The sequence below is a fragment of the Zea mays genome, chromosome 5 (assembly GCF_902167145.1).
Source record: "Zea mays cultivar B73 chromosome 5, Zm-B73-REFERENCE-NAM-5.0, whole genome shotgun sequence".
Lineage (NCBI taxonomy): Eukaryota > Viridiplantae > Streptophyta > Magnoliopsida > Poales > Poaceae > Zea > Zea mays.
Window position 1 is genome coordinate 140,900,161 of NC_050100.1, and position 72,089 is coordinate 140,972,249.

Consider the following 72,089-nt stretch of genomic DNA (forward strand, 5'->3'; position numbering starts at 1 on the left):
CGGAACCGCCAATTTGGACAAGTCGCCACACAATTTCTCGACGGAATACTTGATGTCGTCTATTGCGGCCTCGACGAAGGGACGCCACGATTCGAAGGTCGCTGATCACCGTCACGGATTCGAGCGCGCCGACCCACGACGCTGCCTCTGCCTCGACTGCATCCAGGCGCTCCGAAGTCGTTGCCATCTGGATCTTGAGATTCTGCCTTGGCGCAGATGAGGACGCGTTGGCCGCTGACGCTTCGAGAGAATGGATCGAGGCGGAGTTCTGTGCCACCGCAGACTCTAGCATGCACCAGCGCGTATCCTGTGCCACCAGTGACCAGACGGTCGCAGATGTCACGGAGAAGACGAGATTGCTCCTCAATTGCCGAGTGCAGATTTGGTTCCATGGACCCTCGACTTCTTGGCGCGACGTGTACAGTATCCGTGCGCCAGCCCCCAAGGATCTATGAATCTGATACCAATTTTTCAACAACCCACTTGTATAGATGAAATCAAAGAACTGGAGATAGGAACGGGAAGAAGAATGTACGGAGGAGGAAGGCAATGGTAGAGTGTTTTTCTTATTCTCCACGCCTTGTTCTCCCTTCAGCCTTGCACATATATCCGTGTTACAAGACTGTGTTACAAGACCGGGGTCTAGTTTTGCCACTCACGACCCATAATCCTCACATTCGGCCTGCGCACGCGCCTGCCCGGATATGAAGAAGCTTCTGCGCTCGTGACCGATGGCTCCTTGTGTCGCTGACATCCGCATCCTTGATTTCTTGTGCCTCTCGTCGCAACGTCTGTTCTCTTCGCTGTCTCACGTATTCCTCGAATTGCTGCTGAAACTCAGCCGACATACTCGTCGGCTTCAAAATGTTGCTGTGAGAAACATCAGTGCGATCCTTTGAATTGGCCACCTGTGACCGGACTTTACTAGGTTACAACTAATTTTGTCCCTAGTGGAGTCGCCAAAAATTATGTTGGCTCCCTTTCGAAGCTAAACGCTTGAGGTTGTACCGCCTGTCGGTGCTCTCTGCGGCGACACGGACGGTCCGCGACACGGAACTGGATGGTCCATGTCTCTGCTGCAGGACAGCAGGAGCGAGTTTCTTCTGTGCACTGGACGGACTATCCGCTCTATAGGGTGGATGGTCTGCGCGCGCAGACGGTTGAAGAACCATAGAACTCATCTCCTGGGAGGAACCCGTTAGGGAGGAGAGTTCTAGGGTGCCTCAAGATCGGCAGACCACTCGGGATGTCCCTAGTCGACATAGAGTCAAAGAGAGATGAAGATTTGAGGTTGGGGAAAAGCTAAACTAGGTCTAAATTATGCCTACTCCTAATGCGATGAAGGAAATACAAGAAATAAATTAGATTCAATTGATTGCTTCGATTGTTGATGCGCGTAATCGGTCGTACCCCTTCATATATATAGGGGAGGTCTATATTCGTTCCTAGACGATCCGTGTATTTAGTTGGATAAACACGCATGAAAAAGAGGATATCTCTCCTGATTTGATCTAATCACGGACCGTTCAGGCTAACCCATGGATCGTCCGGGTTGCGGACCGTACGGTCACATGGCCGGACCGTCCGATCACGTGACCGGACTGTCTGACCTTTTCAGGTGCTACATATCACAACAGCAATCCAGGATATTCCCGTCGGTACCCGGCCGACAGGAGCTACCCGACGGGGATTGCATTAACTCCCGTCGGCCCCGACGGGAGATAATTAACTCCCGTCGGCCCTAGGTAGCCGACGGCGGTTGTCGCTCCCCGGCCCAGGGCTGACGTGGCGGGCAATTAACTCCCGTCGGCCTAGGTAGCCGACGGGAGTTATGTGTCCGCCACGTCAGCCCTGGGTGCCGGGACGGGGGAGCGACAACTGCCGTCGGCTTGGCTAAGCCGACGGGAGTTATCCTGGACAGTACCAGTTTAACTCCCGTCAGCTTTGCAAAGCCGACGGGAGTTAAACTGTCCCCCCCCCCAAAAACCCCATATTTATGATCAATGGCACAGAAAATATACACAATATCATCATGCACATTCACACATCAATCACATCCATCCACACACATCAATCACATCCATCCACACACATATATATAAGAACATTCATCCACATTCATACACATAAGAAGTGTTCATCCACATAAGAAGTGTTCATCCACAAAAGAAGTGTCCATTACTGAAAAGGTAGAGATCGAAGTGTTCATTACTGAAAAGGTAGAGATCGAAGCACATTCACGAACCGCGACGGCTAGGGTTGTTGGAGCTTTGGCCGCTGCCTCCGTCCGGAGTTGGGTACGCGAATAGGGAGTTGACGAAGCCATCCATCGTTCCACTTCCTTCCTGATTGTCCTATGGAGCGAGAATGCAATTTGTCAGAAATCGTACATATTAACTGCTGAACTGTCGGCGATAGCTATAGAGTTAGAATACAAACCTGTGCTCCAGGGGCAGTTAGCTGTGCCGGCGGTGTGCTAAACTGAGGCTGCTGCGGCACAAGTCCCTGTTGAATACAAGAATAATACATATTCATGTGAGTGCAGTGCGGCACAAGTCGTCGTTTTTACTATGTAACTAGAGAATGGACATAGAATTTCTTACCGGAGGTGGAGGAGGGCCCATAGGGACGAACGTCCATTGCGGCGGAGGCGGAGGGGCCACGTACGTAATGCCCTGCTGCTGAGCTAGTAACTATTGACCAAGCATATTAGTAGTACGCATTGGATGTGTAAAGCAATGAATAAACAGTAATAATGCAATGGCTTACTTGAATCATCTGCTGTTGCTGCGCGTGGACTGAGGCATAATACTCACTTTGAGCCCTCAACTGCTCAGTTTGAGCCCTCAACTGCTCATCGCGCTGATGGTTCTCCTCACGCAGCCTCACGATCTCAAGCTCTTGCTCAGTGAGCCGACGAGAGCTACGACCGGAGCTTCCGGACCCGGATGCCGACCGCCGAGACGCTCTAAAATCCGTCGTGTTGATCATTCCATCAAAGAGAGAGAATCTACAATTGTTGTCAAAGAAAGATTAATTAAGGCATATGCTCATGTCACTATATAAATGGCATGTAATGTAACATCTCACCGTCCATGTGCCTTTCCTCCACCGGATTTATGCACGGCTTGAGCATCGATCGGCATGGTCCTCCAATCGCAGTCTTCTCCGTGACGGTCCTTCATCTCTTCCGCATATGCCGCCTGTATCGATTATATAACCTTAGTTAGTACGTTGCGAGCATTAACCGAATATTGAGGACAACAGCTCACCAGACGCTCCCTTTGTGTCTGGCTGCACAAAGGGTTGGAAGGGTCGCTTCCCCTATGGCCAGCTTCCCACACCTCGATGGGAGTCGGCTCGCGACCTAATTGAGCTTCCTACAACACAGAGTTAGTACAATAAAAGAATATATGACATCTCAACATATTTGTTAGTTTTCTTACCAGGCGTTTCGCCTTTCGCGTGAAGTTGTCGCCACCGAAGGTGTGGTTCGGCATGGTGCCTCGATTGTCCCTGTGACTTTTTGACTTCTGTTGGAAGGCTTCAGAAGCCCATACCCCACACCAAGCTGCGTAGGCCTCTGGCCGGTTAGACATCCACGGAACCACCACCTTCATAAAAACAAACATATATCAGTACCTATTCAAATGAAACAAACACAAAGGAAAGGATTGAAATATAACCTTACGATACTCTTCCTCGCGAAGGTATATACTCGAGGCCCCTGTCTTCTTGTTCATATTTTGCCCTAAAATTTGTTGATAATACATGCACGTGGCCTGAATCCTTGCCTCGTACAGGGCCTCCTTCACCAACCGATAGGCATTTACTTGAAACACCTTCTCGGCGTGGTTCGCGTCATCCCCGTCGGCCAACCGAAAACGTGCCTACAAAAAGAATGCAATGTTATCTAACTTTTTAATGATTGCTTCCATATAACACACACAAGATTACGTACCCAGAAGTCAGCGCGAACAAGCCCCTGGGCATCGCCATAAGTGACATCGACCTTCAGCTTGTAATCGTCCCAACATGAGACGAGGACCGGCGCAGCGTCTGCATCGTCGGACGTCTTCACCAGTCCAGGGTAGTGAAACTTCAGAAGCGAACTCAACACAGAGTTCACCTGCTTTTGACGACCCTGGCCGGTGAAAGAGTAGTCCAACCACTCCCTACAAAAAGACGGGCAAGCATCAAACATGCTTACATTTGATGAATACAGCTGATTCAAATCAAAAGATACAACACTTACCTATCTCCGACGGGGGAGATCACCGTCTTCCCCGTCTCGGAGCTCGGAACATGTGGAGGTTGTACGGCATGGGGCCTTCTAAACTTACGTGGACGCCTTGCTGGAGCTGCCTCAGCCTCATCTCCACCCTCAGCTGCACCTCCTGCCTCAGCCTCAGTCTCATCTCCACCTCCACCCTCTCCCTGCTCACCTCCTGCCTCAGCCTCCTCACCTCCACCCTCAACCTCATCCTCATCCTCATCCTCATCCTCATCCTCATCCTCATCCTCATCCTGATCCTGATCCTGATCCTCATCCTCATCCTCATCCTGCAAATAAGTAACTCAAGTGTCACATTCACGCGTTAAAGTCTTACACAAATTAAAAGCAACAATACAATGATTCTTACATCGCCTCTCTGAAACCCCAAGGGTTGGCCCTGTAACTCTGGGTGTAGGCTTCTGTAGAGCTGCTCCTTCTTACTAGCGCTCAAGGAACTCCCTCGGAAAAGGGAGTCCCTGAACCCCTTCACCACCTGCTTAAACTTTTTAGGCATCCTGCAGCAATTGAAAGTTTTTATTAGTACTGAGTAATGTAAATAAATAAACAAACGGTGCAAAATAAACCAACATTAAACAAATAAACATTCATATGGAAATAAACTTAACTTGTTACTTATCGTTTCGTTTCCTTTTCTGTGGCAATGATATATCATTGAGGTCTCCAACTAAACAATCCAATGTAGGAGCAGGGTCTATATCAAATGAGGATGGCAACTCATCTTCTTGGAATACCCCGTCAGCTTGTTGAGCCTCACGATTGTAATCATCGGGAACAGGAGTGGACAACCGATCACGGGGGTAGGTTTTGTATACGACCCACCAAGCGCTCAACTTAGGGCATGGATATGACGAGTAATATACCTGCTCCACCTGATGAGCAAGGACATATCTATCGGCCCCTTGAAGTATTTGCTTGCGTTTAACCTGCGCCATTCCAAATTCGGTTCTATAATGCTTCGGGTCAAACCATGTACAGTCAAAAAACACCACCCTCAGATCCTTGTTCCCTACAAATTGGCACTCGAGTATATTGTTTATGATTCCGTAATACTCGGATTCGTGCCTTTCCATATCTTCAGCCCGGATTACGACTCCGTTATTTTTCGTAGCTGCTAAAGGACGGGAAGCTTCAAATTTGGTTGTACGGAAGCGAAACCCGTTTACGTCGTAACGGCCATAACTCTTCACTATCACACTACCAATAGAAAGCTGACGCAGGTCCTTATGGACACTACGCCGACGTGCGGGAGAATCAATGCCCTCATGTGAAGGAGATCCCACAGGACACATTTGTGAGTCATCCGGTACATTCCCGAACTGACAGTCAATAAATGAAAAAGTGTTACAATTGTCATACCTATACACGATGTATGAGGACAAAGAATACAAGGCTTACATGGTCTCGGATCCAGGAGATAAAATTAGGTCCCCCGTGCAATCCATTTAGACGCAAGTTGTCTAGCTGTTTCGCTGTTGGTTGACGGTTACGAGAAGACCTCCAGTTTTCTTTATCGAACTCGCTAAAAAAGAACGAGAGTAAGAAAACATTGTGTTTCCTAAACATTGAATATACAATTCCTTTAAGCCTAGTAAACTATTACCTGAAGAATTTCTCAGCCTCTTCTATATTTGACCACATGTAGAGCAAAGCAGATTTCCGTTCGTTCTCACTGAATTCATATGCCACTGGTGGACCAACAGCCTTGCCGTTCCATTGAAATATGCTAATGTGACTGCACGGATGCACCGTTTCATCTTCATGGTACCTCTTCGTATGGGCAAATACATTGTGGTCTTCAGTCAAGTAACCACTTGTGAGGAAAGCTATCTCCTTAAATTTGAACTCCTCTGCTATACAACCTTCAACCTTTGCCTTGTTACCCACCATTGATTTCAGTTTTTTCAACATTCTTTCTATGGGATACATCCACCTATAACACACTAGCCCACCTACCTTTGCTTCATATGGGAGATGGATAAGAAGATGCTGCATAGGATTGAAGAACGCAGGCGGGAATATTTTCTCCAGCTTGCAAAGAAGCACCGGTGCCGATTCCTCTAGTTTCTGCATCATCTCCTTTAAAATTTCTTTAGCACAAAGCTGCCTGTAGAAATAGCTAAGTTCAGCTATCGCTTTCCACACTTCCTCGTTAATGTAACCACACAACATTACTGGGATCAGCCTTTCCATCATTATATGGTAATCATGACTCTTCAACCCATTGATCTTCATTGTTTTCAAGTTCACAGATCTTCTGAACCCCGCACCATAACCATCGGGAAATTTTAAATCTTTCATCCACTTCATCACTTCTTTTCGTTCATTGGGTCTCAAGGCAAATTCAGCACGAGGCTTGCCTCCATTTTCTCTGAGCATGAGAGTTGGGCGGTTACATATGTTACCTAAGTCCACTCGGGCCTTGAAATTGTCTTTTGTTTTATCTGGGAAATCCATGACGGTGTTAAATAGTGCTTCACACATGTTACGCTCTTGGTGCATTACATCGATGTTGTGCGGGAGCTGCAATGCCCTCATGTAAGGGAGCTCCCAAAGGCCACATTTGTGAGTCCAGTTATGGGTCTTCCCGAAACCTGCAAACCCACCCCCATCCTCATTTCTCACTAGATTACTCAGCTCCTCAGCGATTTCCCACCCGGTGCGACGCTTCGGGGGTTCCTTCGTGACAATGGTGTCCTTCCTGAACTCGTGTGCCTGGAGCCTGAAGGGGTGGTTCAAAGGAAGAAAAGACCTATGACAATCGAAGTAACAGAACTTCCCACCCTTATCGAGCCAGAAACAATCTGTTTCTTTTCCACAAATAGGACAACCTAGCCTTCCACTGACTCTCCACCCAGCAAAGATCCCATACGCTAGATAATCATGTATGGACCACAAATATGCTGCCCGAAGTTTGAATTTTTGCTTCATGAAGCTGTCATACGCCTCCACTCCTTCCCAAAGCTCTTTCAACTCCTCAATCAATGGCTCAAGCATAACATTGAGGTTTACGCCGGGATGATCCTTCCCAGGTATGATGAGAGTTAAGAACATAAACTCATCTTTCATGCAATCTTCAGGTGGAAGGTTGTACGGTATGGCAAAGACAGGCCAACATGAGTAAGACGCTGCGGTCATACTGAAAGGCGTGAAACCATCTGTCGCCAGCCCAATACGAACATTCCTCTCTTCACTAGCAAATTCTATATCGAAGCTGTCCAGGGCCTTCCATGCGTCGCTATCACACGGATGCTGCATTACCCCATCCTTCGGGGGCTTACGATTCTTGCGCCACCTCATGCGGCTCGCAATTCTACTAGCCAAGAACAGACGTTTCAGTCTTGGAGTGAGACGCATCCAGCGAAGCTGCTTATGTGCCCTCTTTGTTGTCACCTTCTCCCCTTCTTCGTTTACCACCTCTATGTACCTCGACAGGCCACATTTCAAGCATTTCTCTAGTTTCGCACGATCGCGCCAATATATCATGCAGTTGGACGGGCATATATCGATCTTCTCATATGGCATTCCCAAAGCCTTTAGCAGCTTCTTTGACCGGTAAATGTCTTTAGGCACCTTATGATCGGCAGGAAGGACATCACTAAACAAGTCCAAAATCGCCTTATAACATTTGGCTGAGCAACCAAACTTTGACTTTATGCTCATTAGACGGGTCACGAACTGGAGGATGGTAACCGTTGTGTGTCCATGCAGAGGCATTTCTAAGTCTTGGAGGAGTTTGAACAACTCTTCAACCTCTTTTGTAGGCGGATCTTCAGGATTGTTGACAAACTCTGCCTGCATATCTTCTAACATATGATCCAATCGATCAACGTTTTCACCGTCATCCACCTCCATCTGTGCTGATACTATACTCCGTGACTCGCCGTGGTTATCCCAAACCTTATAACCTTGAACATACCCATGACTGCAAAGGTGTAGTGCCACAGTTCTCTTGTCATGTGACTGGATGTTCCCACATTTGGTGCATGGGCACCTAATCACAGCGTGGGTTGACTCTCCACGAGCGTTCTCTAAAAACTTTTCTGTCTTCTGAAACCATTCCTTTGTGTGACATCCGCCCTTCTTCCAACCAGCATACATCCACTCACGGTCATCTTCCATGACTAGGATGGCTCAGTTTTGCTGTTGTGTAAACCACCAACCAAAAATTCAGCATATAAGAGCGATGCACGTGGCTTAGGTGATAACCCTACTATAGGAAAGGACATAAACCCACCCGAGAATGGAGGCGGCCGCATGCGACTCGTGACGTGCCCGATGGTCCGAACGAAATTTCGGCAGCATAACCCCGCTGTTCTCCGAACACACGCCTATCATGGTGCGACGGAGAACAACTGGGTTATGCTGCTGAAATCTCGTTCGGACCAACGGACACGTGCACGAATCACATGCGGCCACACCCATTCTCCGGCTGTCCAAATACGTGGACAATCCCGGAACCACGCACATCACAAGTAATCTTGTGTTTGGACCGAATGAAACTATACAATCTATGCATCCATAGATTGTCTAGGTGCATTAGGCCCAAACATATGAATAAATGTGATGCATGTGCATGCTTCCAGAACGGGTGACGCCTAGGGTTAACTACTGGTCTGCGCACTTAACCCTAAAACTCTAGGAAAATAAACAGTGTATCATACTAATCAAACTACCACAACGTAGTTAACTCCCGTCGGCTTAATCAATACAATCAACCAACCGACGGGAATAAACATATTTTCGATATAAATATAAATATATATCGCAATGATATAATTTTAAATGATTTCAATCTTACTGTCTCAGTGGAGGTTGCAGCGGCGTCGGGGGAGGGGACGGGCGGGGGCAGCGGCGTCGGCAAGCCGCGGCGGAGGACGGGACGGGCGCGGCGGGGTCGGCGGCGGCGGCGTAGGCGCTGGCGGCGCTCGGGCGGGGCGGCGCACGGCGGCGGCGGCGCAGGCTCGGGCGGCGCTCGGGCGCACGGCGGCGGCGGCGCAGGCTCGGGCGGCGCTCGGGCGCTCGACGGCGATCGGCGGCGGCGCGGGATGAGTGGCCGGCGATGGAGAACGACCGCGCGATGAATAAAGCCTGGGCGAGTGGCCGGCGCGCGCGTTTTAGCCGGGCCCGCCCTAAACCCCGTCGGCCGTAACGAAGCCGACGGGAGATAATGTAGCTCCCGTCGGCCTCCGGACTAACCGACGGGAGTTATTTTATCTTCCGTCGGCTTCGTTATGGCCGACGGTAGTTAATTAACTCCCGTCGGCAACCCTAAAAACCGACGGAAATTATTATGGCCGACGGGAGTATTCAGTTTTGCTGTTGTGTATGGTGCTCAACAGCAGCCAACAGAGGTAATACATGACAGTGAAACAGTAGAAACTAGCTTTATATAGTACATAATAATGACCAGAGAACATGTTAGGAGTGTTAACTCAATCTGTCAAACACAAGCTGAACTTTTTAAAGGGATAACACAAGTTAAATTGAGGTAACAGTCCAGGAAAGCTTGACAGACGTTTGTTTAGCTTAACGTTTTAAGACTGTATTTAACCGATCGTTCATATGACCATAAAAAATATAAAATACTGTTTTGACACTATTTATATTAAAAATTTAAAATAAAGAATGTAATAGAAGATATGATCTCACGCGCACGCGCTCAACCAAAGCAAGACCCGTGGAGCGCAAGCGCCTGTGTACAGCGGGCTAAAGTCCAGTACAGCGACCCGGAACAACGGGGCAGCACTCACCCGGCCCGGCTATGAGCCCAATACGGGCCCACTTTGTACAGCGAAGCGAGCAAACCCCTTCTTCTCGCCTTTCTGTCGCGCTTCTTCTCGATCTTGTTCGCGGAGAGGGGTGACGTGATTGACGATTTTGACTCGAATCATGGTGTGCATCTCTACCAGATAGAGAGCTGACCTGAGGTGGAGACGCGGATCGTGGCTCCTGGGGTGGAGGTACAAGCGTACAGCTCAATAGGAGATCAAGAGTAAAGAGTGTGGGGAGGGGAAGGACGCGATATCGGGGGAGGATGGTGCTTGTGCTTGCGCTGGGGGATCTGCACATCCCGCACCGGGTGCCCGACCTGCCCGCCAAATTCAAGTCCATGCTCGTGCCCGGCAAGATCCAACACATCATCTGCGCTGGCAACCTCTGCATCAAGGTATCCTTTACCTTCCTCTCTTCGATCGATCTTACAGTCCTCATATGTTCAATTTTGTTGCGCTGGCTAGGTCCTATTGCTGTGTGGATAGTTGCATCACGAGAGAAATCATAATGGTTCTTAGGTCGCTGGGATCAGTAGCTTCGCTGTATGATTCTACTGCAGTCGTTTGTTTGGTTCAGTTGCCCAGCGTGTGTGTGGTTATTTTGGGCTCCAGGATAGCAATATCATCGATCTGGTCTCTATAAGACTATAACCGGATTTCATCTTGTGGTTTTTCGTTTTTGTTGTGGCAAAGTGAACTGATGATCGATGGACCCAATGATCAGTAATCGTACGATCACTACTTTGCATGATCAGTACACCAATGGCACATCTTACTGCTTATAATCATTAGAACTCTTTGCAGTTCTTGTTAAATTGTCAAGGGAAAATTTTCAGCCAGCATCATGCTCGCCATGTCTATGTTTATTATGCATTATGCAAGTGTAATAAGTTGTGGATTAACCTGAATACCATTCATACAGTAGATTGTAAAGTATATTGGCAAGTTGTTCTTAATCACACAATCTTCACAATCTCCAGGAAGCAAAAGTATCATTTCCCGATGGCTAAATTGCTACCTGTTCAATTTTAAGTTCTTGTCATCATATAAGCATGCCAGTTGAGATGTTTGTATTTGGCATAGTTTAATCTTCTCTACTAATATAGTTTATCAGATGTTTGCTCATAAGTCATAAGCCACAAGCCATAGCATAAGTCCCAGATCCTCTGGCTGAGCGTATTTGTGATCTCTAGAGTACAGTGGACTTAGGGTTAGGACTTAGGACCAAGAAGTTGTCATCTATTTGGCATCATTTTATCTTCGAATATTGTAGAAGGTGAAGGTGAAGTCGAAGCTAGGACAGATAGGCTATTATATCTTGGTTTTGCTTACAAAAAGTTTGTACACAAAATGACATATACTTCCCCCAGTCAAATAAACATGATGTTTCTGAAAGGACAATTAGCTTGTTTGCTGCTTGTCCTAAACATAGTGCTTTAGATAGTGCTTGGTTCTGAAGTATGGTGGGACGGAAATTGGTTCCATGTAGGACAGAGTGGCTCTAAAAAGAAAAAAAATTATGTTTAAATGTTCAACCATCTGGCTCCCCAAAATCTCCTGGACAGAGCCGCTCCCTGGCATGGAGCCGCTCCATCCAACTAACTCCGGAACTAAACACTACCTTAGTGACTACAGGGAGTAATTTGGCCTTTTTTATATGTTGTAGGTTAATAGCTTTAGCTTAAATTGAAAATACACCAACTTCGAAAGCTTTCTATGTTGGAAAGAGTGTTTGACATGCTTGGCTTATCTTTCTGTGCCATCATTGATTTACTGAATTATCATTTTGGAACTGGAAATAGATGAAGAACTTTCCCCCAGTCGCATATACGTGGGAGATATGGTAATGCAGATCCTAGCTTGTTCGCTGCGGCTTTAATCCGGCTACGACTTTGTCATGGACCTTCGGTCCATGGGGGTAGCTGTCTTCTCCGGCGAGGTTATACCCCTCTGCCGCAGGCTTGGTTCTAGGGTAGCAACCCTAGGCGCTTGAGAGTCTGTCATGAGAGAGAGATTGGTTTGATAATATATTCCTTATTCCTTTGTCTCCTGCGTACAGGCCTATATATAGGCCACCGGTTGACCAACTAGGCAACCACTAATTAGGCAAGTGACTAATTGGAATTATCTCCCTACAATTTAGGTCTATCAATTTAGCCACCAAATCAGTCACTTTCCTTTGCCATGCCTTCCTTGCGCGCGCTTTCCTTTGCCATGCCTTCCTTGTACGCGCTTTCCTTTGCCATGCCTTCCTTGCGCGCGCTGCTGCCAGCGCCCGTGCCTTCCTTGCGCGCGCTGCTGCCAGCGCCCCCTGCAGCCTCTCGCTTTTGGCGCGCATAGGTGCGGCCCCACATGAGTGACCGCTCCCTATGATGCCCATGACATCTCCCCCTCCCTTGAGGACCAGCTCGTCCTCGAGCTGCCATAGACTTACCTGACACGAAATAAGGTTAAGCCTTTTACATCTCAGCTTACCTTTACTATTTAAGACGAAAATACAAAATAATTGTGGAACTAAAATATAAATTTGAACTGCAGCTATGTCCTCCTGTCCTCCTGGATCCCAAGGAAAGAGCTGAACTGCGGCCTTTACGTTGGATGAAAGGTGGAGGAGGAACCAGCCCATTCTTATGTTGGGTCTGTCCAGCACCAAGGCAGGTGCCCGAATGAAGGAGACGACCCTCTGTGGCCGTGCAGGGGGGCTGCATACCTAGATCTCGACTTCTGCAGGTGGTTCAAAAAGTATAGACGAGACCTGGTGGTTGGGCGCGCAGGCTGCGAGTTGGTGCAGCGATGAGCTGATCAACAAGTGCAGCTTCCGCACCGCCCGCCTAACAAGGAAACCGTGCACTGCGGCTTGCAGGCGCACCACGGCCTGCTCATGTGATGACGGCCATGGGGTGGCCCTGGAGGCCACAACAAGGTCCTTCTCCCCACGAAGGGACTGTACCTGGCGGCGTGCCAGCAGGGACCCTCGCGCTGCCGTCTGAAGCCGCACCGCTGCTTGGAGTTCCTTCTCTGTCTTCTCCTTATAGCGGTGGAACATCACAACGAACTGATCCCACTGCTCTGCGAAGCGGCCAAAACTCTCTTTGAGCCGAGTGAATGCATCTGGAGTTGGAGAGGGCGGGTGGGAGGGCGTTGCGGCGGCTGATGGCGCGGCGGCTGGTGGTGGTGAGGGATGGGCGGCTGGTGGTGGTGAGGATAACCTGGAGCTGATACCAGGTGTCATGGACCTTCGGTCCATGGGGGTAGCTGTCTTCTCCGGCGAGGTTATACCCCTCTGCCGCAGGCTTGGTTCTAGGGTAGCAGCCCTAGGCGCTTGAGAGTCTGTCATGAGAGAGAGATTGGTTTGATAATATATTCCTTATTCCTTTGTCTCCTGCGTACAGGCCTATATATAGGCCACCGGTTGACCAACTAGGCAACCACTAATTAGGCAAGTGACTAATTGGAATTATCTCCCTACAATTTAGGTCTATCAATTTAGCCACCAAATCAGTCACTTTCCTTTGCCATGCCTTCCTTGCGCGCGCTTTCCTTTGCCATGCCTTCCTTGCACGCGCTTTCCTTTGCATGCCTTCCTTGCGCGCGCGGCTACCAGCGCCCGTGCCTCCCTTGCGCGCGCTGCTGCCAGCGCCCCCTGTAGCCTCTCGCTTTTGGCGCGCATAGGTGCGGCCCCACATGAGTGACCGCTCCCTATGATGTCCATGACAGACTTCTACAGTATTTTGTCTCTATGGATTGCAGTGCAACAACTACGGCTTACACAGGGTTGTAAACACTGACTGGAAATCGACCTAGTAGAAGTGTTTGTCTTAATGAAACCTTCATACTTGGTTAAGTTGTCCTTTTTTTAAAAGAACAGTTGAAGAAGATGCATGTCACCTTGATGAAGTTGGGTATGGATGTATGCCTAGACCACCGAGGTCAAGTCTTTTCCGAGGCGACTTTGGGTGCCTATTTTCTTCTTAAGAAAATGTCAGTTCCTCTTCCTCCTAGGTTGGTCTAGTTGTGTGTCTGCATTTTATAATCTTGATGAAGTTGGTGCCTTTTTTCTTTTATTGGTATAGTTTGTCTAGGGGGTTGGGGGTGTATCTATGCTCGTTGGAACGTGGAAGATGCTAGAGTATGTTGAAGGGCTCTTAGATTTGGGCCTATGATGCTATTAGTTCTGGCCTTCTAGGTATCAGCGGTACTGTTGCATGGTATACCTACTCCTTGCAATATTAATATCTGCCATAGTGCCATCCTTGTCAAGGAGCGTCTATTTTTTCTTTCTATATGTTCATGTACTGATTATTCTTTTGCGGGACTTGCTATTTCACTATTTAACTTACCATAGTTGCAAATGTACTTTAGAACCTGTGTTATGGTATCCCATTTTCTTATTACAGATTGGTGGCTTGTATGAACTGAGTGATTTTGTTCTGATGAAATACAGATTAATAAAAAGGACAGACCTAGTGCTGGTGTCTCCCACCTGAGTGGGTTCTGGGGAAGGGATAATAGATGCAAGCTTTACCCCTGCATTTTTGTAGAGAGGTTGCGTCGGACCCAGGACCTTTGGCTCAGTGGGAAAGGCTTCTTACCACTATGCCAGGTTTGTCCTTCTGATGAAATACAGACTAATAATTTTCATAATTTTTGTAGGAAGTTCATGACTACCTGAAAAGCCTTTGCCCTGATCTCCACATTACTGGAGGTGAATATGATGAGTATGCTCGATACCCAGAGACTAAGACACTTACAATTGGTCAGTTTAAGCTTGGGCTGTGCCATGGTCATCAGGTTTGTTTTTGACTCAGCAAATGTCTTTCATGCCCATGGTAATAATAGTATTCTTACAGGTGCTCCTTGGCGCACAAAAGGAACCTATGCTTGTTTTATGTTCCGTATAATTTATTTCACGTACGATCATGTTTCTTATCCTGGTTATTTGAAGTTTTTAAACTGGATTATTCTTTGCTGATGAACTATCACTATACTATCTGCATATTCTTGAAACCAGACTGTACATTGAATCAGATGTGTGTTAAGTAATCTGATGCTAGCGCATAATCCATGAACATTCTTTTGTTCCTCTCTACATTAGCATATTCATGCCCCGTGTGTAAATTTGATACATCTTTGAAACTACCTCCAACTATTATGACATCATGGACCATTAGTTCGTAATTTATACTTTGGAAAACTTTCTTTCTCAGTTTCCTGAGATCAGGAAAGTAGTTCTCTTAATTTCTACTCCCACCATTTCAAATCATAAGTCATTCTGGATTTTCTAAATACATAGATTTTTTTATGTAATTAGGCATAGTGCATATCTAGATGCATATGCGTAATAAAAACAATGCATCTAGAAAAGCGAACGACTTATAATTTCGAATGAGGGAGTAGAATAAAATCCAGGGTCCGCTAAGTGCATAGATGGCTAACCCTTAATTTTTATTGTCTTGAAACTTGATCATAAAAGTTTAATCATTTGCACAATTCTTAATTCTTACCCAGGAAAATTAAATTAACAAATCTGGCAATATGTTTCTCAGTTCTTCCAGTGAGGTGACTTCTTAAAAAAGTTACCAAATTATGTGCTTATAACTACCAAAAATCATAAAAAGCAAACCCTTTGTTGTAGTCTTCAGTGTCATTTATCAGGAGGTCAACTGTCTTATTGGCCTTGAAAATGCAGAACTATATAAAGTGGAACCAGATATGTCTCTTGTCCACTGATTCAACTTTTGCAGTGAAGAACACCGTCTGCAGAACTCAATAAAGTGGCCTTTGAAAACTTCTGATGTGGTGTTTCAATATCGGAGCATTCAATGCGTTTTCTAATGGCCTATATTTTTATTGGAAGAATTTGTTTTTTTCTTCTAAAGTTGAAACAACGGATAGTCTCCAATAGGGGTCCGAGAGAGAGAGAGAGAGAGAGACCAATTTCCATAGATCATATCCATAAGGGCTTGTTCGATTCTACCCCAATCCATATGGATTGAGGGGGATTGAGGGGGTTTCAATCCCTAGCAAGTCAAAATCCCTCACAATCCGTATCAATCCCCTTCAATCCATATGGATTGAAAATAACCGAACAAGCCCTAAAGTGATTTGGACTCCCTCCTTGGGGACATCAAGCCTGGCCGCACGACAAAGCCCATGCTCGGTTTCTTGAACTCCACTTCTGGAGCGCCATGCACGATGTCGGTTCATTGTATCTGCCACTGCCAGAGTGCCAGTGCATGCACCATCTTGTGCACGTTCATTCACACAATTTATGAAAACTGCTCTCCATTTGTTTTTGTCATTCTGTACTTCATTGGTAACGACTTCAGTAAACATGATTAATGTGCGATAGCTTATTGTGAGTGCATTGTTTGTGCACTTTGTGGCTCTTGAATTCCAGTAGACTAGCTGTGCCCCATTTTCTGTTAAGTATTTTTTTCACTAAATCTCTGCATCAACCGAACATCAGGTTGTTCCATGGGGCGACCTGGACTCCCTGGCGATGCTCCAGCGGCAGCTGGACGTGGACATCCTGGTGACCGGGCACAGCCATCAGTTCAAGGCATATAAGCACGAGGGAGGCGTGGTGATCAACCCTGGCTCTGCCACGGGCGCCTACAGCAGCATCACTTACGACGTGAACCCAAGCTTTGTGCTGATGGACATCGAAGGACTCCGTGTGGTGGTGTACGTCTACGAGCTGATTGACGGCGAGGTGAAGGTGGACAAGATCGACTTCAAGAAAGCAGCGACGATGCAAGCCTAGCACTACTATCCTTCCACGGTGTGATTGGTTTCAAGACACGTCTAGGTTCTGTTTTTTTTTCTCTTCTTGATTCAGAGCTCCCTCAACACTCTCTTTCTACCACTTGTGCTAACCTGTTCATGTGCAAATAACTAGTTTAATACACATTAGCTGATCATATTACGACGGCGTGATGTTAAATGTCAAGTAACTTAAGGCCTGTTTGGCATGGCTCTAGAGCAAAACTCCAAGGAGGAGCTGCATGTCAAACATCCAGACTCCAAAGTTGTAAATTCTATGGAGTTTTTGGAGCTGCGGAGTAGCTCTTTTGCTGATCTGAAAACTCTAAAAAAGCAATCATGGAGTTTTGAGTTATTTACCCGCCATTGTTACTGGTTACGAGAAACAATCTCAATTAATCTTAACTCTAGAGAAGAGCTGCTCCACGCAGAGTTTTGGAGTAGAGCTGCTCTAGGTAGAACATAGTCATGTCAAACACGCCCTTAGTATTTGGTCTTGCTTTAAATAAGAAGGGGCGCTCTTTAATTTTTGTTTATTTTAAGTAACAAATCGTAGATGGAGTAATTGCAAGATAGATTTGCTTGCCGTTAGTTTAATTCTGTCTCTGTAATCTGTTCCGAAAGTCTGAGTGCTATAGAAAAAGAAGATCGAAAAATGGAAAGGTAAAAGAAAAGCGTTGTGGAATAGTGCTTGTCTTGTCTGATTGACTGATTGGGCGGTTGGGCCTCCAAGCGTTGCATTAGAGTCCACACGGGGCACGGCACTGCATGCATGGGGAGTTGGGGACGCAAGACAGCAAGAGTTGCCCGTCGCGCACGAGATAGCACGCTGGACGGCCCCGAACGTCGGTGAGCCCTCCTAGATTAGGGAAAACAAAGAGAAAGGTCAGGTTTGGAAGTTTACTATTTTTACAGTTTTGAAATAATACTATAGTATTTGATGATACTGTAGTAGTGAAAACTAAAAATTGTTTGATTGGTACAGATAAAATATATTTTTAAATACCATGGTCTAACAAAAAACTATGATAATTTTGGAGTATTGGAAAGTCCACTTAGTACGTCAGTTTTCTTCTCTCCCTACACATACTTAAGTTTTTCCAATGGAACCATTTAGTTTTCCAATGGAACCAAACAGATCTTATTTCCAAGCAATATTGTGATTTTACTACGGTAAAGCAACACTAATTCTGATTTTCACTAACGGTGTTGAAAGGGAGGGCCAAACAGTAGCTCCGTTTTCAAAACAGAAGGATAACATCACAATTATAATGTCAATGAATTGTATAATCACAATTGTCCACATATATTTACCCTATTTTTTGTGTGTTGGAATATGTGAGTGTAAAATTTTAGTCTAGATTTGTCGGGAATAAGATCCCCGGTCCCTAGGGCCCATCGGTCAGCGAGGGCGCTGGGAAGAGGCCTCTGGCAATGAGGGCCCATCGGTTAGCAGGAGGAGAAAGGAAACGTTTTCCCTGAAAGTGCCCACCCCTGGACGAACCCCGGGCACTGAGCCCAGGGTCGGGCGTGGCAAAGCTAGACAGGGGGACCGGGCGAACCGAAGGGAAACCACTCGAGTGGATTCCTCGCCCGTCCCAAGATTGACCTGCCGTAAGTAACCATCCGCATTAACTACGTCTGGCACCAAGCCGCGGCAGAGGCACTGGTCCACCTCCCACTCATAAACATTGCCCTGCATAAAGTACCTTTTAGGGCCATCACTTCGTGTTGCTTAGCCTACGAAGAACCTTTGTGCCATCTTGTGTGCAAGAGTCGAAGGTATGCTTGTAGACCCATTTATCAGGAAAGATGGAATAAAATGCTAAGGCATATGAGATAAGTTGGATATGAAGTTTTAGTTTGTCACTTTTGTGTTGTTTCATTATATTTCTCTCAAAAAACCTTCGTCCCATGTTCTAACACTTTGAAGAAGTGTTAAATCAAGAGGACAAAGGTCTTTACATCTGACTTGTGTTGCCTTTATTTTCGATACCTTTAGGGGAATTGAAATCAAGTACCGACATTGGCACCCACCTCTATTGATTTCACGACCACAACTCGCACCATGCCACCGAAGAAGGCAACAACTGGCTCCATCCTCAGGACCTTGCACACCAACCAAGGGGACAAAGCTCTCCTCAGGGAGGCAAGGAACCAAAAGAGGAAGGCTATTAGCCCATTACCACAATACCAAGAGCTTGATCAAGAGATCAACAATCTCGAAGCGATCCACAAACAATTAGAGAAGCGCAGGGAGAAGGTGCTTCATCTTTCTGAACTTAAAAAAGATTGACGAAGCAATTGAAGAAATGCGCAACATTGAAGCGCAAGACTAGAACAACTATAGGGACCAAAATTACGAGGGCTTCAACCAAGACAATCTTCGTCATGAACTAGTCAACTTCCAAGATTTCCTCTATGACGAAGCTTCCCCACTAACACTAGAGCTGCATGTGACACCCTAGCCACCGCTATGCAGGTCACCCACATTGCCAATGTATGATGGCCTAACTGATCCAAGCAATTCCTCATGAGTTACGAAGCTACCATATCTTCATATAGTGGTAATTCAACAATCATGGCAAAGTCCTTCGTCATGGCAGTCAGGAATGTGGCTCAAACCTGGTACTCGTCGCTTCGTCTAAGAACTATAACTTCATGGAAAAAGTTGAAGGAGATGCTCCTCACAAGCTTCCAAGGCTTCCAGTCAAAACTAGTCACTGCACAAGCTTTATTTCAGTGTACTTAGGACCCAGATGAGTACCTCCAGGCATTTGTCTGAAGATTTCTTCGTCTTTGAGCACAGGCACTAGCAGTCCAGTACGACATTGTCATCGAGGACACGATCAAAGGGCTTAGACTAGGTCCAACAACCCAATACTTTGCAAGGAAACCTCCACACTCTCTTGAGAGGTTATTGTAGAAGATGGACGAATGCATAAGGGTAGACGATGATTTCTGCCGAAGAAGGGAGGAGCTACACAGATACACCGAAGCAACCAGGGGCTTCGGGGAAAGGTTCCACTCTAGGCATGTTTGAAGCATTCACAATTCGATGTAGGGTGAGGAAAAGATGGCCCAGTCTTAGGGTCAGTCGGGCCAGCAGCAAGCTTCGCACAACACATTTCGTCCACCTGCTCCGAGAGGCGGAAGGGGAGGCCGATGTTTTGGTGGTAGATTCAATGCAGCACCAAGGACACTGTTCTGCTTATTTTGTGGTGAGGACAAAGGCCACAACACAAGAACATGCCATCATACTATCAACAAGCAGAAGGAACTTGCTTCGTCAGCCACTAAACCCTCCCAGTCAAAAGATGTGTTCAGTACATCATCATACTGTTCACCTTACATCCCACAGTATGTCTAGCCTCAGTTACAGGAGCTAAGGCTAAGTTTACCTTCGGCCTCAAACGCCTCAAGCAATCCAGTAATGAGTGTATGGTCACCATCTGCTTCCTTTGTCCTAGGACCACCTCCCTATGATCAAGTGTCTGCTGGTCACCCCAAGTTCCTCATGCAAGAATTGCAGTAAAGGGGCAGAAGGGAGGGATCTGAAACTCGTACTGTCAACAGTATAGTGCCGGAGACGAAGCATATATACTAGAAATCCCAAGGGCCTGGGTGAGTAAACTCGAAGGTATCAAGAAGACATTACTATCTGTCTATGTTTACTTTCACAAACTTTTAATTTTCTATATCATGCAAATCAATGTAATAATTACCTGGCACCTTCGAGTGCAATGACAAAAATATTACAGTCAAAGCTTTGGGTAAGCAAGTGTGGAAAAGCTCCAAAGTTGTTCCTAAGGGAATGCAGAGCTACGATTATGCACCTAAATAATGGTGAAAAAGCTCCAAAGTCGTTCCTAAGGGAATGCAGAGCTACGATTTATTCACCTAAGTAACGGTGGAGTGGAAAAGCTCCAAAGTCGTTCCTAAGGGAATGAAGAGCTATGATTTATTGACCTAAGTAACGGTAAAAAAGCTCCGAAGTCGTTCCTAATGGAATGCATAGCTATGATTCCTTTGTAATGTGTGAAAAGAATGGAATGTGTTTTTCACCTTCGGCTCAAAAACGTGCGTTAAATAAAATTTCATAAATCACAAAAGAAAGTAGAGAAGCAAAAATGAAGTAAGAAGTACGAATATATTACAAATCACTTGAAAAGTTTTGAAGTGTTCAAACACTTCGTACCAACAAAAATATTACAACAAAGTTATCATTATTTTTTACATTATTGTATCAATTCCCTTGGTTCCCCTGCATCACTTCGTCATAGATTCACTCAAGGACAACATCATATGCGGCTTTCTTCACGGCCCTGGTAGTTGCTGCTTTAGCTTCAATAGCAGCATCCTTAGCTTCGGCTTCGGTATGCTTTACTTTAATGACCACCTATGAAGTGGAGACTTCTTAACAAAAGTTAGAAAACTTTTGTCAAAACATCGATGTAATGAAGGTATGGTAGAAGCAAGAAAAAGGGTAAGTACCTTCAGCTTTCTTGCCTTGCAGTTTTCATCTGATATCTAAAGCTTTTTTAGCATCCTGTCGAGCCTATAGAAAAGTTTGAAAGTCATAGTGTGTGTACGCCCCGCATAGATAAGACGAAGGTAACAAAGTACAAACCTTCTCCTTGTTCTTTATAGATTCTTCGATACTTATTTCCTTCCTGCTCTTCTTCCATATATCATATAAGAATTTTTTAGACCACCCTGAAGCCTCGACGGTCGATGTTCAGATGTGGTCAACAAAAACTCCAAAGTCAGGGTCGGTGCAAACCTTCAAATGATTGCACCCAGCTTTCAGCAAAACCGAAGCAGTCCTTCCAGTGCCTATCCATGTGCAATAGTCCTCTCGTGCGGAGAGAACGCTTTTATAAGCACGAGTCTCACTGAGCACCCACCGCATGAAGCCCTGCAAGTAACCATCCGAAACATTCTTCTCTTTAGACGAAGCTTCGGTAGAGGAGAAGGTCTTCAATAACTCATTATAGCATCTGTTGCCGAGGGTGTAACAATTCACCGCTAGGATTCGATAGTTTTGATTAAGTTGTCTCACATGATTCACTTCGTCTTTGAGGTCATCTATTCTCACCTGAGCGGTGCGAAGGTCTACAACTGTTTTGGCCGATGCTTGCCTTACCTTTTTTATTTCAGTTGCAAACTCCGTTTTTCTTCATTGCAACTCAGCTTCAAGAGATGCAGTGTGCTTGCCTTTTTCAGTAATAGTAGCTTCAAGATCTAATATTTTGCTCCCCATCGTTTCTTTCAACTTGATTTTTTCTTCGAATAAAGCCTGAACTTTGGTTCAGCTCTCAATAAAATCTTTCTCTAGAATCTTAAAGGATATTTCCTTCTCTTCACACTTGAACTGAAGCCCATATACTTCGGACCTAAGCTTAGCCATCTCTTTGCGGGCAGCCTCGACCTCAACATTTCTCTTATTCTTCAAGGCCTTGCTCAGAAACAAACCCTGTGAGAAGTAAAAAAGAGAGATAACTAAAGTATTGTATGAAGTTAACCGAAAGCTTAAAAGCAAAGCCAATAGAAGTTACCTTCAGGTGTGTGTAAGCCAAACAGTCAGAGAAATCTTCGGAAGACATAGTTGACAACATGGCCTCTAGCTTCGGAAAACCAATATTGTCCGCCATGTAGCGGCTTGCTTCAGTTTTCATGTTATCCGAGTAGTAATAGAAATAATCATTTGGCCCTCCCCCAAAGATTATAGCTCCTGAAGGGTAACCAAGTTGTTCAGCAAAGCCAATAGCTTTGGCCAGCTGCTTGGCACCTATTGTCTTCCCAATCGCCTGATGAACCCTGTACTTCGGCCACCAAGTTCTTGATCGAAGGGCCCTTCGCTAAGGCGTGTGTCATCTTCAATGGCATTTGTTGGGGGTATGCTTCGTAGCCAAAGATCCTAAAGAAAGAGAACACCTTCGGCAGACCCTCTCAGGAGCAAGCGCTGAAGCTATTACTTAGAGAGCTTCGGCACAATGATAAATCTTAAGACGAAGGGCCGAACCGACTTAAAGATGGATTTACTTAAAGACCCATGATGTTTGTGTCATTATTGTAGTCAATTGTAAAGGACCTAAATGTAATTTTATGCAGGTTGCACCCTGTGCCTATAAATAGGTGAACAGTACCCCGGCACTGTTCACGCTATCCTGTAATCGCTAACGCATTTCTCTGGAATCATTTTCTGTCAGAGACGAAGGTATAAATGTACCTTAATATTGTGTTTCAACATTTAAATTTATATTATGGAAGATATAAATAATGTAGTTTGTATTTTCTATAATATCTAGTATTTTATATTTTATTTCACATTAATGCATGTCTAACCACGAAGGTATAACCTTCGTGGTATCTTGCCCGTGGCCTTCGTTCGAAGTTCATTAAATCCATGGGGATATAATGCTTCAGCGAACGAAGGGCATTATTATTTAACATTTTCTGTGTTGCCTTGTTCTTAATTCGAAGCATTTGAGAACAAGTCTCCAACATTGGCGCCCACCTCCGGTGAACTCACTTCCATTTTTTGAGTTGATGGCTTCGTTCAACAACCAAGCCGGAGCTGCTTCGGCTCCAAAGCTGGTACTCCCGATAACAGGCGGTTCATGCTTAGAGCCAGCCAACAAGAAGCAGAAGAAAGAGGCACAGAGAAGGGTACAACATGTCGGGGTGCAAGGACCCTTCATCAAGTCAAGATGGTCCCACATCCCAATTACCTTCTCCCAAGAGGACCTTCAGCTCAAGGATTACCCTCACAACGATGCTATGGTTATTTCTTGTGTTATCAAAGGATTTCTGGTCCACAATGTTTTGGTTGACACAGGCAGTGCAGCGGATATTATATTTGCTAAGGCCTTCAGACAGATGCAAGAGCCCGAAGATAAGATCCATGATACTACACATCCCCTTTGTGGCTTCGGAGGAAGGCAGATTGTAGCACTCGGCAAAATCACAATGCCAGTAACTTTTGGATTTATCAACAATACAAGGACTGAACAAGTTGTGTTTGATATTGTTGACATGGAATACCCTTACAACGCAATCATTGGTCGTGGAACACTCAATGCGTTCGAAGCAATTCTTCACCCAACATATCTTTGCATGAAGATACCTTCGGATCAAGGGCCTATTGCTATTCATGGAAGTCAGGAAGCTGCCAGAAAGGCTGAAGGAAATTGGACAGATTCAAAAGCAATTCATAACATAGATGGAGCCGAAGCTTGTGAGCAATACAAGTACAGAAGGGAGAAGGCTGCTTCGGCTGATCAGCCGAAGCCCATGCTCTTATGTGACGATATAGCAGAACAGAAGATGCTATTGGGATCTCAATTGTCTGAAGAGCAGGAGAAAACCCTAATAAGGTTCCTTTTCAACAACAAAGATGTCTTCGCATGGTCAGCTAATGATCTCTGTGGTGTCAACAGGGATGTTATTGAACACTCGCTCAATGTTGACCCATCCTTCAGACCCAGAAAGCAGAGGCTTCGGAAGATGTCTGATGACAAAGCCGAAGGTGCTCGAATGAAGTGAAAATTCTCCTTAGCGCTGGAGTCATCAGAGAAGTAAAATACCCAGAATGGCTAGCTAACACTGTCATGGTGAAGAAAGCCAATGGTAAATGGAGAATGTGCATTGATTTTACTGATCTCAACAAGGCTTGTCCGAAGGATGAATTTCCATTACCAAGGATAGATTCTCTGGTAGACGCAGCAACTTCGTCAGAGCTCATGAGTTTACTAGATTGTTATTCAGGCTACCATCAAATCTGGATGAAGAAAGAAGACGAGCTAAAAACCAGCTTCATCACCCCCAGTGGTACATATTGTTACCTTCGGATGCCTGAGGGGCTCAAGAATGCTGGAGGAAGCTTCAGCAGAATGACAGCAAAGGCCCTTCATTCTCAGATAGGCAGAAACGTGCTAACATATGTTGATGATATCATAGTAAAAAGCACAAAGCAATAAAATCACATTGCTGATGTGCAGGAGACATTCGCTAATTTTAGGCAAGCTGGTCTGAAGCTGAATCCGGAAAGATGTGTCTTCAGGGTAAAGAAGGGGAAATTCCTTGGTTGTTTGGTTTCAACAAAAGGGATCGAAGCTAATCCAAATAAAATCGAAGCTATCCTTCGGATGGAGCCGCCAAGCACAAAGAAATGGGCTCAACGGCTGACAGGAAGACTGGCATCTTTGAATCGATTTATATCCAGATCGGCAGAGAGAAATTTACCATTCTTTGAAGTGCTGAAGTCAGCCGAAGTTTTTCAATGGGGATCAGCTCAGCAAAAAGCCTTCGAAGAACTGAAACAGTATTTGATAGATTTAACAACTCTAACTCCACCAGCGCCAGGGGCTCCTCTGCTGCTGTATGTGGCAGCTTCGCACTCTGCAGTAAGTGCGGCGCTTGTTCAGTAGAAGCTTGAAGGGCAATTGAAAAAGCAGGCTCCAGTATACTTTGTTTCCGAAATTCTCAGTTTATCAAAGAAAAACTATACAGAATTAGAGAAGGTGCTGTATGCTGTTTTAATGGCCTCCAGGAAGCTTCGACATTATTTTCAAGCATACCATATAATTGTTCCTTCATCACAACCTTTGAAGGATATTATGAGAAACAGAGAAGCTACTGGAAGGATTGGAAAGTGGGCTGCGGAACTCAATGAGTTCTGCATTGATTATGTGCATAGATCTTCGATTCAGTCCCAGGCGCTAGCAGATTTCATCGCTGACTAGACGCCAGGGGCTCAGGAAGAAGAAGCAAGTAAAGATGCCGAAGCTTGGACAGTATTCTGCGATGGTTCCTGGGGAACCTTCGGGGCAGGTGCAGCTGCCGTTTTAATTGCACCTTTCAAAGTCAGAACATGCTACACAGTGAAACTTGATTTTAGTTGTACAAATAATATTGCGGAATACGAAGCTTTGCTTTTGGGTCTTCGGAAGTTGAAGGCAATGGGGATAAGAAGGGCGGTTCTCAAAACTGACTCCCAAGTTATTTCTGGCCATGTTGACAAAAGTTGCAAAGCAAGAGATCCGAAGCTTGAGAAATATTTGGATACAGTTCAAAGACTTGAAGCTTCCTTCGAAGGGTTTTCTGTCAAGAATATTCCACGAGGAGAAAATGAACACGCTGATCTACTAGCCAAGTCAGTGGCACAGGGGCTGCCATTACCTTCAGAAGTATTCTTTGAAACAATAAAAGCACCTTCGGTTGACCTTGTTGAAAGAGAAGTGCTCAATATATCTCCTATTTATACCGAAGATTGGAGAACTGAGATCATGTCTTTTCTTCAGGGCAATTTCCTTTCAAATGACGAAGCTTATCATAAGAGAATAGCGGCAAGAGCCCGTCCATATGTAATAATAGAAGGGGAGTTATACAAGCATGGAGTCTGTTCTCCATTACTCAAATGTTTATCCAGAGCTGAAGGTATAGAGCTAATGAAAGAAATACATGCAGGCATGTGTGGATCTCACATCGGATCTAGGCCTTTGTTGGGTAAAGTTTTTCGTCAAGGATTCTATTGGCCGAAGGCAGCTTCGGATGCAGCAGAATTAGTCAAAAAATGCGAAGGTTGTCAAAAATGTGCAAGAGATCAAAAACAACCTTCGTCTCTAACTCAATTAATACAGCCCACTTGGCCATTGCAAAGATGGGGCCTTGATTTGCTAGGCCCACTTCCACCAGCACAAGGGAATTTAAGATATGTTGTAGTGGCAGTAGAATATTTTTCTAAATGGATTGAGGCGAAGCCTTTAGCCACAATAACTTCGGTCACTGTTCAAAAGTTTTTCTGGCAAAATATTGTGTGTCGCTTCGGAGTGCCGAAGGCCATTACCGTGGACAATGGAACGCAGTTTGATGCCGAAGCTTTCAGAGTGTTTTGTGAACTAATTGGCACGAAGATCCATTTTGCATCAGTTCGACATCCAGAGTCAAATAGACTTGTCGAAAGAGCTAATGGCATTATAATGACAGGAATAATGAAGTTAATCTTCAACCAGCCCAGGGGGAAGTGGCCGGACGAATTAATCAAAGTGGTGTGGAGCCACAACACAATAATGTCAAGGTCAACAGGTTTTACACCATTCAAATTGCTGTTTGGTAACGAAGCAATAACCCCAGAAGAAGCTAAAGCGGGATCAATAAGAACAGTGGCTTCGGCAGAGGACGAAGCTGATTATTCTGTGGCAAAAGATGCTATAGAAGGGATCAGGCTTCAGGCTGTGGAGAATATCAATAAATATCAACCCGAAACAATAAAATGGTGTGACAGAAAGGTTCGGTTAAATAATATTAAGCCAGGACACTTGGTACTTCGGAGAGTTGCCAACCCAGATACAGTAGGCAAGCTACAGTTGAAGTGGGAAGGACCTTTCCTAGTAGTATCTTCGTCAAGACCCGGTTCCTACAGGTTGAAGGACATGGACGGCAGCGACATTCCTAGATCTTGGAATGCGGATGAGCTTCGGCGGTATTATGTGTAACCTGATGTAATCTTTTTTATTCTTTCTGATGGCACCCTTTTCCTTTCCAAAGGGGGAGAAAGGTTTTTAATGGGGCCATAGCATGTAATTTCTCTTTTTCTTATATCAGCTCTACAAGAGCAATATCCCCCGAAGATGTAAATGTAAAAATTGGGCATGCACCATCAAGTGCAAAGAGAAAAAGGAAAAACAGGGAGAGGCTCGAAAGACGTCCCTAAGGGGATGCAGAGCACGACGAAGCTACAAAAAAGCCGTTCCTAAGGGAGCACAGTGTAAGTTTTCTGCTCAAAAGTCGTTCCTAAGGGAATGCAGAGCTTACAGCGAAAAGTCAACGCTGATTCCGCCGAAATATAAGGCGAAGCACGAAAAGTCAATGCGAATACCGCCGAAATAAAAGGCGAAGAAGCTCCTAAGGGATGCTTACAGCGAAAAGTCAGCGTTGATACACCGAAAAATAAGCGGTGAAGCCGAAAAATAAACGGCAAAGATTTGCTATTCCTAAGGGAATAAGAGTTGTGATTATGGTCTCGTATGTATCTTTGAATATTCATTTGCACGATACATCTCTACTACTTATTAAGGCGGTAAGGGTAGCCTGCCGTTCTGCCTTTTTTCATTTCCTGTTTTGCCCTCATCCCTGTTATGGCTCAAAAAATGAAATCTGCAAGAATTGTGAATTAAACTCAAGACCTACTGCTAGATTAGAGACAACATATCCACCACACCACGTCTTATTTGATGTTATAGTAGAAGATATAAGAGTTATTAAGGCTGTAAGGGTAGCCTGCCTCTCGCTGTTCTGCCACCAGCCGTGGCCTCCCTCCCACGCGGCAAAAATATGTGGCGAGCAGGAATCGAACTGTGACCGATTCGGTAGAGAAGCACACGCTTAACCAAGCCAACTACAGTTGTTTTGTGTTACATGGTGGTCGTTTATTTTATTTTTACAGCCGAACGTTGGCTTCAATCCAGGCAAGAATTTTACTTGCTCCTCGGGTAGGTTGAAACCCACTCATGTTTCTTTTAGCGAAAACAGTGGGAGAAAATCCTATCGAGTATGAAGATAAATTATAGAGAAAAGAACAATATAAAGGGTAAGAGATCCAATGTTGCTCCACTCTTATTGCAACAGTGGCTTTTGAAGCATTTTTTAATGTTCATATTACCCTTCTTTGTCATAGTTAATATACTCCTGTTTTGGGATGAACTCCTGTTTTATAAACTGGAGCAACTCTTTGTGGGTTTGATAACTAACACCAGTCGTATTTTCTTGCAACATATTTAGTCTTTTATATTTTACTTATGATGAAGCTCAAGTATAATAAAACTGGCAGAGAGAATGACTGTTTGCCTAGAGTTGGGCATTGGAATATGATGAACAAGGTGCTTACCATTTACTGAATAGTATTTTGTAAAAATCAATATAACCAAATAGTTAAACATATTGTCTAAATTTTTCTTGCCATGATGTTCCTTGTAGGCAAGCCAAGCTGACATCTTCTAACAATTGGATGGAGTCTTTTTGTGGGTGCGAAACGGCTTAAAGCATGTGACTCTGTCTTATTTATCAGGTCAGCATTTAAACTGAGTAACGTATATGAGACTATTCTTTGTCTTAAGCAAATGCACATGCCACTGTTGAGAAACTAAATCTATCCATTTTTGTATAATGTTTTCCCAATATTATCATATCAAGGGGTTACAAAAACTTATCACCTTGTAGAATCTTTCCTTGACTTAAATACCATGTGAATTGTATGCTACTTGATTACGAAACATTTTCTTATAACGGTATAACACATATTTGTACATGAGTTATCGTGTTATTATATGTTATCATGGTATTATATGTTCCGTTGCAACGCACGGGCACTTCTCTATTATATTATTATGTTTTCTCTATGAAATGTGTGGTTTTGACGAAGAAGCGAAGTCATATAAGGATCCTAGCGCGATAGAGTTGGTAAAAACATAAAATAATTGGCCTCAAATGAATTATTACATCACACTTTGCAAATTTGTAAGTCAGAATTCCTTTGATCTATATAGTTAAATAAATTGTGCAAACATATTATTCTAATGTCTCATGGTTTGCAGGTTCTTATGCCATGGAGATACTCTACATGCTATGTACTTTTCGTATTAATCATGCAAACAAATTTGTGTCTGTGTTTAATTTCACATCTACTCCAGAATGGTGCAAAGATATACCACTAAAAAGATTTTGGGAAACTATTCTTCTTATTTCGAAGAAATATAAGGTTATATACGGTGTCAAACGTATTGGATGGTCACATGACATTTATATGTGGTGACATTCAATTCGACCTGATGCTCCAATCGAATTAAAATGGTAATTACTTAAAATTATTATGTCATATATATAGATGTTATGTTTATAATTTCATAATATAACAAAGTTGACAACTTTTTTAGTCTTAATACTGGTCATTTTGCTCTGCACATTATGGAGTGGTGGGACAGTGGTTTAAGAGCGCAACTTAGTATGGTGAGAATAATAGCATATATGTAATTTGTAGTTAAGGATAATATTACTTATAACATTTCTTTACATGATGGTGCGACTCTGCGTAGGAATTTATTTATTGATCTGTTGACATACGAGAGGAACACATCGATTTAACAGTCCTGAAAATATACAAGAGTACCTTGATCGTATTATGGAAAAAAAACTAGATGAAATAGATAGTTATGCTTATGTTTATTTTATATTTATTGATTTTGAATTTTTGCCATTAAATCTTCTTGTTAAATTTTATATAATACACTATTAGGTGAGTGTCCGTGCGTTACATGCCTGAGTTTCTCTTTGATATCATTCCGGATGGCTTGTGGATATTGTCATCCATCTCATAATCGTATAACACATATTTGTATATATAAGTTATCGAGATATTATATGTTCCAGATGCAATGCACGGACACTGACCTATCTTATATAATACACTAGGTAAGTGTCCGTGCATCACAGGCCCGAGTTTCTCTTCGATGTCATCTCGGACAGCTCGTATATGTCATCCTTTATCTCATAACTATATAACACATATGTGCATATATAAGTTATCGAGATATTATATGTCCCCGTTGCAACGCACGGGTACTGACCTAGTTACATCATACATTTGCATTCATAAACATTCACTTAGACATACATAGGATCATCATCATCATAACCTACAAACTTGCTTCGGCTTTGAAAGAGAAGGCTTCGGAAAAAAGGGAAAAAGAGGCAATTTTATGCTTCACTGTGTACGCAAAGAAGGGAAGGTGTTTTTCGCCTTCGGCTCAAAAGTATTAATTTCGTCCACACCAAAGCATTTCATACATTGACGGTAAATTAAGAATATATTACAAAGTGAAATTTAATTACATCATACTTTATACAAGTTATCATAGGAGTTTTTTGAGCTATTTTTATAGACTATTCGAGCTTCGACAACATCCATGGAGCTTCGTCTTTTTACTCTGCAGCTTCAGCTTTGGCTTGGTCAACCTGTATGTAAGTATTATAAGCTAAATTCAAAATTCAAAGGAAAAGGTAAGCATAAGGTATGATTTTGTTACTAGCTTAAGGTGGCTTCGAGCTTCGTCACCAGCTTTGCTCCGTCCACCCTTTGTCCATACTAATTTTATAAATCTATTCGCAATACTTCGGGCCAGGCTGGGAATGTTATCTAAGTCTGCTGGTGACAGGCTGAAGTTGGGTCTATTAACAATCTTTGCGTGTTCACAGCCAGACTTCAAAAAGGCAACAGTTGTGCCCCGAGAAGCTGTCAGGGCACAGAAGTCGCCATGCCCAGCTATAACTTCGTCAAGATCATTAATTTCACCTTCAATATGCTCGAATGCACCAGGCAGGTTTTCAGCCGAAGGAGTGAACTTCTCGCTACTGGCTCCAACAAAATGGAACACCTGCTTCAACTGTTGAATGCATCGATTGCTGAACTCCAGACACTTATTCTGAAGATTTGTCAAGGATTCTTTCAGCTCCGAACTTTTTTGAACTTCGGCCTCAAGCTTTGCATCAAGTTTCAGCTTTTCTTGTTCGAAATTTTCTGATTGGGAAAGAAGCTTCGAATTTAGTTCTGTTATTTTGGCTTCAGCATCCGCTAATAAGCCTTCGGCTGTTTGAAGCTTGAAGTTTTTCTTTTCGATGGCAGCTGATTGCTCTTTTATCTTGTTTTCTAAGTTCTCAATTATAACTTCGTGCCTTTTATCCTCTAAGTCCTGCTGCATTTTTAAAGCCTTGCTCAAAAGCATACTATGTGGACAAATAACCTTCATCAGAAAACATTTATGTTATTACAAATAATAAAGGTTAGACAAAAGTTGTTTACCTTAAAATTGGAATAGAACAAACTACCGACAATGTGTTGTCGTCGGTAGCGGCTGATATCTGCTTCGAGCTTCGGGAAACCGATACTCTTTGATAGAGTACCGATAACCTTCGCGCCAGTCTGATCTCGTATGCAGCCTAACCTTTCGTCATCAATGCCACCGAAGAGAAGCGCTCCCGGCCGATACCCGCAGGATATAGCATATTCTTTTAATTCCTCTTTCTCAGCTTTTGTTAGCTCTTGGCCAACTAAGTTTTGAAAGTCAAAGGTTTCATCTTCCGAAGTATCTTCGGTCATCTCTTACTTCTCGGGTTTTGCGACCGTAGTCTCTTCGGTGGCTGCGGCAGCTTCTTCCGCGGCCATGTTTAGTAGCATTTTTTCTATATCAGCAGCTATGCTCTCTAAATTAATATCTTTGGATTTGGCATCTTCGGCTCTGGCCTCTTCTGTGACAGCCTCCGAAGGTACAGCTTCAGTAGCTGTCGTGCTTTCAATAGCCGGCACCTTCGGAGCTGAAGCCCTTGGTGGTGTTGCTTCAATGACTTCTGTCATTCTTTGCCTCTTCGGCCTAGGTGCTTTCGTTTTTGTGGGCTCCATTTCCTTCTGAAAAAGCTTCGTCAGATGTAGCCCCAGTGGACTTAGTTTGACAGGCAAAGTTTCAGTCATTACCTTTAGGATTTCCTCTATTTCAGTAGCAGAGGATGTCGCAGAAGTCTTTTCTTTTTCATCAATTGATTTTTGCTTCGGAGTCGAGGCCTTTTTTTTCTTCGAAGCAACTGTTTTCACCTCAGACTCTTGTTTTTTCTTCTTTGATTGATCTTCGTCGTCCTTATTCAGAGCACTAGCCACTCTTTTTTCTTTTTTGTCCTTCGGCACCCTTGTCCAGTCGCTCGTAGTCAGGATATTCAAAGCCTATAGCATCCATCACTCGGTTTAGCCTTCATTTCGGACGGGTGTTGAAGGCCGCTGTCATCAATTGATCTTCTTTTTTAGAATAATTTCCAAGAATTTCGTTACACATTACTTCGATTGTATCCAGCCATTCTTGGCAGGGTACTTTGAAATGTCTCTTGAATTTGTAGTGGTAGGGCAGCCAGATAAGTTCTCCCTCATTCTTTTTTCCTTCAAGCTTCGGCATGGTCCACTCTTTCATAGTTGGAAATACTTTGAAAGCCAAAAAATTCCTGCACTAAGTCCCTAGTGCCAATGTGCTCTGCGATAATCCCGAATTCAGCCAGTGCAGTTTGTGTTGGACCCTCTGGTGTCATATTACATTGGGGTCTGGTCTCTTCGAAGATTAGCTCTAACGGGCTCTGGACCAACTTCTCCTTATCATCGTCAACTTTGACGTAGAACCATTCCGATTTCCAGCCTGCCGGCCACTTGCTTCGGTAGCTGATCACGGGAAATTTTGTAGTCTTCCGGTAGGAAAAATTGTAGCAACCGAAGTTTTCGTGTAACCCATCTCTTCTGGCCTTGGTTTGGTAATGCAGCTCATGCACTCGGCATAAACCTTCGGCAAACGGTTCCACCCCTTGGCTTCGGAGAGCCCAAATGTAAACGCTAAGCCTAACGATAGCGTTAGGAGTTAGCTGATGAAAGTAGATCCCAAACTTCTTCAGCACATCAGCAATCATCTTATTCAAAGGGAATCTCAAACCAGCCTTGAAGAAACTCTTAAAAACTACTATTTCATCTTTTCCTGGCTTCGGAGTAGTTTCCTCTCCACCAAAGCGAACCAGCTCTTTCTTTTCTTCATTGAAATAGCCCAATTTCAACATCTTAGGTAGGTCACCTTCAGAGACTGTGGATTTTCCAAAATCCAGATGGCTGGGTTTGCTTGGCACCGCGCTGCTATAATCATCCTCAGAATCGGTCTCCTCAACATCAACTTGCTCTGCTCCAGCGGTAGGGACGTCCTCCGATGTTACCAGCCCGGACCGCTTCATGGCTTCGGAAATTGGAACAGTCTCAGCAGCTTCGGTCTCATCTCCCTCACGATCAACCCTAGCAGTGGAGCGAACTCTGGCCATTTGATTATGACTTTCTTGAAATTTTTCGTTGTTGACTTTTCTGATCTTCCCGAAGCTCTTCCTTTTGTGACGAAGCAGAATCAAAAGCGGGGTTTCGTCTGAGCACGATGATTAAGCTTCGGCTATGACTAAAATTTTGGCAGCAAAACAGTGCACTAGCAATGAATGTTGTGGTAACTTCACACCTACCCGTCTGTTTATATAGTGCCGCAGGTGAGAAGGTGAATCGTCAAGGTCTCCCGCACCGAACAAACAGTAACCCACACTCGCTGAACGGTGGGCCACAGGGTTCGAGAGGGTGAATCGCCAGGGCGCGCGTAACTGATGCAAGATGGAGCCACCTCGAGCGTGGATTATTTTAATCGTTTCTCGCCAACGAGCTCAGGGAAGGTGTTTTTCGGATCTTCGGCATCCCGAAGCATAGAAGACTTTTTCACGGATCAAGCTCGTTACGAAAAACGATCTAGCACCGCGAAGGGGCTACTGTTGGGGGTATGCTTCGTAGCCGAAGATCCTAAAGAAAGAGAACACCTTCGGCAGACCCTCTCAGGAGCAAGCGCCGAAGCTATTACTTAGAGAGCTTCGGCACAATGATAAATCTTAAGACGAAGGGCCGAACCGACTTAAAGATGGATTGACTTAAAAACCCATGATGTTTGTGTCATTATTGTAGTCAATTGTAAAGGACTTAAATGTAATTTTACGCAGGTTGCACCCTGCGCCTATAAATAGGTGAACAGTACCCCGACACTGTTCACGCTATCCTGTAATCGCTAACGCATTGCTCTGGAATCATTTTCTATCAGAGACGAAGGTATAAATGTACCTTAATATTGTGTTTCAACATTTAAATTTATATTATGGAAGATATAAATAATGTAGTTTGTATTTTCTATAATATCTAGTATTTTATATTTTATTTCACATTAATGCATGTCCAACCACGAAAGTATAACCTTCGTGGTATCTTGCCCGTGGCCTTCGTTCGAAGTTCATTAAATCCATGGGGATATAATGCTTCAGCGAACGAAGGGCATTATTATTTAACATTTTCTATGTTGCCTTGTTCTTAATTCGAAGCATTTGAGAACAAGTCTCCAATAGCCTTCTTAGCCACTTCATTCCTTGCATGCCCTTTGCCCTTCTCTTCTGCTATTGCGGGTTTCGAAGAACCAATTTTCTCTTCGACCGCTACAATTGTTGAAGGTGTCACAATTGTAGTTGCCAGATCAACCTTCGAATCTCCTAGTATGGTCGTAGACACAACAGAAAGTGCAATATCCGCCGCTGCAAGGATTGTACCAACATTATCCTTTTCCTCAGACTCTCCTTCATAAATAGCAAAGAACGAGCTCATTACTAGAGCTATTCGCTCTTCATCCTCCTCCTCCTCACTTTCCAAAAGCGGCCTCTAGGGGCAACCTCTTGAGCTATTAGATTGATAGCATCCTCAATCTTTGCCCATTCGATTCCTGCAAAAGGAATTTCCTCAGGCATAACTGGCACCTCAACTTCGGGTGCAACCTGAAAAGCATTAACACAGTAAGTTTAACACATCAAGTTTGCAATTGAAAATAAATTTCAAAAAACCCTTCGTACCAAAATTTCCTCCAAAGCCTGAGGTGTCGACTCAGCCTGTATCTTTGGGACTTTGCTCTGCTTCGTAGTTATTTTCTCTTCCTCTTCTTCGAATCCTGAAACATGTTGGGATAGTTAGGATAGAAGAAGCCAATAGCATGAAAAACACGATTTAATCGGCACCTTTTTCAAGCCACGAAAGCCTGTTGCAAAGCTTCAGTCTCAGCTTTACTATAGTTACCAAGTATTTTATTCCAAACTCGTCTTCAAACTTATACTTGTAGCGAAGTCTGATCAACCCAGGCTCTGTGTCCGAAGCGTCTTTTTCAGACATCTTCGACATCTCGCATTCAGCCACTAGTGGCCATGTTTTAAAAGCTAAAAATTCCTGAACAAGATCCCTTGTTCCAATGTGTGTACAAACAACATTGAAAACAACTATAGCAGTCCGAGATGTGAAGTTGATATAACATGTTGACTTTTTATATCCGAAGCATGTGATAATAGGAGTCTGAATGATTTCTTTTATATAAGTTCATTCATTTAAATCATTCTTCATGTAAAACCACTCCCTTGCCCATTCATTCGGCCACTTACTTTGGTATGCAAGAGCTAGAAACATCGCACCCCTTCGATAAGCTAGCGAGGTTATAACAACCAAAGTTGTTGTGAAAGCCTCTAGTAGCCTTCGTCGGAAAGTGCAACTCATGGACTTGACTGAAGGCTTCACAGTAAGCTTCAGCATCAAGTTCAACACCCTGACTCCGTACATCCCAATGAAAATTCCTAATTGCACTAAACATTTGGGGTGAGCTGGTGAAGGTATATGTTAAACCTTTTCAAAACTGCAACTACCGTCTTATGCAAAGGAAATCTAAGCCCAGCCTTCAGAAAACTTCGAAACACAACAACTTCGTCCTCTCTTGACTTCGGCACTAAATCATCACATCTTAGCCACACCCAATCAATATTGTCAATATAGCCAAAGCAATTAAGTACCTCAATGTGTCCTCCTTTAATCTTTGATTTATCGAAGTCCACATGGCTTGGCTCTGTAAGACGAATGGTGGTGATGTCCTCTCCAATATCAATGTTGTCACTATCGGATAGATTCACAACGCCGACTTTGGCCTGAGAGGCGATAGCCTCTACTGTTGTAACTAACTTCACAACCTTTAGCTCTTGGACGTTGATGATGGTGCTAAGGGCATATCAGCACCAGGCTGCTCTCCTACCATTTCCTATTGAGAAAGAGTACATTTCAAGCTAGCTAAGGCTGGTTTGGAGGTGGAAAATCAATCGAAGTAAGATTCAAAGGCAGAGCGGGCTTGAGCAACAACACACACAAAAGCAACAAATGTCGTACTAACACCGCCGGGTGTCGCTTCCTTTTATATCCATAGATTTTTTGAACTTAACTGTTGTACTCATTGAGATCTAGGCCTTCTAATCAGGAAGGTGTTTTTCGTACCTTCGCACAAGGCCTCCCATTTATGATTTTTGCGATCTAAGCTACTATTGGGGGCCTGCCTTGCCGAAGGTCCTCAAAACACCTGTATTTCGGTATAATAAAGTGTGTTTCAGGTAAATAACAAACACTGGACGAAGCTGGTTTTTGGTCGAAGCAACACGTACATAAGCTTCGTCTGTACGCAAAAACGGTGGGAGAACGAACCTAAGCCACTAGTTGCGACATGGAGAAAAACTTCAAGCGCAAGCTGATGAAGGAAAAGAAGTCCAAGACTGACGCAACAAGAAAGAAAGAAAAAAGATGACAATATCCCTACATCATTCATAAACAATGAGTGTAAAGCCTTAAGGGCCACGATTGTAAATTTGCACAAAGGTGGGTTTATCTTCATTATAAATAGATGAACAATGTCCTGCATAAAGTATATTTTTTGAGGGCAATCACTTCGTGTTGCTTAGCCTACGAAGAACCTTCGTGCCATCCTGTGTGCAGGAGTCAAAGGTATGCTTGTAGACCCATTTATCAGGAAAGATGGAATAAAATGCTATGGCATATGAGATGAGTTGGATATGAAGTTCTACTTTGTCACTTTTGTGTTGTTTCATTATATTTCTCTCTGAAAACCTTCGTCCCATGTTCTAACACTTCGAAGAAGCATTAAATTAAGAGGACGAAGGTCTTTATATCTAACTTGTGTTGCTTTGATTTTTGATACCTTTAAAGGAATTGCAATCAAGTACCAACAATTAGACTTAATAGATTTGTCTTGTCGTTTAGTTCATATGTCTACTACTTATTAAGGTTGTAAGGGTAGGCTGCCATTCCGTGTTCTGCCGCCATTGCCTATTCTGTCATTCCCATTCCCTCCTCCCGCACATCCCATTCCCATGTTCTGCCACCATTCCTTGTTCCGCCCCCTCCCTGCACATCCCATTCCCATTCTCTCGTACAACCCACGTCTAGCTAAAATTAAAAAACACAAATGGCCGCAAGGGGATTCGAACCTACAACCCTCAGGCAAATGCAAGCAGTAGGTACCGCTACACCACATGTGTGTTTATGACTACACCTATGACAGGTAAAACATCTACTACATGTCTCTCCAAGCCCACCTGCTAACCTTGCACAATGCGTAGTAGTAGATAAGTATCACCGAGATTCTTGAATTATATTTTTAGATGGAGCGAGTAGTATTTAAAGAAGAGCATTGCATGCAATTTCTTTTGTTTGAATAATGTTTTCAACTTAAATTCTTTTTTTGCAAGCGTGACATTTATTCTCCGTAATATTTTTTCCATGGATCTGACTTGTGAGTCATAAACCAACGCCAAGGATGAATCCATGTTTCTTACATGGAAACCCCGAACGTCGGTGACTTGTGTTGTCATCATCAAGTAGGGGGACCTCATGGTCGTTGCCAACGTCGGTGACTCCCGGGTTGTTCTGGGCACCGCATTCGACGACGACGACATCAAGGCCGTCCATCTCGTCGTCCACCTAAATCTCAACCTGTCACGCAAGTCGCTACTGATCGACCATGAATTCTTGTGCGCTGGGACGGTGGCTGTTGATGCCGTTGTGTGAGTGTCCTAGAACATGATGTATGCAGAGGAGGAGCACATTCGGTGGTGCAACGGCCAGGTGTACTGTTGGGGACCTTCGGCGTCCGAAGGTCCTCAAAAACAAGATTTAACAGTATTCCTATAGTACAATGTGTGAACAGGTACCCTCGGACTAAAGTCGGCATTGCAGTAGACCGGAATAATACGAAGCTTGCCACAGAGCCGAAGGTGCTGAGCAGGAAAGCTTCGGCGTAACAGCAAAGAGTGGAACCGACTTAAAGATGAAAAGGCTATTCAGACCTCGATAGACTATTATAGAGTTATTATCAAATGTAAAGGGCATGAATGTAATTTTGTAAGGGCTGTGTCCCGAGTCTATAAATAGGTGAACAGTATCCCCGTACTGTTCACGCTGACTTGGCATTTGCTTTTGCGTCACACTTGTATTTTCATCTCCTTCTCAAGCCGAAGGTACATTTATGATTCGATATTGTTTCTATTTCTCTATAATGATATAATAAAGTTAAATGAATAATATTATATGATTGTTCATACTATCTTTTATGTTTCATATGCTTCGTCTTTCATTAATATATACTGTGATGATGAAGGTTCGTCCTTCATGACCTTCGTCCGAAGATCGTTATATCCTAAGGGAAATAATGCTTCAAAGGACGAAGGACTTTATCGTTTAACGTTCTCTGTGTTGCCTTGTTCTTAACTCATAGCATTTGAGAACAAGTCCCCAACATTGGCGCCCACCTCCGGTGAACTCACTTCCATTTCTTGAGCTTTTTCAACACCTTCGGCAAGCATCACCTTCGTCATGCCGCCGAAGAAGACTTCAGCACCAGGGGCTGGCACGTTGCAGCCGTTGGACCCCAATCAAGACGTCCTTTCTCTTAGAGAGGCACGAAGCCAGAAGAGGAAGGCTACCAGTCCAACACCTCCGGAGGATGATCTAGATCAGGAGATTCAAAATCTAGAAATCCTTCAGCAACAGGTTCAACGCAAGAAGGAAAAGATGGCCAGGCTAGCTGAACTGCAGAGGCAGATAGACGAAGCCTCTGAAGAAGTTCGCCATCTTGCTCAGGATGAGCAACACCGAAGGCCTCAGCATCAAGATCTTCATCAGGAGGGTTTTCCCAACGAAGATGACTGGTATGACAATTTCCATCATGGGAATTTTGTTTTTGATGATGCTTCTCCCCTGTCCGCTGAGCTGCAGGCTACACCTTGGCCCCCGTCCTACAAGCCGCCTCAGCTCCCCGTGTTTGATGGCCACTCAGACCCGAAGCAGTTCTTGATGAGCTACGAAGCAACAGTGTCTTCGTATGGTGGCAATGCTTCAGTCATGGCCAAATCTTTCGTTATGGCTGTCAGAAGCGTTGCTCAAACCTGGTATTCCTCCCTTCGACCAGGAACGATCACCTCATGGCAGAAGCTGAAGGACTTGCTGTTAACTAGCTTTCAAGGGTTTCAGACAAAGCCGGTCACTGCTCAGGCTCTCTTCCAATGCACTCAGGACCATGAAGAGTACCTTCAGGCATATGTCCGAAGGTTTCTACGATTGAGGGCACAGGCGCCAACAGTGCCCAATGAGATTGTCATTGAGGCTATGATCAAGGGGCTTCGGCCAGGGCCGTCAGCACAGTATTTTGCCAGAAAGCCACCACAAACGCTGGAAAAGTTGCTCCAGAAGATGGACGAATACATTCGAGCTGATAATGATTTTCGTCAAAGAAGGGAGGAGGCTTTCAGGTTTTCTGAAATGACCAGGGGCTTCGGAGGAAGGTTTTACCCGAGGCATGTTAGGTCAATTCACAATTCCACTCAGAATGATGACAAAGGGAGTCAGCAACAAAGGCCACAATACTCCTCACAGGCTTCAGGGCAACAACAAAGTTCCTTTCGACCTCCAGCTCCAAGAGGCAGAGGCGCCAGGGGCTTCGGAGGAAGGTTTGGCGATCAACCGAGAAGAATCTTTTGCTTATTCTGCGGTGAAAACAAAGGCCATACTACCAGAATGTGCCATGTCACTATTCAGAAGCAAAAGGAAATAGCTGAAGCAGCAGCACAACAAGCTCAGCCGAAGCAGGTCATGCATACAGCTTCGTATCATTCGCCCTACATCCCAGAATATGTGGGCAACCATCCTGCAGTCTCTGCTGCTTCGGCAAGTCAGCCTTCAGCTTCCTGGCAACAACCTCCGCCTCCACCTCCGTTGCAACAAGGCCAGCAGCCAGAAGGGAGCCAATATGCTCCACATCAAAGGGATTTCAGAGAACAGTCCGAAGCTCGCACGGTCAACAGCACCGTGCCAGAGTCAAAGCACATCTATTGACAAATATCCTACCTTAATAGCAATCTTTTTCATTCAGTTTTATTTTCTGTAATAAAGGACATTGTTTAGGTTTCATGTAATTAGTTTCGTTGATTCCTACAAGAAAAATATGTTTTCTTCACAGGTTTGTGATAATAAAAAGGACCTTCGGACTATCGAAAATCCTTCGAAGCAACAAAAAGTCGTTCTAAGGAACGCAGAGTAAGTCTGACGAAGTCACAAAAAGTCGTTCCGAAGGGAGCGCAGTGTAAGTTTTCTGCTCCAAAGTCGTTCCTAAGGGAATGCAGAGCTTATACCGCCTAAGTAAAAGGCGAAGAAGCTCCAAAGACGTTCCTAAGGGAATGCAGAGCTTATACCGCCTAAGTAAAAGGCGAAGAAGCTCCAAAGACGTTCCTAAGGGAATGCAGAGCTTATACCGCCTAAGTAAAAGGCGAAGAAGCTCCAAAGACGTTCCTAAGGGAATGCAGAGCTTATACCGCCTAAGTAAAAGGCGAAGAAGCTCCAAAGACGTTCCTAAGGGAATGCAGAGCTTACAGCGAAGAATCAGCGCTGATACAAAAATATTGTGTGGGGATATGTGTCTATCTTTCGGAGCAAATGTCATCTACGTAACATAACATCATCACATCATTTTGCATAGCATAAGCATCATACATCATGTTGCATATGGCACAAGAAGGGGACACAATATTGATCTTCGGAAGTATGCTTTGAAAGAGTGAAAATCGTGTTGTCACAAGGAGACACAATCTTCATCTTCGGAGTATAGCTTCGGAGAATTTTTTCACGAAGCTTGGATATTCTTCATCTGAGCACTATGGACATTGTTGTGATACATAAAATTTTTCTTCACGAAGCATGAAAAGAAGGGAAGGTGTTTTTTCGCCAGACTCAAAAACGGTACGTGTGTAAAGTTTCATGCATCGTAAAGAATTGAGTAGCAAAAATAGATATATTACATTCGGGGTTACAAAATATTACACTATATTACAGTTCCGAAGTTTTTTACAAAAATGTTTAATCCTCTCTCAAAACAACTTCTGCAGCTTCATTTAGGAGCCGATTGACGACTTCGTCCATAATATCTTCGGCCATCTTTTTAATTTCGTCGTCCCCCTTCGGCTGGGGGTCCGAAGGCGCTTTAGTCGGATCTGAAGCAGGATACGGCTACATTGCTATTACAAATCGCAAACAGATCTTAAAAGCCTAAGGATTACAAAATGATAAAAACTATTATTTAGTACCTAATTGACCTTCGGTTTCTGCGCTCTTGCCAGTAGCCTCAGCTACTTCTCTAGCATCGTGGATGCCCTTTTCACTTCTTCGGATAATTTCTCCGGCCATTTCTCGGCCACCATTATCCCAGATATCGGTAAAAAATTTTCCACCAATTATGCTAGCTTCGGCCGAAGGATCTATTGTATCTTCAAAGGACAAGGCAGCTTCGGACTGTGCTAGAACTTTTACATGTTCGCAGCCCTTCTTCTCTAAGATGGTAGCAATCCCTCTGGCGCCAGAGAAGGCACATATATCTCCTCGGCTATTTAAAATTTCTTCGAAGGCTTCAGCTTCGTGGTCAATCCATTCAATGACACCTTCGGGATTGCCTCTCGAAAAGTTTTCCTCACTTGAGAATGCGCCAATCTTGGCGAAGCTAGCCTTTAATTTCTTAACACAATCTATAGATTTGTTGTAGCATCTCTTTTTGGATGAACGAAGCTCTTCAACAGTCACTTCTAGGTGATCTGCCCATTGGTCGCTAAGTTCACGTTTTGTTTCTTCCAGTATGCGTTCTTCCTTGGCTCTAGCCAGTTGTTTCCGAAGGTCTTCAATTTCGCGTTTCTGAGCTTCAGCTTGACTTTTAAAAGCAGCTTCGTCTTCCTTTATTTTATTTATCAATGAGTATAATATTTTATCTTTTTCGAGACCTTCGTTCCTCAGTTCAATTACTTCGGAACGAAGGTTGCTCAGGGCTATAGTGCACCCTTCGTCTTCGGCATCTTTCTGTGCCCTGAGGGCATTGCTAAGTATCAAGCCCTGCAAAAAGACATATATGTGCGACAATAGGTTATGTCAAACGGGAAAAAAATATATATATATGTATACAGAAATTTTATTTGTCGCACCTTTAAACTATTGTAAGCCAGGCTGTCGGCCAGATCGTTCTTCGACAGCACCGAAAGTCCGTCTTCTAAAGTTGGGAATCCGAAGCTTCTGCTCATCTCCCGACAGACAGAAATTTCCTTGCTATCGGGGAGACAATACAAGAAATCTTCTTCTCCACTGCCATTAAATATCAACGCCCCCTTTGGATATTTCAACTTTTGGGCATAATGCTGGGCCTCTTGTTCTTCTTTTTCTGACAACTTTTTCCCCGAAGCATGACGAAAAATATAGTCACGAATTTTGGGGGATGCTTCGGGGGTAACAACACCAGTTTCTTCAAAAGTTGACTTTGTTATTTTTTCTGCCTTATTTTCCAAGGTTTTTGCGGGCTCTGAGGGCCCAGCTTCGGCTTCAATTTCTTGCTCTGGAGCTGTAGAACCAGAAATTTCAGCTGTTGTTTCAGGAGTAACAGCAGCCTTCTTCGGAGGTGTGCTCGAAGATTTGATCGTTTCCAGTACATCTAGCACATTAGCCATTCTCTTTCTCTTCGGAGTTGTGGCTGGCACTTTTTCATTTTTTGCTGTCCCAATGATTGCTGTAGGACTCAAAACTTCTGATGTTTTGGAGCCCTCAGTTGCTTCTTTTACCTCTTCAATTTTTTCTGTGGACGGCGCTTCGGTTTTCTCTTTTGTTTCTGACAACAAAATCTTTGGTGGCACTTCGGCCGTTTCTCCGATCTCTGGCAATAAGGCTGGCTCGGTTGGTTTCTCAGCTTCGGCGGCCGAAGAAGTTTTTCCGGTAAACTCGGGCACCGAAGCTGGCTCAATATAACGCGGCCGATGCGTATAAACCTTTATCTTTTTCCTTTTCGGTTTTGGCTCGCTAGGAGCAGCTGCAGACTCTTCTTTTGCAGAGGTTGTGTTTTTTCTCTTCTGCCTCCGAATGGGATAGCAATAGTCAGGGTAGACAAACCCGATGGCATCATATACCCGATTCAGTCTCTTCTTCTTTCGACCTCCGAAGGCTGCTGACATTGCATTATCTTCGGCCTTCGAGTAGGTCCCGAGCAGCTCATCACTTAAATTGTCAATGCTTTTCAACCACTCGTCATCTGGCTCAATAAATTTATCTCCAAATTTAAATGTGTACTTAAACCTGATAAGTCCACCTTCGTCGGCCTCTTTAATGGTTTCTTGTGGCATTTCCCATTTCTCCGCAAGCGGCCACACCCTGAAAGCGATATGCTCTTGTACTAAGTCCCTTGTTCCTATAAAAGAGCAGACAACGCCGAAGGCTCTTTGGCACTCTTCGGCGGCTTCATTCATTTCAACCTTCGGCCTCCGAAGGCCGAAGCTTTGCCAAATAGGTCGCATGATTATACCTTTGATGTCTTCCCGTGCTTTCAGATCATTTTTTACATAAAACCATTCTGTCATCCAGCCGCTAGGCCACCTCTTCCGAAAAGTTGGCACGGGGCAGCTTGACCCAGACCGAGAAACAAAGCTGTAGCAGCCAAAGTTGTTGTGATACTGTTCCTTACCCCAAGGTATTGTCTCGTATGATAATTCGTGCATATTGCAGAAACTTTTTGCATCAGGCTTCAGACCTTGGCTTCGCACGGCCCACACGAAGATGTTCAGCCTTATGATGGCCTCGGGGGTAAGTTGGTGAAGATAGACTTCAAAAATCTTTAGCACCTCTACGACGAAGCTGCTCAAGGGCAATCGCAGCCCAGCCTTCAAAAAGCTTCGGAATACTACGACTTCATTCTCTTCAGGGTGTGGACAAGTCTTCTCCCCTTCGTCGGCCCTCACAACGGACAAATCCAGGAAATACCTTCCTCTCATATTAACAAGATGATTCTCTTTGATAGTTGATTTACCATAAACTGAATGGCTTGGTCGCCAGGGGCGATCTTCGGAGTCTTCGCCACCGCTGTCTACATCATAACTTTCACTGTCACCAGTATCTTCAGACAGTCCTTCCAGAATCTCATTGGTGATTTTTTCTGTGTTGGTCTTCGACATCGCTATAAGAAATCCTAAGTTCTTCTCTTCATCAAGACTCAGCTTCATCTCAGCAGCAGCCTTCTTAGCAGCTTCAGACATCTTCGGAAGAACTAAAAACTGTTTTCAAATCCGAAGCTTCAAAGCTAAAAGCTTAGCAAATCACAGTGCACAAGAGCTAAAAATTGAGTGAGCGGGAGTGGTTGGTCAGAAAGCGTGCAAAATGAGTTTGCGGTATGGCCGTATTTATACGCTCGATGCGTTGAAAGTTGAAAGACCCCACTTGTCATTGAATGTTGCTATTCTAGCAAAGGGAAGGTGTTTTTTCGGACCTTCGGCGTAAAGCCTTCGTCCATGTCGCAATCTAAATTTATTATTTCAAACAAATTAATATTGCGAGGGGCTACTGTTGGGGACCTTCGGCGTCCGAAGGTCCTCAAAAACAAGATTTAACAGTATTCCTATAGTACAATGTGTGAACAGGTACCCTCGGACTAAAGTCGGCATTGCAGTAGACCGGAATAATACGAAGCTTGCCTGTTGGGGCGAAGGCAAAGACGCCACCCTTCGCTCCAGGCCTTCGCTGCAGCCGCTGGTCCGACGGAGGCAAAGCGGGCAGGGACACCCTTCGCAGGACTCGACACCTTGACGAAGACCTGCGGCGACGTCCTCACACGGCGCGGCCTCATTCAGCCCCAAGGCCCACGTGTGATCTGGCCCATTGTAACGGGCCCCGCGTGGCCGCCTCTGTATTACGGGCCTGACTTGTAAAGGCATACTTGTAATTACAGCTTGTAACCCTGCTTTACGGGAATATTCCGGGGATAAACTAGGCGTCTGAGGGCACATGCGTCCTTGAGACAAGACGCTGGGCGCTCAGACACCTATAAATACCCCCGCACAGTGCCCGTGAGGGGCTAGATCAACAGAGCTATTGCCCCCGTGCACGTAACCCTGTTGTCGCCGTTGTTCACCCCCGTTGGCCCACTTGCAGCAGAGAGCAAGTTCCAACATTTGGCGCCCACCGTTCGTGCTACGACAAAACCACCCGCGATGGCACCCAAGAGAGCTAACCCCAAGGCTGACGAGGCTGCGAAGGCAGCACTGCTGGCCGCAAGAAAGGGCAAGGCCCTCGCCCTCACCCAATCCACCCACCAAGAGCCCATTGAGGACAATGTCCCCCACACCGGCGAAGACGACACCTTCCGCACCTGCGGAACCGAAGGACAGTCGCAGCCGCCCCCAGGCTTCGCCCCATTGGAAGGCGCCGACCTCACCGAGGATGGTGAGGCCCTCGGCGTCTCAACAGAAGAACAGCTGCAGCTGCGCGCCCTGCGCCTCAGGAACCGCAATCTCCAGAGGCAGAAAGAGATACTGGAGGCCAAGCGCCAACGTGTTTCCGCATTAGCCAAAGTGCGGCAAATGATACGCGACGAGGAGCAGAAAGCCCAAGACCTCGAGCGCGAGATCGCGCTGATGCAGCGCGAAGGCCACCTCGGTTTGCAGCAAGAACCACCCCTCCAGCAACGCACTCAGCCGGAGGACATGCGCGAAGGCTACCTCGGCCGACAGCACGGCCAACCCCTGCAGCACCGGGCGCAGCCGGAGAACCCGCGTTTCCCCCAGCATGACTACGCCCCCCAGCACGGCGCGCCATTCCAAGGGATCAACTACCTCGACGAGCGAAGTCCCCTGGCGCCACACCTTCAAGTGACGCCTTGGCCAGCCAACTTTCGAGCGGGGGCATACCCCAAGTACAACGGCAGCACCGATCCGGCGCAATACATCATGAGTTACCAAGTCGCCGTTGCATCAGCCGGAGGGGACGAGGCCACAATGGCAAAGTCTTTCATCATCGCCCTAGAGGGCCCAGCACTCACCTGGTTCACCAGATTGCCCCCGCTGTCTATTGATTCGTGGCGAAGTCTCAGGGACAAGTTCCTCCTCAACTTCCAAGGGTACCGTCCAGACACCGACGCTTTGGCCGAGCTCTCGCTTTGCAAACAGCTGGAAAAGGAGACTCTGCGGGAGTATTACCGCAAGTTCTTAACACTCAAGTCACAGCTGCCCTCTGTCGACGATCAGATCGCTATCCACTACGCCATCAATGGCCTTCGGGCCGGCGTCCTCTACAGCCATTGTATCAGGGATCCACCCAAGAGCTTGCAGGAGCTATATCAGCTCTTCGAAAAATATGCCAAATCCGAAGAGCTCCACCAGCGCAAGGTCGAGTCGCAACGGAAACCCAACAGTCAGACTCCGCAGTCCAGCCGCACGTGGACAAGGACTTCGCAGCCAGACTCCAGTCGAGACAGCCGCAGTCAGCAGCAAGTCCACAACATCGTCAACCAACAGCCTGCTGCTGACCCCCCTCGCCGCCAGGAATATCCCCCACAAGGCCGCGGAAATGGAACGCGCGGCAGGGGTCGAGGGCGGGCGCAGCAGCCGCCGCGCCGGTTCTATTGCCTTTTCCACGGCGAAGACTGCGCCCACCAGACCAAAGACTGCCCCGAGACGAAGGCCACCAGAGATAGAATGGCGAGGGCGCAGCCGGCCGACAATCCCAGAATTGTCGCGCATAACTACCAGCCACCCCCTCCACCATACGTCCACGCCCCCGCTCCGCATCCACCGCACCACGCTTACCAACATCATCAGGAAGTACAAATCGTACCTCCTCCACCCCCACCACCACACCAACAACACCAAAACATTCCCCATCCCCCAAAGCAAGAAGACTTCGCCGATCAACCTTATCGCGGAGTCATTCACATGATAACAGGGGGGTCAAGCACCGACTTCGACACCAAGCGGCAGAAGCGGGACCACTACCGCAGCATCAACCATGTCGCCGTCACTGGCCCAGTCGTGCAGACGAAGTGGTCCCACATACCGCTAACCTTCGACGCGCGAGACGTCGACCTGCGCAGCGCCCCCCACATCGACGCAATGGTCATCAACTGCAGCGTGGCAGGCTGGGACTTACACAAAGTCCTCGTCGACAACGGCAGTCAGGCGGACATCATCTTCCTCCACGCCTTCGACCGCATGGGCATAAGCCACAGCTTGCTGAAGCCTTCGGACAACCCGTTGTATGGTTTCGGCGGCAAGGGCACCTTTCCAGTTGGCAAGATAGAGTTGCCCCTCTCCTTCGGTGTAGCACCCAATGCCCGAAGTGAGCAAATAACCTTCGACATTGTCGACATGGTATATCCATACAACGCCATCATGGGCCGAGGCTCCATCAACAAATTCGAAGCCGCCATCCACGGGTTGTACCTATGTATGAAGATACCAGGCCCGCTGGGCGCCATCACAATCTACGGCAACCAGCAGACGGCGCGCAACATAGAGCGGGACTTCGTGCCCGGTCAGAGAAATGTACACTGTCTCACGACCCAGCGCGAAGTCCCTGCGCCGGCTAGCCCAACCAACAAGCAGCACGACAAGGCACAGTTGCAGTGCCAAGACGGGACCAAGACTGTCCCCCTCGATCAGGCCACGCCCAAACAGACTGTAACTATCAGCGAAGACCTCACGTCACTTGAAGAAGAGAAACTTCTCTGCTGCCTGGCCAAGAATAAAGATGTCTTCGCCTGGTCTGCCCTCGATCTGGTCGGAGTCAGCCGAGCCATAATCGAACACAGCCTGGGGATCGACCCTTCGGTGCGACCCAAAAAGCAGAAACTTCGCAAGATGTCAGATGAAAAGACAGAAGCCGCCAAGGCGGAGGTGCATCGCCTCCTGGAGGCTAAATTCATCGAGCCGGTGGCTTACCCCACGTGGCTCTCCAATGTTGTGATGGTGCAGAAGAAAAGCGGAAAATGGCGCATGTGCATAGACTTCACCAGTCTCAACAAGTCCTGCCCAAAGGACAATTTCCCGTTGCCACGGATCGACAAAATAGTCGATAGCGCGGCCGGATGCGAGGTCATGTCCCTCCTCGACTGCTTCTCCGGCTATCACCAGATATACATGAAGGAGGAAGACAAGGCCAGCACCAGCTTTATAACACCCTTCGGCACTTATTGCTTTGTCAGAATGCCGGAGGGTCTCAAGAATGCCGGGTCCACCTTCTCCAGACTCACCAAAACGGTGCTCGAAGGGCAGGTCGGCAGAAACGTATTCACATATGTGGACGACATCGTCGTCGCCAGCAAAAATAAGGAGGACCACCTCGCCGACCTGGCGGAAACATTCGCGAGCATGCGAGATGCACGACTCCGCCTAAACCCGGAAAAGTGCGTTTTCGGTGTCCGCCAGGGCAAGATATTGGGCTACCTGGTGTCCCGCCGAGGCATCGAGGCCAACCCAACCAAGATCCAGGCCATCGTCGACATGTCGCCTCCGCAGTCCGCCAGGGACGTCCAGCGCCTGACAGGCAGGATGGCCGCCCTCAATAGATTCATCTCCAGGTCCGCCGAGCGAAGTCTACCCTTCCTCAAAACCCTCCGCGGCGCGAAGGACTTCGCTTGGGGACCGGAGCAAGCAGCGGCCTTCGCCTCATTAAAACAGTACCTGGCGGAGCTGGCCATCCTCACAAGCCCAGACTCCTCGCTCCCCTTATTGCTCTATGTCGCGGCTTCGCCGCACGCGGTCAGCGCGGCACTAGTGCAGGAGCAGACAGTCGAAGGCACAGTCAGACAGTGCCCTGTTTATTATGTCTCCGAAGTCCTGACACCATCCAAATGCAACATGACAGAGCTGGAGAAGATTGCTTACGCAGTTGTTATGTCCTCGCGCAAGCTGCGCCATTATTTTGAAGCATTCAAGGTCCGAGTCACCTCGGACAGGGGACTCGGCGAACTATTCAGGAACCCGGAGGCATCAGTGAGAATCGCCAAGTGGGCAGCCGAGCTCTCCGGCTACCATATCAGCTTCGAGCCCAGGACAGCCATCAAATCGCAAGTCCTGGCAGACTTCGTCGTCGACTGGACTGGGCCAGTAACACAGCCGGACCCATCCACAGAAAAGGTCTGGACTATCCATTGCGACGGTGCATGGTGTCATGCGGGGGCAGGCGTCGCTGCAGTCATCACCTCACCAGCCGGAGTCAAACACAGATACGCAGCACGCCTCAGCTTCGCTCTGGAATCCGACAAATGTACAAACAACATAGCAGAGTATGAAGCAGTCATCCTCGGCCTCCGCAAGCTAAGGGCCCTCGGAGTCACCACATGTATCATCAAAACAGACTCCAAGATAGTCGCCGGTCAGGTCGAAAAAGACTATGCAGCAAAAGACCCCGCGCTCATGCAATACCTCGCGGCTATCCGAAGTCTCGAGAGGCAGTTCAAGGGATTCACCCTACAGCATGTGGACAGGGCCAAGAATGAGGAGGCCGATGCATTAGCCAAGGCCGCCGCCAGGGGCGAGCCCCTGCCCTCCGACGTATTCTTTCACACCATCGGCACGCCAGCCGTCCGGAGCCCCGAAGGGCTCCAAATAACAAATGATAGCGACGGCCACCGTATAGTCCACCTAATCATGACCGAAGACTGGCGGGCCCCAATAACCCTGTTTCTACAGGGATACTATCACCCAACCGACGTCAGTGAGGCGAAGCGCCTCGAACATCGGAGCCGGGACTTCGCACTAATCGAGGGCCAATTATACAAGAAGGGGGTCAGTCAGCCAATGCTTAAATGCGTCACCGAGACCGAAGGCATCCAAATCTTGCGCGAAGTCCACAGTGGAACTTGCGGCTCGCACGCGGGGCCAAGGGCCCTGGCTGCTAAGGTGATCCGACAAGGGTTTTACTGGCCTGCAATGATCTGCGCCGCAAATCGAGTCACAAGGTCCTGCGAAGCTTGCCAGAAGTTCTCTCCTCGGTCAGGCAACCCCTCGCAATACACAAAGCTGATCGCCCATACATGGCCTCTTCAGCGCTGGGGCCTGGACATTGTCGGGCCCTTGCCCACCGCTCAGGGGAACCTCAAGTTCGCCTTCGTAGCCGTCGAATACTTCACCAAGTGGATTGAAGCGAGGGCTGTGTCCACAATCACATCAAAGACTGCCCAAAAATTCTTTTGGCAGAACATTGTTTGCCGCTTCGGAGTACCGTCCGAGCTAACAGTTGACAACGGCAAGCAGTTTGACAATCAAGATTTCAAGGATTTCTGTTTTTCCATCGGCACCAAGCTTGCCTTCGCTTCAGTCTATCATCCGCAGTCCAACGGAGTTGTGGAGCGTGCCAATGGGAAAATCTTCACAGCCATCAAGAAGATGCTCCTCGACGAGAAAAAAGGCAGATGGACCGACTTGTTACCGGAGGCAGTCTGGGCACTAAACACAACCGAATGCAGGGCGACCGGGTTCACTCCTTTCCGCCTTCTATACGGATCAGAGGCAATGACTCCGCAAGAAATAAAACATGGGTCTCCGCGCACAGCTCCGTCAGCCACCCCTGACGTCGATGAGCCAACCTCCAAAGATCTCATTGACGGAGACCGGGTCTTCGCCCTGCAGGCCTTGAACAAATACCAAGCCCAGACCAAAGCATGGCGCGACCGCGCAGTCATCCCAAAGGAGTTCAGCGCGGGGGACCTCGTACTCATCCGAACAGCTCGGACGGAGTCCAAGGGCAAGCTGGAGCCCAAGTGGGAGGGCCCCTTCGTAGTCAAGACAAGAGCTTCCCCCAGCGCTTACAGACTCGCAACGCCAGATGGCGAGGACCTGGAGCACTCCTGGAACATTGACAACCTTCGTAAATTTTTTGTTTAACTCCTAGGGCTGAGTTCGCCCTTGTAATTCACCGCAAACAATCTTGTACCGGCCCGCACTCTTTTCCTCCCGGGGGGTGAGGTTTTTAACGAGGCGGAGCCATGTAATATATGTGAGAAAAATCCCCCGCAAAAGCATGTGTCGAAAAAAGACCGCGACAACGGTCTTCGGCATTCGACCAACTCGAAGTCACCGCGAGGCTAAGCGCTAGCCACCCTCGCGTGCGACCAATCCGCGCAGAAGTCGCCTAAGGGTGCAGCCGGACTTAGCACAACAAGTGCGCAAAAATCAAAGTCTATCGCGAAGACTATCCGCGCAGAAGTCGCCTAAGGGTGCAGCCGGATTTAGCACAACAAGTGCGCAAAAATCAAAGTCTATCGCGAAGACTATCCGCGCAGAAGTCGCCTAAGGGTGCAGCCGGATTTAGCACAACAAGTGCGCAAAAATCAAAGTCTATCGCGAAGACTATCCGCGCAGAAGTCGCCTAAGGGTGCAGCCGGATTTAGCACAACAAGTGCGCAAAAATCAAAGTCTATCGCGAAGGCTATCCGCGCAGAAGTCGCCTAAGGGTGCAGCCGGATTTAGCACAACAAGTGCGCAAAAATCAAAGTCTATCGCGAAGACTATCCGCGCAGAAGTCGCCTAAGGGTGCAGCCGGATTTAGCACAACAAGTGCGCAAAAATCAAAGTCTATCGCGAAGGCTATCCGCGCAGAAGTCGCCTAAGGGTGCAGCCGGATTTAGCACAACAAGTGCGCAAAAATCAAAGTCTATCGCGAAGGCTATCCGCGCAGAAGTCGCCTAAGGGTGCAGCCGGACTTAGCACAACAAGTGCGCAAGAATCGAAGTCTATCGCGAAGACTAACCGCGCAGAAGTCGCCCAAGGGTGCAGCCGGACTTAGCTCCACAAGTGCGCAAAAATCAAAGTCTATCGCGAAGGCTTTTCGCGCAGAAGTCGCCTAAAAGGCGCAGCCGGAGCCTACCGCAAAAACCGCCCAAGGGCGCAGCCGACCCAGTATGGCAAAAGCAGAAGCGACAGCAAGACCAATTATAATCACACTGGCACAGCACAATCAATCACACCAGTCAAAGTACACAGCGCCCTCGCAGGCACAAGCACGCGAGGGCACACCACTCCATTTTACAAACCCTTGCACATACACAAGCGAGGGCACTATGCCCTACATCGGCTCAACTTTAGGAATAATCCCCATCTCTCTATAATTAAATAACATTATCCTAAGCTCCTCACCAGCAAAAAGGCTTCGCAGCTCCCCTTCCCCCACACCCGAGACGGCCGGCAAAGACAGCAGCCCCTGCCGACCAACCCTACTAACGCGAAGACGAGCCCCTTCCTCCGCACTAATCCTACGCTTCGCAACCGCCCTTCGTCGTCGGTGCCCGGTGCTAGGACCGGGCACGCCTGGCGCGTCCACAGCATGTAGCGCAGCCTCCGCCGCAGCCTCGTCCAGGGCCGCAAAATAGTCCAAGTCCTCCTCGGACGACTCCTCGGTCCATTCAGCCGAGCTCCCAGAGTCAGTAAAATCAAAAAACTCAGAAACAGACCCACCACATTCATTTCCACCTTCCGCGGTCGAAGCCGCCAAAAAACCAGTAGTAGCGGTTGCGTGCGCAGGCCCAAAATCTTGAACCTGCGCAGCAACCAAAATTCAGTACATCATCCAAAAATCCCTCAACCCTAAACACCACCTACGCCACCTGCGAAGGCCCTGCCGCTGCGGGAGCCTCCGCCGCCGCCTCCGCCGTTGTCTCCGCTGGATCTTCAACGCCCGGCACAGCGGCTGCGGGGGCATCAGACGCGCCTTCGGCCACCCTTGGGAGTAGGCCTTCGCCGGCCGCAGCAGGTACAAGGACGCCTGGTGCATCTTCCGCGGTCACCGGGGCGACTCCAGTGGCGGCCTCCGCAGGGGTGGTCTCCGGCCCAGGCGGCGCGCTGTTCAGCGCCCCAAAATCGTCCACCCGCTCGCCGCGCTCCGCCTAAGGCAAAACGTACAAAAAAAATTCAGCAAACACACGCACAAACCGCATCCAGCAAGCACCGAGCAAACGACAACGTTACCTGAGCCCTTGCAGCCTCGGCCCGCGCCCGGACCACCTCTCGACCGTATGAACCCCACATCCGGTCAAAGAGGGCCCCGCCGGACTCCTTCACCACGGGGTCTTCGACCTCAAAGATATCTCGCCCAAAATCTTCATCCACCTGGTCGAGGGCCTCAAAGTGCCGGCAGCCTTCGCGAGAGAGCGCGTTCATCGCTGCCTCGCAGGTGACCAGGGAGGTGAACGACATCAACCCCGCCAAGACAGTGGGGAGCTCCTGCAGTTCCTCCTGCACCCACTCCAGACAGCGAAGTCCGGCCTCTCGCTCCGGCACCTCGAAGTCGCTCGTCCGCACACCCAGCTCGCGATATGAAGTCATGAGCTGCGTGCGCGTCCGTTCGGCCTCCGCTCGCGCCGCGGCCTCGGCCCCCTCCGCGCGGCTCTCGAAGGCAGCAAGCCGCCGCTGCAGCTCCCCGGCGAGCTCCTTGGCGACATTGCCCTCCGCCCGCGCCAGCCTGGCCTCCGCCTGCGCAGACTGCTCCTTGGCGATGGCTTCGTTGGCCTCCTTTCTCTCCTCCATCAGCTGGCGCCGGAGGTCTGCCTTCTCCTTCTCAAGGGCGGCCACCTTCTCCGCCAGCTTGCGGCACTTGCTGTCGGAGGCCGACTTCTCACGGACAGCGTCCGCGTGTTGCGTCCGAAGTCTCTCGACCTCGACAGACAACGTCGCCGTAAGGGCCCCCGACGCAGTACGGCTGGTGAAGTCAGCCACCTGCAGAACACACATAAGGCCCGTGTTAAAAAAAAAAAAAAAAAAAAAAAAAAAAAAAAAGAGAAGCTCGGCAGACCTGACTCAGCGCCCCCATTGCTTCTTTCAGCCGGCGGGTCGCCGCGTCCGCCTCGTCTCTGACCAACGCGAGGGCAGTCACCTCGCCTCCAGCGCCAAGGATCTCTACCCCCGCCTTCGGCGCTGGCACAGCCGTCGCGACCGCCGCGCCAGGCACAACTAGAGCGAGCGGGCCCTCGTCCAACCCTGCAACGCATCAACAGATTAAAAAAAAAAAAAAAAAAAAAAAAAAAAAGTGTATACATACAGACTCACCCCCAAGATAATCCTCCACATCAATCTCAGTGCCGAAGTCGGCAACGCGGTTGCCGGGCGGCGGTAGCGATCGGGCCGCCTTCGCAGCCTCCGCCACTCCGCTGGCGGACGGCACCACCTTCGACAGCTTGGGGCCTCCGGCGCCCACCGTCGCCTCCGGCGCCTCGCCAAGCGCGGAGGCACCCGCCTTCGCCGGCAATGGCGGCTTGCCTCCGCCGGAGGCCTCAGCCTTCGATGCTCCCCGCTGCCTTTTCGGCCGGGCTTCATGAACCCTCACAGTCGCCTGACGTTTCCGCGCCGCCGCTTGGCGATCCTTGTCCATCACTGCCCACACAACATGACCGATATTTCGCCCATAAGGAAAAACTTTCCACCGACGAGCCATACGAGATGTAAAACAGTCCTCTTCATCCCAGGGGATAGGAATGTTTTTAGGCCAGCAACCCCCGGTAACCCTCAGCATCCGAGCCGAAGACTCCCGGAGCTCGGGCGAAGACATCCTCTCCCCCGGGGCCGCACACGTCCTCATTAACTCTCTAGCGAAACTATCAGACACCCCAAGCCCTCCCATCGCAGTACCTAATTTTCTCTTTTTCGAAGAGGTGGCGGCCGCCAGCGCAGGGTCGCCTCCGGCCTCCACCGCCGGTTTCTTCCCGCGGCGGTCTGCTTCGTCCTGACCAGGGTAGCCGTCGTACGGCAGTTGATTTAATTCAAAGACCCTGTTCAAGCGATCGTTTGACCCACGGATATCGAAGCTGCGCTGGCCTTCCGTCTTCGGCACGTAGCGCCCCACGAGTCGCACCGCCAAGTCTTCTGCATCGCGCACGAAGGCGGCCGGGTCACGGTTCCGCAAACTCAGTGCGAAGGCAGGACTTCGCACCTCCCTTCCTCCGTGAAAGGGCATCTGGCGAGGGCATACTTCGCCCAGCGCCCAGCCGTGCGCCAAGGGCCAGACCCCGTACGCCGCAAACTCTTCAACCAAATCACGCCCGCTGCTCTGTCCGGCGGCGTACCGTAGGGCCTCTTCGTCTGTATCCTCTTCTGCCACTTCGAAAGGCGGATACGCAGAGTAATAGTGAGAGCACATTAAGGACACGGGGAGCCCTTGATGGCCTTCGACAGTCGCCTCAGAAACATAAAACCAAAACTCATTCCAACTGCCCCACTTGTTGCGGGCGCACGGGACCAACTCCACTACTGGCATCGTGGTCTTGCCGGTCTTCGGCGTGAAAGTGCACGACCCGAACTGCGCAACTCCGCCCTCAACCACCCTTTTCTGCCAATGCAAGCAATAATTCTTCGCGAAAACTTCCACCGACGGCTGCCCGCCGTACGAAGTCGTCGCCCAGACATACTTCGCCAGCGCCACTATGGCGTTCGGCGTAAGCTGATGTATTTGAACACTGAATCTGCGCAGGACTTCGCTGACAAACCGGTGCGCAGGCAGGCGGAGTCCGGCGGCGAAGAACGCCTCGAAAACAACCAACTCGCCCTCCGGCTCGGGGACTTCCTCCGTCCCCGGGGCCCGAGCGACTCCGTCGCCAAAGTAGCCCAACCGCTGCATATCTTCAATACGGCCTGACGTCATCCGTGACACACCGAATTCAACAGAGTCGCCGGCGCGCAACTCCTCCACCATCGCGTCACTCAACGTCTCCTCAGACGAGGCGGCGGCCGGCGGCGTGGCGGTGGCGGAAGAAGAAGAGGATGGCATGGCTACGTACCGTCGGCGGCGGCGGGCGGTTTGCTTCACTCGAGCCAGAACGACGGCGAGCAAAGGGAGCAACGGAGGAAAAGGAGCAGCAAGGCGGCGGGCGGCTAGGGTTTTACGGAGCGCGGAAAGCAGAATTCAAACAGCGCCGCCCCCGCCCCCCCTTTTATAGGCAGGGCGCGGCTCCTCGGGAAACCCACAACCCGACAGGCCGCGACGCTTCGGGAAACCCGCAATCCAACAGTACGCCGTCCATCAACGGTCACATCAAAAACCCCCGCGGAACCACTTCGAGCGAGGGCAGCGTCTCCGCCATCTAGCGACGTCTTCGGCACCAGGTGACTTTGTCGAACTGGTCCCTCGGAGGGCAAATGTTGGGGCGAAGGCAAAGACGCCACCCTTCGCTCCAGGCCTTCAGCGTCTCCGCCATCTAGCGACGTCTTCGGCACCAGGTGACTCTGTCGAACTGGTCCCTCGGAGGGCAAATGTTGGGGCGAAGGCAAAGACGCCACCCTTCGCTCCAGGCCTTCGCTGCAGCCGCTGGTCCGACGGAGGCAAAGCGGGCAGGGACACCCTTCGCAGGACTCGACACCTTGACGAAGACCTGCGGCGACGTCCTCACACGGCGCGGCCTCATTCAGCCCCAAGGCCCACGTGTGATCTGGCCCATTGTAACGGGCCCCGCGTGGCCGCCTCTGTATTACGGGCCTGACTTGTAAAGGCATACTTGTAATTACAGCTTGTAACCCTGCTTTACGGGAATATTCCGGGGATAAACTAGGCGTCTGAGGGCACATGCGTCCTTGAGACAAGACGCTGGGCGCTCAGACACCTATAAATACCCCCGCACAGTGCCCGTGAGGGGCTAGATCAACAGAGCTATTGCCCCCGTGCACGTAACCCTGTTGTCGCCGTTGTTCACCCCCGTTGGCCCACTTGCAGCAGAGAGCAAGTTCCAACATTGCCACAGAGCCGAAGGTGCTGAGCAGGAAAGCTTCGGCGTAACAGCAAAGAGTGGAACCGACTTAAAGATGAAAAGGCTATTCAGACCTCGATAGACTATTATAGAGTTATTATCAAATGTAAAGGGCATGAATGTAATTTTGTAAGGGCTGTGTCCCGAGTCTATAAATAGGTGAACAGTATCCCCGTACTGTTCACGCTGACTTGGCATTTGCTTTTGCGTCACACTTGTATTTTCATCTCCTTCTCAAGCCGAAGGTACATTTATGATTCGATATTGTTTCTATTTCTCTATAATGATATAATAAAGTTAAATGAATAATATTATATGATTGTTCATACTATCTTTTATGTTTCATATGCTTCGTCTTTCATTAATATATACTGTGATGATGAAGGTTCGTCCTTCATGACCTTCGTCCGAAGATCGTTATATCCTAAGGGAAATAATGCTTCAAAGGACGAAGGACTTTATCGTTTAACGTTCTCTGTGTTGCCTTGTTCTTAACTCATAGCATTTGAGAACAAGTCCCCAACATGTACTACCTCGTTGATGAGCCCAGGGTGCACTTTGTCTGGCAGTCCAGCCAAGAGTCATCAGGGCTCGCCATGTCGTGCGCGTTCGACGACTACTGTATAAAGGACTGTGGCGTCATCTCGGCGCCGAAGGTGACACAGAGGCGGACCGACAGGGATGACCAGTTCGTCATCCTCGCCACCGTCAGGGTAGCTTTTGTGCCAACTACCTTTAATTTTCTTCACAAACACACACACTTGCCTTTTTGTTTAAGCAAGCACGTATAGTGGTGCGTGCCTGATGACTGACGATGTACGAGGGAACTTCTTTCGGCTGGTGTGGGACGTGCTCTCCAATGAGACCATGCAAATCGTGGCATATATCAAAGTCTGCATGATTCTAATAGTTGCAATGTAGTGGTGAAACAACTAGACTAAAATAACAAAATTTATGTATGGTCAGGATTATAAATTGATTATAAAACATTTTCTCGTAACAGTATAACATATATTTTGTATATATATTTTGTATATAAGTTATCGTGTTATTATATATTTCTGTTGCAACGCACGAACACTCATCTAGTATGTATATATATAATTAGTTTTATAATTAAATTATATTTAGTACTTAAGTAACATCTAAATATTCGACGTGATAGATACTAAAATTTAGTAGAGAGAAACGAACGGACCGTTAGTGTGCTTTAGCTGTTGAATCGGCTCTTGGAGGGCGATGCACCAGTTTGGCATCTTCACTTGTCACTGGTGAGGATTTGGGGACAGACGAATAGAGCATGTTTAAAAAAAAGACGCTTGCATTATTGTATCAAAAGCACATGTCCCGATGGGGCGCCTGTCCAACCTTCTCGCCAACCGAGCCGAGTACACAAGTACAGGTCCCGCGAGCGAAGCAGAGCTGCTCATGGAATCGAAATCGAAGGTCAGGATCATCAAGTGGTGTCTGGCTGGTATTGGCAGTGGCAGTGGATCAATAGCAATCATCCTGTGAAGTCGAAGTCGTGGCTGGCATCGCACTTTTGGAACCAAGAATCTATCTACTGCTTACTGCTGCTGGTAATCGAGCCCAGCTGTGCACGGTGCACCTTTTAATTATTTGCTGACCGACCTCACGGAAAAGAGCAAATGGACGCCTGCTGTTGAGCGGGCGAGATTGCGACAATTAAGAGGCGGTCGTGTTACTGTCACTCTGTCAGTGGCCCCAACGACCTCATATATGTGCGTGGTGGTGCGAGAGAGAAGAGAGATAAAAGCTATATTTTAATCAAGACTCCCGGAGCTATTATTATACTATCTACGTTCTCAATATTTATCGTCCGCCAGTTCATTTTTAAACTAAAATACGACAAAAAACAGCGTGTAACTGCCTGTTGCTGCAGTAAGAGGCAGTTACACGCCCGCCGGCCGTCGTTGTCGTCCTCTTCCTCCCCGCCGGCCGCATCCGCTCCTGGTTGGCTCGCCTGCACGACCTGTTCGCTTGGCTTTAAAATCCGTACCGGCTTCTACTGCTTCTGTAGTGTTTTTGTCTTTATGGATTGCAACTGCAACGGTCCAAATATTTGGCTTTAATTCGAAACGAACAACCCCACAAATGCCAATGGCCAATACCATCCTGATCCTGGGTTTGTCTTTGAGACACGGAGTTTTAAGGACCATTTGTTTCCATTAGTCTCTCCATTAAAGTTTAGAGCACGTTTGGGTCTTTTAGTGCTTGTTTGTTACTAAATGTAGTCTGTCCATATTATACAAACAACCGTATTGTATGTCCAAAGTATATAATCTAGAGCCATATTATGATAATACTATAATCTTTTCGAGAGGTACTTATTTGAGATTTTTGTGGCGAAAGTCCCCGGTTATATTGTTAAAATAATAAGTCCAGCCATTCTTCTTTCCCTCTCCAATTTGCACACAGCCAATCCCCCCCCACCACGCACAACACTGCCTCTCCACATCGCTTCTTCCTCTCCAACCCTAGCCGCTATCAGATGTTCTCCATGGGCAGGCTTGACCCCAAATACAATCTAGGCGAGGCCTTGTGAGTATAGGAACTCATTGTTACACAAATTGAACTTTAACTCCTCCATGGAAGAAGATAGCAGTGTGCGACTGGGTCATTCTGCGAACTGGATGACACGACGGCTACAGGATTCGCCACAAATGTGATGAGCCTGCCGCCGCTGTTAAAGGTTGTGACGCGAGCAGAAGAGGCCTCGACTTCGCCAGTGTGAGGCGCAACATCGATAGTGTTGGGGACCTGCTTCGTCGCCGAAGGTCCCTTAAGAAGAAACACCTTCGAAAGATCAGCGTATAATCAAACACAGCGCGAAGCTACCATCCAAGGAGCTTCGGCATAGTGGCGCGCCTTGAGACGAAGGGCTGCACCGACTTAAGGAGGAAAAGACCAATCAGTCCATGATAATTTGTGTCATGATTGTAACTAGTTATCAAGGACATAAATGTAATTTTGACCGGACTGCGTCCCGTTGTTGGGGACTTGTTCTCAAATGCTTCGGCTTGACAGAAGGCAAAAATCCAAGTGTTGCGCACGGGCGAATACAAGATAGCGTGAACAGTACATGGGTACTGTTCATCTATTTATAGGCACAGGACACAGCCTGTGAGAAATTACATTCATGTCCATTACAAAGGTTTACAATCATAATACAAGTTATCACGGGCCGATTGGTCATTTCATCTTTAAGTCGGTGCATTTGGAAATGTACTCCGAAGCACTTTGATTGATAGCTTCGGCTTTGTGCTAGTCTTCCGAAGGTGTTTCTTCTTATGGGACCTTCGGCGACGAAGCAGACCCCCAATAGTAGCCCCTTCACGGTGCCAGATCGTTTTTCGTAACGAGCTCGACCCGTGAAAAACTCTCTCAAGCTTCGGAATGTCGAAGGTCCAAAAAACACCTTCCCTTAGCTCGTTGCCGAGAAACGATTTAAATATTCCGAGTGAAGGGTGGTCCCACCATACAACGGGTACGCGCGATCTGGTGATTCAGCTTCTTGGGCGCTATGGTCCACCGTTCAGCGAGTGCGGGTGACTGTTCAGTGGGTGCGAGCGACTTGACAATTTACCTTCCCACCTGCAGCACTATATAAACAGACGGGTAGTTGTGAAGTTACCACATCATTTACTTGCACTGTTGTGCTGCCAAAAAATGTGGCCACCGCTGAAGCTTGTTCATCGTATTCCCAATCAAAGGATCACTTTGTTCTAGCTTCGTGATAAGAGGGAGCTTCGTAAAAAATAATCAACTTCGTTAAAACGCAAGAAATTCAACATCAAATGGCCAGGGTGCGCTCAACAGCTAGGGTTACACACGACGGAGAGGAAACCGAAGCTACTGAAACTGCTCTGATCTCCAAAGTTATGCAGCGGTCGGGACTAGTTGTGACGGAGGGCGCTCCTGACGAAGGCGCCCCTGCTACTGAAGCCGAGCAGGCAGATATTGAAGAGGGCGATACTAGCGAAGAAGAGATTAACTATAACACCGCTATGCCATTGAAGCCCAGCCATTTGGATTTTGGGAAGTAAACTATGTTTGAAGCTGATATGGCTATGATGACGAAGTTAGGCTACTTCAGAGAAGCCGATAAGGGTTTGATTCGTTTTGGCGGGGAAGAGACTATCCCGAAACCAGAAAATGATGAAGTGGTGGTTTTTAAGAGCTTCTTCAAAGCAGGGTAGAGATTCTCTGCACGGGATGATTGCAGATGTCTTGGAAAATTTTGAGATTTACCTTCATTAGCTGACCTCTAACGCCATTGTTAGGCTCAGCGTGTATATCTGGGCTCTCCGAAGTCAAGGGGTGGAGCCGCTCGTCGAAGCCTTTTGCCGAGTACATGAACTTCATTATCAGACGAAGGCTAGGGAAGACGGACTGCATGAGAACTTTGGTTGCTATAATTTTGCTTATCGCAAAGACATGAAGACACCAGTGGTCAGCTATCGCTCTAAATGGCCGACCGGTTGGAAATCTGAATGGTTTTATGTTAAGATTGATGAGAAAAAGGAGAAGCTAGTACAGAGCCCGCTGGAGTTAACCTTCGGGCTGACTAGGCCCCACTGCAACATGACGCCGGGGCACCATGCCCAGATGCTTTGTATGAGTCTAGAATTGTATCTGAACACATTGGAACTAGAGATTTAGTTCAAGAATACTTGGCCAACCGCGTATTCCCAACGCTAAGGGAATGGGGTATGCCGAAGCTTGAAAAAGAGAAGAAGAAGAAGAATGAACTCGTTCGGCTGCCCTATCATTTCAAGTTCAAAAAACACTTCAAAGAACCCTGCCAAGAATGGTTGGATACAATTGAGGTTATGTGCAACGAGATTTTGGGCAATTATACGAGAAAAGGAGATCAGTTGATGACTGCAGCCTTCGGCGCCCGACCGAAGCGAAGATTGAATCGGGTAATGGATGCCCTGAATTTTGAATATCCAGACTATGAGCAATTGAACAAGGGCACCGAAGGGCAAAAAAGGAAAAGAATTGTTAGTGTTGTGGGCAGACAAGCTGCTAGAATGGTGAAAGAAGATGAAGAAATCCTGAAGAAAAGAAAATTGAGCCCTGAGCCGAAGGCAGTTGCTCTGAAGAAGAGGAAAGCTTCGGCTCCGAAGCAGAAGGCAACTGATATGGAAGAAGAGACTCCTTCAACACCTTCTGTTGCCGACGTGGAAGAAATTCTAAAGGTAATGACTGAATCCTTACCTATCAAGCTAAGTCCACTGGGGCCACATCTGACGAAGCTTTTATAGAAGAAGAAGGAGCCCTCGGCAGCGAAGAAGTCTGCTGGGCCAAAAAAATGAAGGATTATTACTGTGACAGAAGCTATTGAAGAGACACCACCACCAGCTTCGGCGTCAAAGGCACCAGCTGTCGAGAGCGCTACAGCTACCGAAGCTGCACCTACTGAAGCCGCGACTACCGAAGCTGCAACGACAGCTTCGGCGTCAAAGGCACCAGCTATCGAGAGCGCTACAGCTACCGAAGCTGCACCTACTGAAGCCGCGACTACCGAAGCTGCAATAGCCAAGGATGCAAACTTAGAAAGCACACTCTCAGATATAGATAAAATACTTCTGGATATGGCCGCAGAAGAAGCTGCTGCAGCCGCCGAAGAGACCATGGCCACAGTGCCTGGGAAAGAGAAGGAGATAGCCGAAGATACTTCAGAAGAAGAAAACTTCAATTTTCAAAACTTAATTGGACAAGAATTGTCAAAGGCTAAGAAAGAAGAGTTACGAGACTATGCCATATCCTGCGGGTATCAGCCAGGGGCGATGCTCTTCGGCGGCATTGACGATGAAAGCTTAGGTTGTCTCCGAGACCGGACTGGAGCGAAGGTCGTCGGTACTCTATCGAAGAGTATTGGTTTCCCGAAGCTTGAGACCGATATCAGTCGCTACCGACGACAACATATCGTCGGTAGTTTATTCTATTCTAACTTCAAGGTAAAAACTTTTCTTCGACTTTTCATTGTTTTTGACGACGAAGGTGTTTGCTGACGAAGCTTGCTTCTACTCAGAGTATGCTATTAAGCAAAGCTTTGAGGATGCAACAGGACCTTGAAGACAAAAAACATGAGATCATAATTGAAGGTTTAGAAAGCAAAATAAAAGATCAAGCAGCTGTTCTTGAAAAGAAAGATTTCGAACTTCAGACAATGGAAGGTTTACTGGCAGAAGCTGAAGCCAAAATTGCAAAGTTAGATAAGGAGCTTCTCTCAAAATCAGAAAGCTTCGAACAAGAAAAATAGAGATTTGATACGAAGTTTGAGGCTGAGGTCGAAAAAAGTTCAAATTTGCAAAAATCATTGAAAGAACTTCAAGATAAATGTCTAGAGTTTAGCAACCGATGCGTGCAGCGGTTAAGGCAGATCTTCAACTCGATTGGAGCCAACTCTAAGAAATTCATTCCTTCGATTGAGGACCTGCCTGGGACCTTCGAACACATTGAGGGTGAAGTTGATGCTCTTGATGAAGTTATAGCTGGACACAGTGATTTCTGTGCCCTGCTAGCTTCTTGGGGCACAACTGTTGCCTTCATGAAGTCTGGTTGCACGCATGGAAAGATTGTTAATAGACCAAACTTCAGCTTATCACCAGCAGATCTGATTGATATCCCTAGCCTAGCTCGAAGCATAGGAAACAGATTTATAAAGCAAATATGGACGAAGGGTGGGCGAAGCCTAGCTAGTGACGAAGCTCGAAGTCACCTCAAGCCGGTAATAAAATCATACCTTGTGCTTACCTTTTCCTTGAAACTTGAATTTTCCTTATAATGTTTTGATATGTACAGGATGACGAAGCCGAAGAACATAGAGCCGAAGCTTAGCAGACAATCCGAAGCTCAACAGATGGTGATGAAGCTCGAATACCTAGCTGTGGAAAAATTCTAAGAAAACTATTGTATTAACCTTTATAAAGAGTATTGTAACTTAAGAATCAGATTCTACTCCGTAAATTTGTTCATACCTTGTAATATATTTTTACCTTTCCATCGATGTATGAAATGCTTTGATGTGGTCGAAACCTGTATTTTTTGAGCCGAAGGCGAAAAACACCTTCCCTTCTTTTCGTACACAACGAAGCATGAATCTGGTTTTGAAGCTGTATGCTTAAAGCCGAAGCAACTGTCTGTATCTACATGATATGATGATGATGATGATCCTATGTATGTCTAAATGAATGTTTATGAATGCAATGTATGATGTAATGTATCGTGCAAATGAATGCCCAAACACACACATTCGAAGCTTCATCCACAACCTTCATTCCCTTAGTAATAACTGAAATCTCTTTGCCATTTATTTTTCGGCTGCACCGCTTATTTTTCGGTGTTAGTTCTGCATTCCCTTAGGAATGTCTTTTGAACTTCTTCGCCTTCTATTTCGGCGGTATTCGCGTTGACTTTTCGTGCTTCGCCTTATATTTCGGTGGTATTTGGCTCTGCATTCCCTTAGGAACGACTTTTGAGCAGAAAACTTACACTGCGCTCCCTTAGGAACGACTTTTTGTAGCTTCATCATGCTCTGCATCCCCTTAGGGACGACTTTCGAGCTTCTCCCTATTTTCTCTTTTCCTTTGCACTCGATAGTGCATGCTCAGATTTTACATTTACATATTTTGGGGGATTTTGCTCTCGTGGAGCTGAATAAGAAAGAAAAAATTACAAACTATGGCCCCATTAAAAACCTTTCTCCCCCTTTGGAAAGGAAAACAGTGCCATAGAAAAAATAAAAAAGATTACATCAATCTATACATAATATCGTCGAAGCTCATCCGCGTTCCAAGATCTAGGAATGTCATTGCCATCCATATCCTTTAATCTGTAAGAACCGGGCCTTGACGAAGATACTACCAGAAAGGGTCCTTCCCACTTCAACTGTAGTTTGCCTACTATGTCCGGGTTAGCCACTCTCCGAAGCACCAAATGCCCTGGCTTGATATTTTTCAGTCGGACTTTTCTGTCGCGCCATTTTATTGTTTCGGCTTGATATTTATTTATATTTTCCACAGCCTGAAGTCTGACCCCTTCTATAGTGTCTTTTGTCACATGATAATCAACTTCGTCTTCAGTCGAAGCTGTTGTTCTTATTGACCCCGTTTTAGCTTCTTCTGGGGTTATAGCTTCGTCACCAAATAATAACTTGAATGGTGTAAAACCTGTTGATCTTGACACGGTTGTATTGTGGCTCCACACCACTTTAATCAACTCTTATGGCCACTTTCCTCTGGGTTGATTAAAAATTAACTTCATTATTCCTGTCACTATAATACCATTTGCTCTTTCGACAAGTCCATTTGACTCTGGATGTCTGACTGACACAAAGTGAATCTTCATGCCGATTTGATCACAGAATTCCTTGAAAGCTTCGGCATCAAACTGTGTTCCGTTGTCCACAGTTATAGCCTTTGGTACGCCGAAGCGACAAACGATGTTTTGCCAAAACAATTTCTGGACTGTGACCGAAGTTATTGTGGCCAAAGGCTTCGCTTCAATCCACTTGGAAAAATATTCTACAGCAACCACAACATATCTTAAATTGCCTTGTGCTGGTGGAAGTGGACCTAACAAATCTAGGCCCCATCTTTGCAATGGCCAGGTTGGTTGTATTAGCTGGGTTAGCGATGAAGGTTGTTTCTGGTCTCTTGCACATTTTTGACAATTTTCGCACTTTTGAACCAGATCCGTTGCATCTGAAGCTGCCTTCGGCCAATAAAATCCTTGTCTGAAGACCTTCCCCAGCAAAGGTCTAGACCCAATGTGAGATCCACACAAGCCTGCATGTATTTCCTTCATTAGCTCTATACCTTCGGTTCTGGATAGACACTTGAGAAGTGGAGAGGAGACTCCATGTTTGTATAACTCCCCTTCTATTATTACATATGGTCTTGTTCTTGCCTCCATTCTCTTATTATAAGCTTCATCGTCTGAAAGGCAGTTACCTTGGAGAAAAGATATAATCTCAGTCCTCCAATCTTCACTATGAACAGGGGATATATTGAGCACTGCTCTTTCGAGAAGTTCCACCGAAGGTGCTCTTATTGTCTCAAAGAATACTTCCAAAGGTAGAGGCAGCCCCTGTGCCGCTGACTTGGCTAGCAGATCAGTGTGCTCGTTTTCTCCTCGTGGAATATTCTTGACAGAAAACCCTTTGAAAGAAGCTTCAAGCCTTCAAACTGTGTCCAGGTATTTCTCAAACTTTGGGTCTCTTGCCCTGCAACTCTTATCAACATGACCAGAAATAACTTGGGAATCGATTTTAAGGACCACCCTTCTTATCCCCATTGCCTTTAACTTCCAAAGCCCCTGTTGGGGCGAAGGCAAAGCCGCCACCCTCCGCTCGAAGTCTTTGCCGCAGTCGCTGGTCCGACGGAGACAAAACGGGCAGGGACACCCTTCGCTCGGTACGACATCAGATGAAGGCCTGCGACGAGGTCCTCCCACCGTGCGGCCTCGTCCAGTTCGGAGGCCCACGTGCGATCCGGCCCATTGTAACGGGCCCTGCGTGGCCGCCGTGTGTTACGGGCCTCATTTGTAAAGGCATTCCTGTAATTACAGTCTGTAACCCTGCTTTATGGGAATATTCCGGGGATAACCTGGGTAGCTGAGGGCACATGCGTCCTTAACACAAGGCGTTGGGCGCTCAGGTACCTATAAATACCCCCGCACAGTGCCCGTGAGAGGCCAGATTAATAGAGCTATTGCCTTCTAGCACATAACCCTGTTGTCATCATTGTTCACCCTTGTTGGCCTCCTTGCGACAGAGAGCAAGTTCCAACATTTGGCGCCCACCGTTCGTGCTACGAGAAAACCACCCGCGATGGCACCCAAGAGAGCTAACCCGAAGGCTGACGAGGCTGCGAAGGCAGCACTGCTCGCCGCAAGAAAGGGCAAGGCCCTCGTCCTCACCCAATCCACCCACCAAGAGGCCACCGAAGACAATGTTCCCCGCACCTGCGAGGACGACACTTTCCGCACCTGCGGCCCTGAAGGACAATCGCAGCCACCCCAGGCTTCGCCCCACCGGAGGGCGCGGACCTCACCGAGGATGGTGAAGTCCTCGGTGTCTCAGCGGAAGAACAGCTACAGCTGCGCGCCCTGCGCCTCAAGAACCGCAATCTCCAGAGGCAGAAAGAGATACTGGAGGCCAAGCGCCAGCGTGTGTCCGCACTAGCCAAAGTGCGGCAAATGATACGCGACGAAGAGCAGAAGGCCCAAGACCTCGAGCGGGAGATCGCGCTGATGCAGCGCGAAGGCCACCTTGGCCTGCAGCATGAGCCACCCCTCCACCAGCGCGCACAACTGGAAGACACGCGCGAAGGCCACCTCGGCCTGCAGCATGGGCCACCCCTGCAACACCGAGCACAACCGGAAGACCCGCGTTTCCCCCAGCGCGACCACACCTTCCAGCACGCCGCGCCATTCCAAGGAGTCAACTATCTCGACGAGCGAAGTCCCCTGGCGCCACACCTGCAAGTGACGCCTTGGCCAGCTAACTTCCGAGCAGGGACATATCCCAAGTACAACGGCAGCACCGACCCGGCGCAATACATAATGAGTTATCAGGTCGCCGTCGCATCCGCTGGAGGAGACGACGCCACAATGGCGAAGTCTTTCATCATCGCCCTAGAGGGCCCAGCTCTCACCTGGTTCACCAGATTGCCTCCGCTGTCCATTGATTCCTAGAGAAGTCTCAGGGACAAGTTCCTGCTCAACTTCCAAGGATACCGCCCAGACACCGACGCCTTGGCCGAGCTCTCGCTTTGCAAGCAGCTGGAAAAGGAGACTCTGCGGGAGTATTACCGCAAATTTTTAACACTCAAGTCGCAGCTGCCTTCCGTTAATGATCAGATAGCTATCCACTACGCCATTAGTGGCCTTCGTGTCGGCGTCCTCTACAGCCACTGCATCAGAGATCCGCCCAAGAACCTCCAGGAGCTATATCAGCTCTTTGAAAAATATGCCAAATCCGAAGAGCTCCACCAGCGCAAGGTCGAGTCACAGCGGAAACCCAAAGATGCCCCACAGTCCAGCCGTACGTGGACGAGGACTCCGCAGCCAGACTCCGGTCGAGACGGCCGTAATCAGCAGCAAGTGCACAACATCGCCAACCAGCATCCCGCTGCTGACCCCCCTCGTCGCCAGGAATATCCCCCCAGGGCCGCGGAAATGGAACTCGTGGTAGGGGCCGAGGGCGCGCACAGCCGCCGCGCCGATTCTACTGCCTCTTCCATGGCGAAGACTGCGCCCACCAAACCAAAGACTGCCCCGAGACGAAGGCCACCAGAGACAGAATGGCACGGGCGCAGCCAACCGACAACCCCAGAATTGTCGCGCACAATTACCAGCAACCCCCTCCACCATATATCCACGCTCCCGCCCTGCATCCACCGCACCACGCTTACCAACACCATCAGGAAGTACAAATCGTACCTCCTCCACCCCCACCACCACACCAGCAACACCAAAACATCCCCCATGCCCCAAAGCAGGAAGACTTCGCCGACCAACCATATCGCGGAGTCATCCACATGATAACTGGGGGGTCCAGCACAGACTTCGACACCAAGCGGCAGAAGCGGGACCACTACCGCAGCATCAACCATGTCGCCGTCACTGGCCCAGTCGTGCAGACAAAGTGGTCCCACATACCGCTAACCTTCGACGCACGAGATGTCGACTTGCGCAGCGCCCCCCACTGCGACGCCATGGTTATCAATTGCAGCGTGGCAGGCTGGGACCTGCACAAAGTCCTTGTTGACAACGGCAGTCAAGCGGACATCATCTTCCTTCACGCCTTCGATCGCATGGGCATAAGCCACAGCCTGCTTAAGCCTTCAGACAACCCGTTGTACGGCTTCGGCGGCAAGGGCACCTTCCCCGTCGGCAAAATAGAGCTGCCTCTCTCCTTCGGTGTAGCACCCAATGCCCGAAGTGAGCAAATAACCTTTGATATCGTGGACATGGTATATCCTTACAATGCCATCATGGGCCGCAGCTCCATCAATAAGTTCGAAGAAGCCATTCACGGACTGTACCTATGTATGAAGATACCAGGTCCATTTGGCGTCATCACAGTCTTCGGCAATCAACAGACTGCGCGCAACATAGAGCGGGACTTCGTGCCCGGTCAACGAAACGTGCACTGCCTCACGGCCCAGCGCGAGGTCCCTGCGCCCGCCAGCCCAACCGATAAGCAGCACGACAAGATACAGCTGCAGAGCCAAGACGGGACCAAGACTGTCCCCCTCGATCAGGCCACGCCCAAGCAGACAGTCACTATCAGCGAAGACCTCACCTCGCATGAAGAAGAGAAACTGCTCTGCTGCCTGTCCAAGAATAAAGATGTCTTCGCCTGGTCCGCCCTCGACCTGGTCGGAGTCAGCCGATCCATAATTGAGCACAGCTTGGGAATTGACCCTTCGGTGCGACCAAAAAAGCAGAGGCTTTGCAAAATGTCCGACGAAAAGACAGAGGCCGCCAAGGCGGAGGTGCACCGCCTCCTAGAAGCTAAATTCATCGAGCCAGTGGCTTACCCCACGTGGCTCTCAAATGTTGTAATGGTGCAGAAAAAAAGCGGGAAATGGCGAATGTGCATAGACTTCACCAGTCTCAACAAGGCCTGCCCAAAGGACAATTTCCCACTGCCGCGGATCGACAAAATAGTCGATAGCGCGGCCGGATGTGAGGTCATGTCACTCCTCGACTGCTTCTCCGGTTACCACCAGATATACATGAAGGAGGAAGACAAGGCTAGCACCAGATTTATAACACCCTTCGGCACATATTGCTTCATCAGAATGCCGGAGGGACTCAAGAACGCCGGGTCCACCTTCTCTAGACTCACCAAAACAGTACTCGAAGGGCAGGTCGGCAGAAATATATTTACATATGTGGACGACATCGTCGTCGCCAGCAAGAACAAGGAGGACCATCTCGCCGACCTCGCCGAGACATTCGCGAACATGCGAGACGCACGACTCCGCCTAAACCCGGAAAAGTGCGTCTTCGGCGTTCGCCAGGGCAAAATATTGGGCTACCTGGTATCACACCGCGGCATCGAGGCCAACCCAACCAAGATCCAGGCCAGCGTAGACATGTTGCCTCCGCAGTCCGCCAGGGACGTCCAACGTCTGACAGGCAGATTGGCCGCCCTCAACAGATTCATCTCCAGGTCCGCCGAGCGAAGTCTCCCCTTCCTCAAAACACTTCGCGGTGCAAAGGACTTCGCCTGGGGACCGGAGCAGGCAGCGTCCTTCGCCTCACTAAAGCAGTACCTGTCGGAGCTGGCCATCCTCACAAGCCCCGACTCCTCGCTCCCCCTATTGCTCTATGTCGCGGCTTCGCCGCATGCTGTCAGCGCAGCACTAGTGCAGGAGCAGACAGTCGAGGGCGCGGTCAGGCAGTGCCCTGTTTACTATGTCTCCGAGGTACTGACACCGTCCAAGTGCAACATGACAGAGCTGGAGAAGATTGCCTACGCAGTCGTTATGTCTTCGCGCAAACTGCGCCACTATTTTGAAGCATTCAAGGTCCGAGTCACCTCAGACAGGGGGCTCGGCGAATTATTCAGAAACCCGGAGGCATCGGTAAGAATTGCCAAGTGGGCAGCCGAACTGTCCGGCTACCACATCAGCTTCGAGCCCAGGACAGCTATCAAGTCGCAAGTCCTGGCAGACTTCGTCGTCGACTGGACTGGGCCAATAACACAACCAGACCCGTCCACAGAGAAGGTTTGGACGATCCATTGCGATGGCGCATGGTGCCATGTGGGGGCAGGCGCCGCTGCAGTCATCACCTCACCGGCTGGGGTCAAGCACAGATATGCAGCACGCCTCAGCTTCGCTCTGGACTCCGACAGATGCACAAATAATATAGCAGAATATGAAGCAGTCATCCTCGGCCTCCGCAAGCTAAGGGCCCTCGGAGTCACCACCTGTATCATCAAAACAGACTCCAAGATAGTTGCCAGCCAGATCGAGAAAGACTACGCAGCAAAGGACCCCGCACTTATGCAATACCTCGCGGCCATCCGAAGTCTCGAGAGACAGTTCAAGGGATTCACCTTGCAGCATGTGGATAGGGCCAAAAATGAGGAGGCTGACGCATTGGCCAAGGCCACCGCGAGGGGCGAGTCCTTGCCCTCCGATGTGTTCTTTCATATCATCGGCACGCCAGCCGTCCGGAGCCTCGAAGGGCTCCAAATAACTAATGACAGCGAGGGCCACCGCATAGTCAACCTAATCATGACCGAAGACTGGCGGGCACCAATAACCCTGTTCCTACAGGGGTACTATCATCCAACCGACGTCAGTGAGGCCAAGCGCCTCAGACATCGAAGCCGGGACTTCACACTGATTGAAGGCCAACTCTACAAGAAAGGGGCCAGTCAGCCAATGCTTAAGTGCGTCACCGAAACCGAAGGCATGCAGATCCTACGTGAAGTCCACAGCGGCACGTGCGACTCACACGCAGGGCCAAGGGCCCTCGCTGCTAAGGTGATCCGCCAGGGTTTTTACTGGCCCACAATGATTTGCGCCGCAAACTGGGTCACAAGGTCCTGCGAAGCCTGCCAGAAGTTCTCCCCTCGGTCAGGCAGCCCCTCGCAGTACACAAAGCTGATCGCCCACACATGGCCTCTCCAGCGCTGGGGCCTGGACATTGTCGGGCCCCTGCCCACCGCTCAGGGGA

The 72,089-nt window shown here is 47.6% G+C and overlaps 2 protein-coding genes across 2 annotated transcripts in view; one reads left to right on the plus strand and one right to left on the minus strand.

Annotated features, from left to right (window-relative positions):
- The window catches only part of LOC103626959 (uncharacterized), a 2,240-nt gene extending 1,377 nt beyond the window's left edge, over positions 1-863 (minus strand). The window contains exon 1 of the mRNA XM_023300185.2: positions 1-863. This exon is cut by the window's left edge and continues 1,377 nt beyond it. Within this exon, the coding sequence (XP_023155953.1) occupies positions 1-292 (292 nt within the window). The 5' untranslated portion in view covers positions 293-863.
- A 9,276-nt stretch (positions 864-10,139) lies between these two features.
- Positions 10,140-17,199, plus strand: LOC100192764 (uncharacterized). The gene is given in 3 exon segments (NM_001137960.2): positions 10,140-10,463; positions 14,722-14,859; positions 16,538-17,199. Coding segments are annotated over 3 exon segments (567 nt in total). The 5' UTR covers positions 10,140-10,331; the 3' UTR covers positions 16,835-17,199.
- The last annotated feature ends 54,890 nt before the right edge of the window (positions 17,200-72,089 follow it).